We start from the raw sequence: 69044 nt of genomic DNA, 5'->3' as shown, positions 1-69044 counted from the left end.
CACCCACCCCAGTCACACAGCAGGGCCCACATGCTCACCGACTTCACTCCAGCCATGTATCTTTCCTGGACCTCAGGCCCGGGAGCCAGGCGTTTCCCACTGGAGCCCACTCCCAGGTCCCCAGTTTCTGGGCCTTCCTGCCTCAGAGCCAACATCCCCTCTAGCCTGGGATCTGAGACCCTGGGACTGTAAGAACCCTGAGAGAGGCTGCTGCTTCCCACCCCCATCCAGGCAAGCGCAGGCAAAGCAACAGAGGCCTTGGAAATGGAGGCCTGACTGCCAGAGCCTCAGTGCAGGGCCAGAGAGGATCCTGGCAGCAGGGAGGCCTGGCGCCCTGCTGGGGAGACTCTGGACTGGAAGGCCATGGATGCCCTGAACTGGGCAGAGAGGCCTCAGAGGCAGTAGGTGCGCGGAAGCACAGGCCAAGTCAGGTCTTAGCGTCTGGGATGCCTGGGCCTGAAGGCCCAACTGGGCAGCAGGGCCTTCCCAGGCGGGCAGGCTGGCTGTGGGGTGGGTGGTGAGCGAGGGGCAGCATACGACCCGGCCGGCGGCCTGAATTCCTCCGACGTGTCCTCGGCTCCCTCGGCCAGTCCAGGCCCCGCCCCCGGCCCTCCCTGCACCCGGCCGGTGCGCGGGGAGGTCGGAGGAGCGGGCACTGCCCACCCTCCGGATGTATAAGCGTCCTGGCCAGAGGCGGGTGGTGCGCGCGGGTGCGCGTGACGCTCGGGCTCCCGGGCTGCTTGGCCTGGGCGGCGTCCCTCTGCTCAGGGTCCCCAGCCACGACAGTGAGCCGACCGAAGAGGGCTGGGGGCCGCTTGCTGGGCTGGGTCCTGTCCCTGAGCACCGAGGAAAGGACGACGCCGTGGCCCTGGGGCTGTCCGCCTGTGGCCAGTGCTGGAGCCCGGACTGCCCTCTCCTCACCCAGGTGCAGGGGCAGCCGGGGAAGAGGAGGCGGGAGGACAGGGGCAGGGCCGGTGCCCCACTGCTTCGGGCTGGGGCTGGGCGCTCCCAGCGTCCCCACCTCCCCTCGGGGGCTGGGGAAGCTGATGGCTTCGCTGTACAGAGGGAACCCAGGCCTCGGGGAGCAGCGGGATGTCCAAGGGGTGCTGGTCATGGAGGCCCCTGGGAGCAGAGGCAAGGGGCCTGGACCTTGAAAAGCAGGAGGGCCCACACCCCCAGGGCTCTCAACCCATCAGGGCCCCTCGGCTGCCACCGGCCCGGAGTGGGGGGCCGTGACACCATAATCCCCTGGGCCCAGGGCCGGCGGCTGTGAGTGGCACCGCAGGCCCCCGCCCCCGGGGCCCGAGGGCTGGGCCGGCCTCGGTGGGGCCGGGTGCACGCAGTCGGAGGCGGCGCCGGTCAGGCCGCCGGGCGCCTATGGACGCACGGAGCCCGCTGTCTCCCCGGGCCAGCGCGTTCAGCATTGCCTCTCTGGTTGCAGCAGAGGCCGCAGAGCACACCGCTCGCCTGGGACCCGGGTTCTCCGACCCGGCGAAGCTTCGCAGGCTGCTGGGATCCCCGGCCGGGATGCACTTCAGCACCGTCACCAGGGACATGGAAGGTGAGCCTCCTGCTACGTCTACACGGACCCGCCCGCCAGATCCCCTGCCCCTGCTGCCGTGGGGCCCAAGCAAAGAGGGTTGGCAGGATCCGGGCAAAGAGCGGGTGGAGGGAGCTCTGGCGGGGTGAGTTCCAGGCTTCTAGCTTGGACTCTAGGGTGGAGAGAAAGGGGGGCATCCTGCCCAAATTCTGTGCCCCCGTCCAGCCTGGGGACCCTCCAGCCCGGGGACCCCGCTACAGAGACCCGCACGCAGCTAGACACAGGAGCAGAAGAGGGCGAGGGGAGGCTGGGAGGACAGGAAAGAAGGACCAGAGAAAGGCGGTGGCAGAGGGGCCGTGAGCTCAGAGAGGCGGGAGGAAAGGAGAGGAGCGTGAGATTGTCAGGGGACACGGAAAAGGCGGGGGGCAGCGGGAGAAAAAGAAATTGAGAAAAGGAGAGAAAACAGAAAACCCAAAAGAAGAAAGATGAAAAGGAAATGAAGAGGGCAAGAACGAAAGAGAAGAAAGTGGAGGAAATTTTACGAAAGAAAGTTGAGTCATAAAAAAAGAAAAAGAGAAAGAGTTCAGTTTTTATTCAAAAAAAAAAAGAGTTAAAAGCCATGAATAACAGAGAGACGCACGCAGAAAGGAGGGGGACAGGCAGACTGAAAAGAAAGACAAAGCGCTGAGGGGCTAGCAGGAAAAAGAGGAAGAGGCAGAAAATAAAGCAGAAATAAGGAGACTCGAGAGAGATAGTGGAAGGAGGAAAGAGGATGCGGAGGGGAGACTTGAACGAGGAAGACAAAGGTAAGGAAATAACAAATTGCAAAGAGCCCGGAGAGAGAAGTGCAACGCGGGAGGGCGGCAGAGCTAGGGGCGGCCGGCGGGCGCTCGCTCGGGGGAGCCGGTCCGGGCGGTCGGGGGGCCGGGAGGAGGCGGGGGCGGGGAGGGGGCTGGGGGAGGCCATTGTCTCGGCGGGGGCGGGGGCGCGGCGCGGGGCGGGGCGGGGCGGGGCGGCTCCGCGGGCGGCGGCGTGGGGCGGCGCGGCGCGGCCCGGGGCGCAGCGCAGCGCGCGCCCGCCACTCGGCCCGGGGCGCGGGGCAGCGCTCACCTCGGCGGGGCGGTGTGGCCCGCGGGTCATGATCTCCGCGGTGTCCAGCCCGTGGCTCACGCAGCTCTCGCACTTTTGCGACGTTGCAGCCTTCACGGCCAGCAGCCTGAGCGGCCTGGGGGCGGCGGGGGGCTTCCCGGGCGCTGCGTCGCCGGGCGCCGACCCGTACGGCCCGCGCGAGCCCCCGCCGCCGCGCTACGAGCCGTGCGCCGCCGCCGCCCCCGGCGCCCCGGGCCCGCCGCACGCCTACCCGTTCGCGCCGGCCGCCGGGGCCGCCACCAGCGCCGCTGCCGAGCCTGAGGGCCCCGGGGCCAGCTGCGCGGCCGCCGCCAAGGCGCCGGTGAAGAAGAACGCGAAGGTGGCCAGCGTGAGCGTGCAGCTGGAGATGAAGGCACTGTGGGACGAGTTCAACCAGCTGGGCACCGAGATGATCGTCACCAAGGCCGGCAGGTCAGGGCGCCCCTCCCTAGCCGCGCGCCTCGGTCCGACGCACGCGAGCGGGGCCGGCAAGCGGGGTGGGGGCGCGGCCGGCTCCTTCGCTCCCGGGTCCCGGCTCCGGCGACAGCCGCCTGGCGCGCGGGCGGAGGGGCCGGCGGAGGAGCGCGGCCGCCCGGGTGCACCCTCAGCCCCAGGACGCCGGCGCCTGAAGCAGGGGCCGGCTCAGCTCGCCGGGCCCTCCCAGGGGCCTCACCAACTGGCAGATCCCAGTGGATCCCAACTTTTCAGAGGAAACTGCCTTCTTTGGTTCCCTAGTTCAGTCCATCCGGGCTAAATAGAGGCGCTGCCCGGCCATGGGGCAATGGTCTGGAACGTTGTAGGAGAGAGTTAAGACCCTTCAAAACTGTGCTGTTTCAGGGGAGATTGCTATCCAGTCTTCTCAGGCCTACGTCTCGGGCGATGGTGGGGCCTGGCTCTGCTGCTGGGGCCGCCGCCTTCAATTGGCCTGTGTTTGTTTTAAGGGCCCAGAGAGAAGGGGAACAAGTTTTGCGATGCAACCAATTTGACCGGCAGACAAAGGCGGGTGCCGGTCTGTGTCTAGTGTACACAGGAGACACCAGCTCTGGGTCCACACAGCCAACGGGAGCTCAGGGCCTGTTTGCAGAGCCTGCTCGTGGTTTCTCTTTCCATGCCGCGGCGTCCGCCCTGGGAGCCTGGGGCCTGTGCCCAGCTCCAGATCAGGGGGTCTTCTCCAGGCTCTCCTGCTGGCCTGGGCACTTGGCCTCCCCCCGCCACCCCATGAGGACTGTGCCCCAGCCTCCGGCCCAGTCCAGCCCAGCAAGGGCCTCGGCGGGGCCAGGCTCGCCCCAGAAGCCAGCATTCTGCAGACCTCTGCGGCCTGCAGAGGCGAGGGCAGGCGTGGCAGGCTTGTCCAGGAGGGCTGGCATCTGTTTTCTGCCCACCGCCCGCAAGGAGTTGCCTGTGAGGGGAAGCTGCAGGACCAGCAGGTGGGGGCCTCATGCTGTCCTCCAGGGCCCAGCGGCCCACACTCAGGGCAAGGCCGGCCCATGGCCAGTGGCCAGGGTAGGAGCCGCAGAATGTCCTTTCCAGAGCCTGGGTCAGTCACCGAGTCGGAGCCCGGGGAGGGGAGAGTTAGGGGACCCCAAGGACACAAGCGAAGTCAGCCCTGAGTAGCTGCGTCTTGGGAACTTGCGTGTGTCCCCGAGGAAGGTGGGGAGACTCCAGCACTGGGTGGGAGGCAGGGCCTCAGAGTCGGGACTGTGGACTCCAAGGCTCGGCCTTACTGGAGGGACTGGGGAGCAGCCACAGATCCAGCCGAAAGGGCGACTGGGACTCCTCAGAATCACACGGGCTGCCTCGCTTTCACTTTGTTTGAGCCGGGAGCTTAGGGCGGTTGATTAGATCGAGCAGGGGAGGCCTGCCCGAGGGCCGAGGATCCCGGGGTCCGGTGCTACTGCCGGCTGAGGCTAGCTCGGGATGGGACGGCTGGATCGGCAGTTGCTAGGCTGGGTCTACACGGGCAGAGTTGGCAAAAGAAGCCAAAGGCCTGTGTTCAAGAGTGGAGGCTTGGCTCGAGCACTGAGTTCGCCATTGTTGTGTTTCTAAAAAGGGGCAGGGGGCTGTCCTGCCGTCCACTCGCCCTCGGCTGGGCAGGGGCTTGGTCGGGTTAGTCAAGCAGATGAGTGAGGGGAGATGTGATGAGGAGCCTCCCCACCCAGCACAGCAGTCGGCCAGGCGGGGAGGCCATGTCCTGGGCTGGTGGAGGTGGGTCGCCCTGCCCTCCCCCGCCTGAGGTGACTGAGGTCCCACCGCCCCCAGGCGCATGTTCCCCACCTTCCAAGTGAAGCTCTTTGGCATGGACCCCATGGCCGACTACATGCTTCTCATGGACTTTGTGCCCGTGGACGACAAGCGCTATCGGTGAGCGCCCAGCCGGGCCTGGAGGCCGGTGGGTCCCTGCCTGGCCAGGCTGGTGAGGGTGGGTGGCCCAGGACAGTAGTGACTGGTGCCCCTCCCCACTCCTGCCAGACCCCAGACCCACACCCCCCACCCCCAGCAGTTCTGGGGAGTGGCCCTCAGGGGGTCATGCAGGCTGGGCCCCCACCGTCTGGCCCCTCGCACACAGCCCCTGCCTTTTCCGTGTCCCCCTCTCCCGAGAGGTGAGCGCCGGCACCCCGTCCCTTCCCCCACCCCCCGGGAACGCTGGGCCCCAGAGCTGGCAGGAAAGGTGGGGTGGCCAGGAGAGATTATGCAGGGCGGGCCTGGCCGCCCGGACAATTAACAGCAATTAATAAAGAGAACCTGGTCCGCCCTGCGCCCTAGGCCGCCGGCGTGGCCCAATCTGGCCTCCCGCCGCGCCGGCGACACAGGAGGCCCAGAGCAGCGACCCGCGTGCGGCGAAATGTGGCGCCAGGGCCCGGCTTCCTCCCTCTGGTCGCTTCCTGCCGCTTGTGTATCAGGACGGGGAGTTTTCTCTTTCCTCACATTGCCCCTGGAAAAGCTCCCCGTTCACCTGTGGGAACCTCATCAGAGGCACCTTCGGGGTTCCCTCGGCAAGGCCCTCACCCCAGCATGCTGTGGCCCCTGCCCCGGCGTCCCAGGTACGCCTTCCACAGCTCATCCTGGCTGGTGGCCGGGAAGGCAGACCCCGCCACGCCCGGCCGCGTACACTACCACCCCGACTCACCGGCCAAGGGGGCACAGTGGATGAAGCAAATCGTCTCCTTCGACAAGCTGAAGCTGACTAACAACCTGCTGGACGACAATGGCCATGTGAGCGACCCCCCCAGGCTACCGCCCTGTCCCCCATTAGGCCCTCGGGAGTCCCTGCTGACTGGAGCCAGAGGCAGAGCTTGGGCAGCTTGGGTGTGGATGAGGGACAGGCCGAGGAGAGCTAGCCCTCCGGTCAGGGGCTCAGGGACTGGTGGGTCACACTGCTTCCCTCTCCCCACTCCTTGTGTTTTGCTGGAGGCTTTTTAACTGGAAAGGATGGGGCCGTGCGGGGTGGGGGGTGAGGGCAGCAGCCTTTGGAATCCAGGCGGTGATGCCCCACGGCCCAGCCTCCTTTTGGGAGCTCAGGGTTCTGCCGAGTTGTCTGGAAGCTCACTGCCGGTCCGGACCTTGGCTGGTTTCCTAGCTCGGCCCTAACCACCTTTCTTCCAGATTATTCTCAACTCCATGCACAGATACCAGCCACGCTTCCACGTGGTCTATGTGGACCCGCGCAAAGACAGCGAGAAATACGCCGAGGAGAACTTCAAAACCTTTGTGTTTGAGGAGACACGCTTCACTGCGGTCACTGCCTACCAGAACCACCGGGTGAGGCCCTGGGTGGCCCGGTCAACACTTCTGGGCAGGGGTGCAATTTTCAGTTGCTGCCTGGGGGACAGAAGGTTCCATTCCTGGAAACCCCACTCGATGGAGACCCACCCTCAGAGCCTCAGGCTGCCCCCTCCCCTCTGCTGCAGGCGGACCAGCCTCCTATCAGGTTGACCTCTCAAGGGGGAACTGTCACTGTGGCCTGAAAGTTTGTTTTCCAAACCATTCCGGAAACTCCCCATCAGGGGCCTGATGCGCGGTTTACCCAGATTCCTAGGGTGCCCCTCCACTCTGGACCACAGCGGGGTGGGGGGTGGAAGTGACTACATTCCCATCCCAGCCGGGGGAGCAGGGTCTCTATCCTAATCACTTGGGACGGAAAAGACAGGTTCCTTAGCGAGAAAGGGGTCTCCCCAGTACCCCTGCCCCAGGAGAGAGGCACAACCCCTGCGGGGGAGGGAGCAGTTGTGAGCCAGGCATTTCTGGTCAGCGGAGAGTAGAGCGGCCCTTCCTGAGTGGGGGAGGGCTCTCCTAACGCTCCCCTCCGCTCCACCGAGGTCCGGTGGCCCCAAGAACAGGGGCTGGAGCCGGGTGTTCAGTGCCCGCTTCCCTGCAGATTACCCAGCTCAAGATCGCCAGTAACCCTTTCGCCAAAGGTTTCCGAGACTGCGACCCCGAGGACTGGTGAGTGTCCCCCGAGGAGACGGCGAGCGCGCGGGCCCCTGGCCGGGCGCCCCCTGACACGCCGCCCACCTCCCTCCCGCAGGCCCCGAAACCATCGGCCCGGCGCACTGCCGCTCATGAGCGCCTTTGCGCGCTCGCGGAACCCCGTGGCCTCCCCCACACAGCCCAACGGCGCGGAGAAAGGTAGGGCCGGGGTCGTGGGATCTGGGCAGACGGCAGCGCCCGGCCTCGCCCGCGCCGCAGGGGCGCTCGCGGCCTTCGCGCGCCGGTTGCACAACGGCCGCGGCGGCGGGCAAGCGCGCACTCGCCCGCCCGGCCCGACGGCTGCGCCTGCCCGCCCCGCCCGCCGTCCCAGTGGAGGGCGCGGGCCCCCGGGGAGGGCCCGGGGCTGGGCAGGGGCGCGGAGCGGGGGCAGGCGCGTTCTCGCGGGCCTCTCCGCGACTCAGCCCTCGGCCCTCCCCGCAGACGCGGCCGAGGCCCGGCGAGAATTCGAGCGCGATGCGGGCGGCCCGGCCGTGCTCGGGGACCCGGCGCACCCGCCGCAGCTGCTGGCGCGGGTGCTGAGCCCCGCGCTGCCCGGGTCCGGCGTCCCGCTGCCCGGCGCGCCCGGAGGCCGGCCCAGCCCCCCGCACCCCGAGCTGCGCCTGGAGGCGCCCGGCGCGTCGGAGCCACTGCACCACCACCCCTACAAGTACCCGGCCACTGCCTACGACCACTACCTCGGGGCCAAGAGCCGGCCAGCGCCCTACCCGCTGCCGGGCCTGCGCGGCCACGGGTTCCACGCGCACGCGCACCCGCACGCGCACCCGCATCACCACCCCGCCGTGAGCCCCGCAGCCGCCGCCGCCGCCGCCGCTGCGGCGGCTGCCGCCAGCATGTACTCATCGGCCGGGGCCGCGCCGCCCGGCTCTTACGACTACTGCCCCAGATAATGTGGGCGTCCGCCTGGGAGTCCGGTCCACCCAGCCCGGGGCCACCGCAGGCCCCCTTCCCGGGCCTCCAAGCCGTGGGGCCTCCATCCGCCAGCCCCAGAGCTGTCCAAGGACCTGGTTCCCTGGCCCCAGGGCCACCGCGGGTCCCTCCTCGGCCCCGAGGGCCCCGGGTTCGCACAGCCAGTGCCAAAGTGCGCGGTTCGCGCCGGAAGGAAGTGATATTTATTGTTCTCCGCGAGACCGCGACGTCCCCCGGCCCGGCTGGCAGTTGCAGTGTAGACGACCCGAGAACCCGTCTGCAGGCGGTGTAGATACTTGTAGATATTTGTAGATAACTGTAGATACCGCGCCGGCGCCGCCTTGATAAACGGTTTCGCCTCTTTTGGAAGCTGCCTGAGTGTCCATTTCTTTGCGACCAGTCACATCGCGCGGGGTGTCTCGGGAAGAGCGAGTCCGGGCTGACTCGGGGACTCGGGGTCTCCCTGCAGACGGGTCCTGGGCGGGGCGGGGGGGTCCCTGAGGTACGCTCCGAGCCCCTCCTCCCAGCCCCCTCCCGGCCACGCCTCCCTGCGTCCTCTCCCCGCCCCTCCCAGCCCGGCCAGAGCGCCCCTCCCCCACTGCCACCTTGTGGCCCCAGGTGTGCATCCGGCCTTGTTAAATTCCTCACTTGGCGGTTGTCCCTTTTCTAAAAGGACTTGGGCCTGCACCCCTGGCCTGTTTTCAGGCCGGTGCCTGTCCTGTGTGTTTTTCCACGGAAGCTGGTATAACGGTCTTGGTCGTGCAGGACAGGACACTGCCTGCTAGGGGCTAGGAAGGGGAGAAGCCCTGACTCTTATCGGAAAGACAAAAACAGGTAGTTCTGCTCTTGTAGCATTTCCCTGGCTGGCCCTGGCTCAGGCCTGTGTTTTCCCCTGTTTATTGACTTTTACTTGCTGTGAGTGTCCCCACGGAGTGACCTGGACGGGGCCACAATGACAGTGGTCATGAGTCATCTTGAAACCTGCCTGTGAAGCGTTTTTCCCAGGCCAGGTGGTGAGGGACCTATTAGCTCAACAACAGGGATGGGGCCAGAGGAACCCTTTGATCCCTCCCTTCCTGAGTCCAGGCAGGAAGAGCTGACAGCCTGTCAACGTCAAGGCTGCTGACTTGGACACGAGACGGACGGGAAATGCAAGTGGCTGAGGTTTTGTCCCCCTTCTGTGCCTGACCCAGTGTATTTGTGTCGATCGCTGCCAGGAGGCACCACATCTCCAAGGACACAGCCAGGCATTTCCTGATGCCTGCCCTGCGCTGGACTTTTTTCCCAGATGTGTTGGTCCTGGAGGCGGAAGTGACCTAGAGCTTAGCAATTGGACGACAGGAACTGTTCCCTTGAGGCAGGTCTAGGAAGGGAGGTGGTGACCAAGGCTGCTGAAGGGTGAGCTCTGGAGCCAGGGCCCTCCAGAGCCTCATGGGGCACCTGGTGCCCGGGCATGAAGACTTGCAGCACTGCCTGAGTGGCCAGCAGGCTCCGTGGACAGAGCTTCAGGAATGCACTCCTGAGGGCAGCCCTGGACACCACCACTGATGGACACCATCTACTCCCCACTGCACATCTCTCTCTCACCCTCTGGGTGAGCCAGCTGTGCCACTGGGCTCCCCTGCTTGGGGGCCACCAATGCACCCAGCACCCCCTTGTCCTGGGAGGCCTGCAGGAGTGATGGGCAGTGGTTTGCCCTGTTGAACTAGTCTTCCCTGTGGGCGCCGGCCACCCCTTCGGGACCACTGTGGTTCTCAGGCCTCCCTCTCCCCACTGCACACTTTCACCATCCAGACTGGGGGAAAACCATGGGTGGAGAAATCTCTTTTCTGGTTTTGTTCAAAGCTAAAGTGAGGAGATGCTTCCCCTGAACCAACGCTAGCACCTGGCGTTTGCAGGTGAGAGGACTCAGCGGAGCGTGGCCCCTCCCAAGATCACCACCCACTGGAGAGGGAGAGCCCTGCTGCTGTCTGATGCGGGCCGTGCACGCTGATGAACGGGACAGAATAAAGGTCAACGTCAGGCTCCCGGCCGGCTGCATTTGAGAGCCTGGCGGCCTGTGGGCTAGACCCTGCAGACGGTCGCCTGCCCTGGGGAACAGCCCCCAGAGGTGGGTTCTCTCTCCGCTGCCCCCACAGGTAAGTTGGCCTGGCTAAGAACTTGTCATACATGGGTCGTGAGCCGGGTGCCCAGCCGGCCACAATGCACTGGTCAGGGTTCTCTATGTCAGACCAGTGTCCAGTCTCCGGTGAAGGGTGCTTGTTTGTTCTCTAGTGGGTGCTGTGCTGCCCGTCACCCCCACAGACCGCCATCACCCTGCCTTTCATCCTGGGGGTCAGAGGGAAGGGTTGGCTTGGGGCACCCAGCCTCTGCTGTGGGCTTTGCGTTTCAGAAGGGCGCTCGGGCCTCTCTCAGTCACTGATCCTGACCCAAGTGCTTGGTGAGAGCCCTCAGCTGCAGGCATCCTCCCTGGGACCGTCAATCGTCTTCCCTCTTCCGGCCCCTCCTCCCACACCCCGACCCTTCTCTGTGTGTGGCTGGGGTCCTGTTCGCCCCTCCTCCTCGGGGGCTCACCCTCAGCTGTTGGATGCCCCCACAGGCATCTTCCTTGTGTTTCCCTGTTGGCCCAGAGGCCGTATTCCACCCCTCTTGCCTGTCCCCAGGTTCTGGCTGCCAGAGCAGCAAGGACGAGAGCTAGGACCAGGAGGGACCTCAGAGCTCTGGTCCAGGGGCTCTGGACTCTTCAATCCCGAAGCTCTTCAAACAACAACAACGTCCACTGTGTGAAAGAGGGAAAGTCGGGAGCAAGTGGAGGAGGGTGGGGCCTTCGGGCCCCACATCAGAGGTCTCAGGAGCCCAAGGACCCTGGGGTGTGGGGTGACAATGCCCAGCAGCAGGCGGCTCCCTGGGCCGGCTGCCGCCTTCCTCCGTCCCACAGCCTGTGTCTGGGACGTAAAGGGCCCAGCTCCCAGGGAGGCTCGGGAACTGCCTGCCCTCCCCATGCCCCTGGCGCAAATGGCTGGCGGTTCTGGAGACTCGCCCGGTGCCAGGCACCCCGCAAGCCTGGCGGTTGCACCCCTTCACCTGAGTCCCCAGAGCCCCTGCTCTGGAGCCCTGTGACCCCACAGAATCGCCCCCGCTGGTGTAAGGATGCTCAGGGCTGACCCTCTGCACTGCATTGCCAGCTGTGGGACGCAGGTGGTCTGTTCGGTGGTCCTCAGGCCTGAGTTGAGGAGGGAAAGGCCCTGGCGGTTGTGAGGCTGCAGCCCCTTCCCTGGGGCTGGGGAGGTCCAGAGGGTATGTGGGCTATGGATGGGGGTGGGGGAGGGGAGCGTGACGCACTGCCCTCCAGGTGCTGCTGCAGATCAAAGCCACGTGCAGGCGGCCAGAGGGAGGAGGTGGGGGCCGGGAGCTTCTTCTAGGACCAAAAGGATGATTCCTGTGGAGGCAGGAGTGTGGCCCAGCTGGAGCTGGGTGCAAAGGGGGTGAGCCTGGTTCCACAGGCCCAGGCCTTGGTTTCCCTATTGTGACGGGGGGCCCCCTCCTCCTCCATGTGGGCCCAGTGAGGCCCTTCGGTTCTGCGGGTTTCCGGGCAGAACCTCCGCACAGGCCTGTCCCCATGTGCCTTCCGCAATATGGAAGCATCTTCTGCGTCCTGACACAGGCCCAGCTGGGAACAGGCCGGGGACATGGCCCAGCCCTGGGAGGGGACGACGGGGGTGTTTGCTGGTCTACCTCACACGTTTTCTGTATTTAGAAAAACTCAAATTGTGCCTTTGATTCAATTCCCTTTCCTGCTTGTTGTACTACTTCAAACCAGATGGGTTCACGAGATGAAACTTCGGAATCTCGGCATCTCCACTTAACTGCTGCCAGGCCTGTGTGTGGGAAACAGCAGAACCAAAGGTATTTTGTTGAAAGCAGCCCACTTCGGGAGGAGCTGAGATCTTAATAGCAGCGATTAAATTATCTTCTTAATTATAAAGAGGAACGTTGACATCCCTTATCAGCTCTCGACTGCACGGAGCACACACCTATCCCCCTCCTTCCAGCCCCACCATGGCGCCCCCCTGGGCTGGGGGACAGCTGGGCGCTCCTGCGGCGAAGACCTCCGTGCCAGTGATCCAGAGATGCCATCTCAGACATCCAAAGGCTCAGTCTTCCTTGGTGGCGTCAGCAGGAGCCTGCACCTCCGGTGGACGGGGCCGGACCTGAGGAAAGGCTCGTTTTCTCAGCCACGTGTGTGTGTGTCCACAGGGTAGGGCCCGTGCAGCTCTGGGGGCTACCCTCTTGCCCCGAAGACAGCCAGCCCCCCACCCCACCCCCAGGAGACCCCCATCCTCCGCAGCCCCTCCCCCAACACTGGCCCCTCCAGGACAGTGCCCCTCCCAGCACTCCTGTCTTCCCAGCCTCCTCCTGGCTCCTCTTGGTTGTCCTAACCTCAGTTCCTCTCCCCTTTTTCCCATCTCAGAGCCCAACCTTTATCCCAGGATGCATTTTCTAGGTTCTTTCCCAGGACCTTTTGTGACCTCATCACCCAATGAAGGTGGTGATGGCAGCCAGGCCAATGGAGGCCTCATGCAGGGAGAGGACAGCGCTTGGGGTCTCTCCAAGGCCCCGGCTGCACTTGGACCTTCCCCCAGCAGGGGGGGCGTCCCCAAGGGCAGGCAGGTTCTCCATGGCAGGGGCCGCCTGGTAGACTGGGTTGCTACCCAGAACACAAGCCCTTCCCACATGCCTTAGTGCTCTGGGACCCATGTGCCCGAGGGCCAACGCCCGAGGGCCAACCGGCCGCTGCTTCCTTTGAGGCCAGCAGGTGGGGCTCAGGGCTGCAGGAGCCCCACACAGCCGGGTCGGGTGCGAGGCCACCACCTCCTCCCCTCCAACGTTGTGCTGGGGACTCCGAGCCCCTGGGCGTGGCTGTGAGGCTGAAGCAAAATATGGAAGTAGCCGTGTCTGTGCAAACTGTCACCCTTCTGGTAACAGTGAGTGAAATCTTAAAAGGGGTTAAGAAAAACAGGCAGCTTCCTTAAGACGCAGCTGGCCCGTCTGGAAGCTCTCTGGCCGGGCCCTTCTCCTGGGAGAGCCTGTGAGGTGGGGACTGGGCTGCCGCTGAGCCAGGAGGCAGGCACTCACCCACCCACCACCCCGTGGCCAGTTTATGCCAGCGAGAAGCCTCTGGCCATTTAGGGCAAAGTCACTGTCCACGGGGGTGGCCGAGGAGAGGCCACTCCCCACGCGTGCCTGCTTCTGTATTCCCTGACCAGACAGCGCTACCAGAGAGCTGACCCAGCGCCCCGAGGAGGCGGGTGGCGGCTCTGCTTCCCCTTCTGTGGGCTGGGGTGTCCCAGGCACATTTCACCTCATTGGCTCTGATGATCAAGCCCTCCCTCCCTTTGGGTGGCTGGCTGGGAGGGTCCATTTAGAGATGGGGCCCAGGACGCAGTCAGCACCCCTTTCAGGAGAGCTGGACACAGAGTCGTGCCCACAAAGTGCTGCAGGGCTGGCCCCAGAGCTGCCTGGGCTTCACCTGCCACTGTCACTGTCCTGCTATCACCTGCTTTCCTGAGTCCAAGGCCACGGGGGCCAATCCCGCCCTCTCATGGGCGGGCTGCAGGCGGGAGCCCCCAGGCATCAGGCAGCCCGACACCGTTGCTGCCAGGAAGGGGCCTGGTCTCAGGTGTGCCAGGACAGCCTCTTCCTCGTGCTGACCCGGCCGATTCGCTCCCGGAAGCCGGCCCAGCCCTGCACTCTGTGGCTGGGTCCCTCCAGTGGTCAGCTGCTTCCATGCATGTGTCTCACCCCAGGGAATTAAGTTCCCAGAAGACAGAGATCCTATCATGTGTACACCCAGAAAATAACGATGAATGTAAAACCTGGATTAAACCACAGCAAGAGATCACTTCACACCCATTAGGATGGATGGATATTATCAACACAAAACAAACAGAAAATAACAAGTGCTGGTGGGGATGGGGAGAAATTGGAACCCGTGCACTGCTGGTGGGAATGTAAACTGGTGCAGATGCCGTGGGAAACTAGAGTTTACACAAAAAGTGAAACATAGCATTACCATATGACCGAGCAATTCCACTCCAGGGAGTGGACCCAAGAGAACTGAGAGCAGAGACTTGAACCTGCACTTGTCCACTCACGCTCAGGGCAGCTCAAGTCACAGCAGCCGAGAGGTGGAAACAGCCCACCTGTCAATAGCTGATCAATGGATAGAACTGATTAATTGAAAAATGGATAAAAAGATATGATCTGTCCACATAGGGGAATAAAAAGGACATTCTGACACTACAACGTGGATGACCCTTGATGTGACGCTTGTTGAAATGAGCCAGGCACAGAAGGACAAATCCTGTGTGGTTCCCCCTACATGAGGTCCCTGGGCTTGTCAGATTCAGAGACAGAAAGTAGATGGTGGGGGCCAGGGGCTGGTCAGGGGTGGGGGGAGGGGGAGTTAGTGTTTGATGGGGACAGAGTGTCAGTTGGGGAAGATGAAAAGTTCTGAAGGTGACAGTGGTGACAGCTGCAGGACAGTGTGAGTGTACTTGATGCCACTGAGCTGTGCACTTAAAAATGGTTAAAATGGCAATGATTTTTAATGTATATGTATATTTAACAATTAAAAACCGCTGGATTATCCACAGTCTGCAAAAAAATATGCTGTTCATCTCAAATTGATCAAGTCCTCACCTGTCTCTAAACCAGCAGTTTTTCACACAGTAGTTTTGTCCCCAGGAGCTTGGGCAGCATTTGGCGACACTGTCGGTTGTCACACGGGGTGGGTGCAGGCCGGCCCCCTGCAGTGTACAGGAATCTTCAGGGCAGGTGTCACAGGGTCTGGAGCAGCTCACAGTGTGGCCGCAGCGTTCTGAGCCCCTCAGCCTGCCTGGCACGCAGCTGGGTGGCAACTGGGTGGGCGAGAACCCATCCCACGGGAGCCACTCTCCTGGCTACGTGTCCACGAGGCCGGGTCTACCCAGCCCCCTCCACAAGCCCCCTGGTGCCCAGGTACCCAGACTTGCCATGAGGCAGGCCATCCAGCCCTGGGCTCCAGCCTGGGTGTGGGGTCAGGACCCGGGAGAGAGCCCCCGCCAGCACCAGAGCCCGGCCAGTCCCATTGGCTCTGGAGCAGAAGGGACCTGCAGGGCAGGCGATGGTGGGATCTTTTTCACTGATCCCTGTTGCTCCTCTAAAACCACCAGGAAAGTCACTGAGGCTTCACAGTCAGAGCCTGTGCCGACCACCGACCCCCAACATTCAACCCCAGGAGATGGGCTCTTGCTGGCCCCTCCACCAGCCCCTCCTGGCCTGCCCAGCATCTCTCCCTCTGTTTGTGGGGTTCTGACCCTCCGGGGGCCAGGCCCAGGGTGGGGAGAGGCAGGGGCCAGAGCGACACTTCCAGGTATGTCTCGTGTCCACCCCACAGTGTTCGCTGAGACACAGTTTCTGCTCTAAAGGACCACATGTCCCCCAGGGAGGGACAGGGATGCCCACCAGGATCGGCTGGGGCAGCTGTGCTCTGGGGAGGGCAGGGGGCTCAGGACAGGCTGAGCAGAGGCAAGACCCCTTGGGGGCATGTCCAGCTGGCCCTGCTCAGGAGCGTGCATGACCAGGCTGGTGGGTGAAGCCTCATGGCAGCACATCCACCCACGAGGGACGGATGGATGGGGATGCACCCCAACGTCCACAAAACCAGGACACGGCCAGGTGAGCCCGGCAGGGGTTGGGTGAGACATTCATCCCTCCGTCCACAGGACCTGATGCAGACGAGGGGGGAAGGCAGCCTGGACAGCCTGGGGAGATGGGACAAGGTGGGACACGGTGGGACCCGTCTCCACACTCGGAAGAGGCAGAGCTGCAGACCCCAGGACAGACAGGGCGGCAGGGCCACGGGGCGACTACGAAGGGCGGGGCGGCCGCACCGGGTGGACTGCAGCGTCGTGAAGCAGGTCCTCTCGCCGTGAAGATGGAGCCGGGCCTGCTCACCCCTTCCTGACCGGACCCCACCCTGGTGCTGCCCCTCCCCCCTCCACGCCCCATGTCTGAGCTTGTCCGTGTGTTGACGTAGCTCTCGCGTCTGTTATTTATTGCTAATCACAAAACAGCGCCTTCTCCCTCTTTACTTCTCCAGGGCGGTAAGAGAGCCATCGAGGGCCGGGGGTCACGGCCAGGAAGGCAAGGCTGCAGCAGGCGCGGCCGTGGCCTTGGCTCGTCCTGCCCACAAGGAGAGATGTGTATCCAGAAAGGGTCCATCCAGGCCCACCTAATGGGCTAGCCCATTTTTGGGGCAAGTGGCTGCAGGCCCCGGGGGCCAGAGCTCACCTAATACCTGGAGGCCGCTGCTTCACGCTGAAGCTGGGCGCTGGCTACACGGGGCTGTGGTTTTTCCCTCCATTTTGGTCTCCGCTTGAAATTTCCAAAAAAAAAAGTCAATTGTTCAATAAATTCTCAAGATTGATAAATTGTATGCTGTGTAATGGTAATTCCCTATATAGTCACATTCCAACTCAGTTCATAAATCAAAATTTATGAATAAGATAAAATTTCCCCAACACTTAAACACTGGTTGCAAATTCATTAAAAACTCTTCTAAACATTTAACAAAACAACAGCCTCACGTCTACTTCTAACGTCTCAGGAGAGACTCGCGGAAGCTGGTTCTCACCCGTTTCTCTCCCTCCAAGGCATGTCCTCAGTTCTGGGGTCTCACCTTGTAAAGGCTACAAACACTCTAAGGCCCTCCATCAGGAGGTGGGGTCTGTGTCTCCCACACACCAGGGCTAGGCAAAGGCGGCTCTTGGTGCCCGCCTGGCTCACTGGCCAAGCCCTCGGTGCCCCCACGAAGAATGACTCCCCTGAGGCCGCCACGCCGAGAGCCCACCCGAAGGCATCTGATGGGCGGTGCCCCCGTGCCGCCTTGTCCCGTGGAGAGAGACAAACCACCCAGTGGGCCCTCAGCCTTCCTGACTGACGACTCACGGGCATGCCCCTGAGTCTGGGCTGATTATTAACATCCCAGCAACGGGACCAGACCAGGGACTCAACTTCTCAACATGCACGTCTTGACAAACAACAAACATACAGGCATCCTGTCATCCTGTCCTCTTCCTGCTGCTATAACAAAATACCACCGGCTAGGCAGCTTATCAACCAGAGACTCTGCTCAGTTCTGGAGGCTGGAGGTCTAAGACCAAGGCGGATTCGGGGTCAGGCAAGGGCCCGCATACTGGTTCTGGCACTAATCCCATTCTTGGGGATCCACCCTCATGACCTAGTCACCCGCCAAAGGCCCTGCCTCCAACTGCCATCATGCTGGGGGTTAGGATTCCAGCCTATGGACTGTGGAGATGCAGATGTTTGGGGCAAAACAGTCTTCAGGCGCGTGCAGCTATCTGCTGTGACAGTACGTTTCTGGCACACTTTGTTATTACAGTGTTGGTGAGGATTCTTGGCCTATTTGAACAGAACCAGTGACTGTCACCATGATGCCCATGGCGGCCCCTGGACCCTTAGAACTGCTCCTGGCCCCTGTGAACACATCCTGGCCTGTGGCAGCTGCGAGATTCACCCCACCCCCACCCCCGTCTGCCCAGTGCCACGGAAGCAGCTCTGCTTTAAGGCAGGAGCCACACACGTCTCTGTGAAGGGCAGGCACTGAACACTGGCCCTGGGGCCCGAGGTCCGGGCGCTGTGCACAGGGCGCCGGGCTACGACACAGAGAATGAACCTGCCTGTCAGCTCCGAGTCTGAGCTCCCAGGGCAGGTGCTGGTCGTGCACGCAGGTGGCTCCTGAGCGCTCCTGGTGGGATAAGGGAAAGGCCAGGAACGCCTACTCACTTTCCAGTTCAGCCACCATGAGTCTGTCCTGCTTCCTCATCTGTGACTGTGCCGCCCACTCAGATGCTTCCCTGAGTGGATCCTTTTGGGACTGGTGGCCTCTACCTGGTGGGCACGGCCCCATCACACAGCAGCCACCTTGCCCTTCCCACCTCACTCAGCTCCGTCCAGTCATGCGCTTCCCGCCTGCCCGGATCCCGAGGTGCCTCCAGACGAGCTGGTGTGAGGGTGGCCGCATCTGGGCAGGGCCGACCAGCCCCAACACACAGGAGACCGGGGAGGGGGCTGCACACCCGCCCCGGCCCAGGTGCACAGCCTGCTCAGCTTAACCCCAGACCAGGCTCCCCGCAAGGTGCCAGCTGGTTGAGCACCGAGCCTCCAAAGAACCTCGGGTCATCTCCTCTCTGCACACTGCTCCCAGAGCTGCTCCTGCAGAGACATGGGTGGGAAACACCTAACAGCCTTGCTTGCTGGGGGTGCAGACGCTCACGACGCGCAGCACAGAGCAGCCTGCAAGACAGCCCTCCCCAGGGAACCCCTCGGTGGCAGCGTCCAGCCCCCGGGGCTGTGTTTACAGAGCACGTGGCGGTCTGACTTCTCAGACCTCTTGAAGCTCATGGAGCCCAGGAAAAGGAGAGAATTCCCAACCGTGCTGCGTCCCCTGGTCACTTGCCCGGCCCGCCGCTGACCTCTTGCTTGTCCAAGAGGAGCCAGGGCAGCGCGATGCTGGGATGACCACGGGCCCCACCCACAGAGTGCCAGGCGGCTGGAAGAGGGCCAGGCAGTGGCGAGCTCAGGAGAAATGCCTGTGTCCCCAGACCCACTTCCTCTGGTCCTGAGTGTCTGGCAGGGCTGTCACAACCCGACTCAGCCCCATGCATGGAGATTTGGCCACAAGATGTCCTTGGGACACTGCTCACAGCATGTGGCCTTGGTGGGCATCCCAGAGCCCAGCTCAGGGCCAGCAGCCGTGATCTTCTGGGAGCCTCTGCCTGTGCCTTCAACGGAGGTGAGGGCCAGGTACGGATGGACACTTTGTCTCCCGAGCCCTCTCCCCCTCCAGGGCTGAGTCACGGCAGGCAGCACACACAGCTCACCCCCAACGTTTGGGAGGCACCTCTGGCGTCTTGCGGTGCCCTGTCCTCTGCCAGTAGGACACGCTGCCACAGCTGTTTTCGTGAATTCAGTGATTCTGCCAAAGGATCGCTGAGCTGATGGCGCGGATGTAAGCGGGCATGGGCACCACGTCCTCAGCTGCAGCCTGGTTTTAGAGGCTGCCCCAGCCCAGCGCCCAGCACCTCAGGGTTACAGCTGCAGCGGGACCCGCAGAATGACTGGTGTGTTCACAGCTATGCTCTAGTGAGGAGGCCAAGTGGGTCCTGAGACAGAGTCCTTTGCTATTTAGCACTGGCCTCTAGTTCAGTCTCCAGGACAGACCCATGGGAGGGGACGCTGGCCTGAACGTTGGCTTTGCTGGGGGTGGGGGCACATGTGAGATGCAGGAGCCCGGCCAGGCCGGAGAAGCAGAGGTCCACCTCCCGAAAGGGGCACCCAGTGCCCTACTGCCTCCCGTGGAGAAGGCAGAGAGTGGGGTCCTGAGCAGACCACAGTGCCCAGAGGACGCCCCACACGCGGGGTTCAGGTCTCCGCAGCCTAAACAGAGCCGCCTGTCTTGCTGGCATTCGTGATGTGGAAACCCCTCTGGATGTGCACCACCCCCCAACATCCCAGGGGCCACAGCCCCTGATGTACTGGAGGAAACCCGGCAGCACCTCTGTCCAACGGGCCCATGGGGAGGCCCGTCCCTGAGCTAGGATGGTGCACAGCCCCCCAGTCAGGGGTGTGGGTCTGGGGGGTCCCGGCTGGATCAGCAGCACAAGTTGCAGGCAGTGTGGTGGGCACCTGGGCCTGGTCGCGGGGCAGATACCTGCTGGTCCAGGTGGCCCGGGTCAGACGTCTGCTCGCTGGATCCAGAACGCTCTGCTCTGCCCACGGGGACCAGGCCAGGCTTCAGCGGCTGCCCACTGGCTCCTCTTGCCGGGGCCCAGGGTCATCTGCCCACACCCGCAGTCCTGGACCCTTGTCCACCATGAGGCCCCGCAGCCCCAGGACCCGTCCCCACTGCCACTTCTGACCTTCGGGGAAGAGGGACCACAGAGCTCTCCAAGGATGCAGGTGGTCCTCACAGCTGCGAGGAGGCACATCTTCTGGAGCCAGAGGAGGGTGAGCTAGACTCACATGAAGCTCCCCCAACACCCTTGGTGCCCCCCTCTCAGCACCCCACGCAGTGCTGGCATTTCAACCCCACTTGTGTCCCTCGTGGTCCCTGCTTCAACCAATCAGCCAAACCTCAGAGCCCTTCAGCCCCCGAGCTGAACCTGGAGGCCAGACTCTCCAGCAGGGCCCTGTTCCAGTGGGTTCGGCATCCCGCCACCTGGATGCACACGTGTTCTCCAGATGCCTGGGAAAGCCACGCAGCCCTTCTGGAGCGCAGCCACCGCAGACCCCACCCTCTCGGGCCTGCTGGGACCCAGTCTGGTTATAAGCAAAGTGTGGAGTAGGGGGTTCCTGAGTGCCCCTTAGGGCCCCTGCCTCGGGGGAGGCCATTCAGGTCCTGCAGCCAAAGGGGGGCTGACCTCAGGTAGGGTGCGAAGGGGGCTCTCCCAGCAAAGAAGCTGATGGAACGAAGGGGTTTGTGGCCTCCAGCTTGGTCGGGCTCTGCCCACAGCCCCCATCCCAATTTTCAGGGTCCCATTCCTTCCCAATCAACAGCCCAGCCTTGAGAGGAGCTGTCCTGAGGTCTGGGCTCGGCCCCACGTGGGAGTAGCCGGCAGCTGCCCTGTGTGAGCGGCTGCAACAGTGCCCTCAGTCCCTGTCTGTCTCACTTAGGCTGCTGGGCTTTATGCCTAGAAGCCACACTGGACAGCCACCTGCCACTCTCAGCCTCACTCCACGAGGTGGCCCTTCTTTTCTCCTGCTGGTCCTGCTGGAGGCCGAGCCCTGTGCCCTCCCCGCCACCCCCATCGGGGGCCCTCTCCCTGCCGCACTCCCGTCAGGAGCCCGTCACCGGCTCAACCCTGTGATGCAGGAGCTCCTGGCCGTCTGCGGTGTGAGGAGCCCAGGACCCGGGGCCCACACTTGGCGTCCCTGCTGGACGGACCAGCCACCCTGCCCAGTGGAGGCTCTGAGGACAGACAGCTCTGGGCTCTGATCACCCGGGGAAGCAGGGGGTCACCTGGGAGAATTCGTACCTCAAGCCTGCAGGTTTGCAAACAAGTTTATTATCAGGCACCCCCGGGTCGGCCTCTTGCCTGGGTCGCTGATGCCCAGTGTCTGGCCTGGTTATGCTTTAAATGGCAGTCGTCGTGGCACAGACGCTATGCTTCACGAAAGGGAGCAGGTCCCATGCAGGAAGGAGGCCCAAATGACCGGCTCTTCCCATGACCAGTGGGGCCCGTGGCCCATGGCCTCCGACCCCTTGCACCACCTTCCCGCTATCCAAGTGTCCTGACAAGGAGCCACGAGTCACGTGCAAGGGTAGAGAGACCAGACACTGATGCGCTGATCCCCAGACCCTGTGGCCAGCAAGCCGTCGTCAGCGAAGGCCACACAGTGCACGGTGGCGCTGTGGAAGGCCAGCACGGCCAGCGGCTTCATTGTCCGCCAGTGAAACACACGGACGCGATGGTCCCAGCCCGCGGTGGCCAGAATCTTACGGTCTGGCCGAATCTTGACGTCGGCGATCCCGGGGTTGGTGAGCACGTGAGTCCCACGCACCTGTGATCAGAGCAGCAGGGAGAACCGTTAGGTGGCTTCTTAGACCTGCCTCCACGCCTCCCCCTCTACCAGGACGCCCCCGTCAGGAACAGGGAGCCAAGCGCTCCTGCCAACTTACTGCCACCTCCTGGAGCCAGCACAGGTGACCTCTGCCCTTGGCCAGACCCTCGGGTTGAGACAGGACAGGCCTCAGTGGACTGCGGCCTGGGCCCCTCCCCAAGGAAATACTGCCCCCCAGCCTCCAGGCAGCACTGCCCACTGGACGGCAGCAAGGTCAGTGGGTCCTCTCTCACGAAAACTCACCGCACCCAAAGCAGAAGGAGCAGAAGGAACGCAAACCCCACCTTCAGCAAAGCCGGGGGAAGGGCAGCCCTGCGTGGCATGCAAGGGGGAAGGCCGCCCGGGGCTGGATGTGCAGCCATTGTGGGGCCATCTGGCAGCTCTGCCCCACGTTGACAACACACACTTGGCCATCGTCGTGATGACCCAAATGGCCACGTCCTTCCGCCCATCCTGTCTTGGCCCAGCCCTGGGCACCAGGAGTCCTTGCTGCCCCGGGGTCACTGGTGTGCCCACAGCAGCTCCCCTTTCTCTGCAAATTCACCTCCTGTTGGGCCAGAGCAGCCTCAGGGAAAGTCATTCGTTTTTCAAAGACAACACAGGGAAAAGGAGGAAAGAAACTCAGCGAAAGATGGCAGCATTCCTTGGAAGCAACCAGACACTCACCAGGCACTTTTGCAAATCAGCAAAACAGAACTGCATGAAGCAATGATCTCCATAAAACAAGAACCAGGAGAGCAAACCCAGAGGAGGGAGGCTGATCCACAGGCACCGAGAGAAGCAAACACTGCAGAAGCAAGGGGAATCGGAAGAGACAGCAAAGGCAGGTGTGACCCAACCTGGGGACAGAGGCACGGCCACTGGAGAAACAGCAGATGTGGAAGGCTGCGCAGCTGCTCTGACCTTTGCCGTTTAGAAAATCTGTTCTTGCTTCTAGAAACTGAAGTCTTAGGATCCACAGAGAGCCTACAGGGTGGTCACAAGAAGATGTGCTTGATAACGTCATTGGACGCAAAGCTAATTAGTCCTTTTGTCAGGCAAAAGGATCAAGTCAACCATGAGGGCAGAATGGCCCATGGCCACGTCTGGGCCAGGTCTGGGCCAGACAGTGGGGTGACGCCTGTGAAGCTAGGAGGGGAGGCCTGAGAATTTTATATCCAGCCAAACTGTCGCTCAGGTATGAGAACAACAGATGAGCATTTGTGAACATGTAAGAACCCAGGGGATGCGTCCCATCAGCTCTTCCTGGAGAACTAGGAAATTAAGTCCAGTCTCTCAGGAGAAAACAGGGGAACGGCAGCAAGTAGCCTGGCAGAGAGTAGGGAACGTAGTCCCCTGCAGGATTAGGCCTGAGACAATACAGGGATCAAGGCTACAGAACCGGTTGTGTAACTAACAGAAATACAGGACGGCAGCAAAAGAGACGGGTGTGAAGTTCACTGATCTGCTCATCTTTGTCATCTGGGTCGAAGATACAACAGTCAGCCTCATTCTACGGAGATTATCTGACACCCACCGAGGTGCTGACAGAACAACCTCACTTCCTCTCCCCACCCAGGTGTAATCGTTTCCTAATATTTGCCCTTGTATTTCTCTGAAAAGGAATAAAAATATACTCAACAGACTTTTGACTGGATTCCAAAGTTAAAGCCAAATGTGTGTTGTGAACGTGAGAGACACCAAAAGAATGACTGGCCAAGAAACCCCGGGAGCCAGCAGACGAGAGAGCTGGGGCCCACCCTGGGGACCAGGGAGCACTCGGACAGACTGTGCCCACACTTGACAACAGAGTGTGTACAGTTCCCAACGAGAAGCCGTGAATGTCTGCTCAGCAGACAAACAGACACCCTTCATGAAGCTGGGACTACAGGAGGTGGCTGTGATGGGCAGCTGGTGCCAGACCACTCCGCGTGCTGCCAACAACCACCAACTGGACAAAAGACACTCACTGCGTGACTGTGTCCAGGCACCAACACCGGTGGGAAGGGCAGCTGACAGGGGAGCCTCCCAGAGGCCCAGCAGCTCTCTGCTGGCGGAATGTCTGGCCGCAAAGTCCAGGTGGAGCACAGCGGCCATGTGAAGCCAAGGAGGTGATCAGAGGGTGGGGCCGCTGGAACCCGTGGGGTGAGGCAGCAGCATGGAGGGGGCTGGGGGAGGGATTGCAGGCCATGTGGGTCCCACGAGTCCTTGTGAGGGCTGGGCTGTGCCCACTCAGGGCACCACACAAGGTTAGCCGGCCAGTGGCTGCTGCAGGGTTAAAGGGAACAAATACAAGAGATCAACAGTGATCTTGGACCCAGCAGCCGAGGGTGACATCTGTGTGTCCACACAAGACCAGATGAGACCCCGCGTGGCCGCGCTGCAGGGTAGGCATCACGCCCTGGTTGGGCCCACTCTGGCCAACCATGATGAAGCTGGAAACCAAGCCCCACAAGTGCGAAGGGGAGGTACAGTTTGGAAGATGAGTCCCATGCATTACAGGAGCTTGGGATGACCCTGGGCCCCACGTACTGCCTGACGGAGTGGAAGCCAAGCCCATGGTGTAGGTGAACAGCCGCAGGGCTGAGAGTGATTGCTCTGCAAAGTAAGAGAATCCAGTCTTCATCTCCATCAGTACAATGTCTGGCACAGACAAAAATTACTAGACACCCAGAGGAGTAGGAAAAAAAGCAGTTAATGGAAACCAGCCCAGAACGGCACAGGTGTGGAACATATCAGACGAAGACTTTAAAGCAATATTTAAATATGTTCCAAAAAATGAAAGAAAATGCAAATAATTACCAAAAAATTGTCTTGATGAGTGAACAGGTAGGATCTATTAGCAGAGAAATGGAAATTCAGAACCAACTCAGAACAGCCAACACTCTGTGAAGGTGAAGAGCAAAGCGGGAGGACCAACTTCACAACTTGCTGTGAAGCTACAGGAATCAAGACCATGGATGTTGGTGGAAGAGGAGACAAACGGATCAGTGAAACAGAAAAAAGAGCCCAGAAATGGATCCCCATAAACACGTGACCTTTGACACAGGAGCAAAGTAGCCTTTTCAACAAACGGTGCTGGAACAACTGGACGTCCACATGAGAAGAAACGAATCCAGACACAGACCTGCCACCTTCACAAAAATCAACTCAAAATAGACCAAAGACCTAAATGTAAATTGCAAAACTATAAAACTCCTAGATGACGACAGGAGAAAACCTAGGTGACCTTGTATTTAGATACAACACCAGAGCATAATCCATAAAGGAAACAATTGATAACCTGACTTCACTAAAATTAGAAACCTCTGCTCTGTAAAGACACTGTTGAAAGAATGAGAAGACAAGCCAAAGACTAAGAGAAAGTATCTGCAAAGACGCATCTGATAAAGGGCTGTTACCCAAAATACACAAGAACTCTTAAGAAAATGAGCAACCCAATTTAAAAATGGGCAAAAAGCCTGAACAGGCACCTCAGCACAGAAGATACACAGATGGCAACTAAGCATGTGAAAAGATGCTCCACATCGTATGTCATTAGAGAAATGCAAATGACAACAAACAGATACCACTGCACATCTGGACACATGTCATTATACATTCGTCCAAACCCATAGGATGTACATCACCAGAAGTGACCCCTGATGTGAACCAAGGGCTCTGGGTGATGATGAGGTGTCAGTGTAGTTGTATCGATTGTAACAAATGTCCCACTTGTTGCGGGGGGATGTCGATAGTGGGGGGGCTGGGGGTATATGGGAAATCTCTGTACCTTCCTCTCAATTTTGCTGTGAACCTAAAACTGCTCTAAAAATAGAGTCTTTTGTTAAAAAAAAAGGCACAGTAATAGAAAATGTAGAACTGAAAAGCTAATAACTGACGTGAAAAAATGTGTAGGACAGGCTTAACAGCAGATTGGAAATTATTATTATTATTATTTTTTGTGTGTGTGTGTGGTACATGGGCACACAGTGAGAGCACTGTTGTGGCCTCTCCCATTGTGGAGCACAGGCTCCGGACGCGCAGGCTCAGTGGCCATGGCTCATGGGCCCAGCCACTCCGTGGCACGTGGTATCCTCCTGGACCGGGGCACGAACCTGTGTCCCCTGCATCGGCAGGCAGACTCTCAACCACTGCGTCACCAGGGAAGCCGGAAATTATTATTTTTTAAAAGTCTGTAAACTAGGGGACATTATCAATGGACATTATCTGACCTGAAGAAGAGAGAAAACTGACCAGAGCCTCGAGGGCCATGGTACAATGTCACTCAGGGAGGTCACTCACTGAAAACCACAGATAAAAAGAACGTCTTGGGAGCGGCCGAGGAGAAGCCCCACGAGGTGACCAGGAGTGAGGACCAGACGCCACGAGTCCCCAGCAGACGGGGGTCACCTGAGACCACGTGTCTTCAAAGCACACGAAGGAAGTAAACCAAGTGCTCCAGAGAAAAGGCAGAGGTTGTCGCAAAGCATGAAAAAGCAGAGCCCCACTAGAGGGCCCGACAAGACGGCCAGGCAGCGCGCACGGGACAAAACAGAACCCGTGCAATGAGGTCGTGTGCGCGGCTGGCCCATGAGGGGGACGCCTGTGTGTGAAGGGAGGCTGAAGGTGAAAGATGGAAAAAAAGCTACAGAAGGAAGTAGCAGCCAGAAGACACCTGGCCTGAGGCATGTGAAGCGCTGCTGAAATGGGCTTTCAGGCAAAAATCCTTCCCAGAGATAACAAGGGTTCAACCCCCCAGGAAGATTCAAAATGCAGACCAAGAACACACAGGACCCAGGAAAGTCACCAAGATGGACCCAGCAAGAGCACCCCCCAGAGGCCGGGGCAGGCATGGCTTTCGACCCACGTGGCCCACATGAACCACACGGCTGCCTGAGGGGCAGGCGCAGCTGGGTGGCGGGCAGCAGAAATACCTCTTTCCAAGCACGGGGGCCACGGGAACCTACTGGCATTTCAGGGAGCTGCTATCACTCAGAACTGGTTCTCCAACCACAAATGGATCAAGTTAGAAGCCTAGAAATAAAAAATAACTGGGGAAAGAATCAAACATTTGGAAACATAAAAACACTCTGATCAGCTCCGCAGTCAGAGAACAAAGAAAAATCGGGCGCCCGGAAGTGAGTGTGATGAATCCCGGTCAGAGCTGCACATCGAGCCTGGAGGACTCAGGGGAGGAAGAGAAAGGTAGACGGGAAATGGAGAAAAGATGTTTAAAGAAAACAAACGTAAGCCTGGTCAGGAATGGACAGGACAGTCCTGCAGATAAAACAGGGATGCAATCACAAATAACTGAAAAAGGTCAGTGCAGCCAGCACATGGGCAGTGCCCCTGCGGCGACCCATCCAGCCCCAACACGCACGCCTGCCCTGCCTTCCTGCGGCCTCTGTCCAGTGCCCAGGCCCGTGACGTCCCGGGCCCCTTCTCCGTCCATGGCGACCAGCGGCATGCCCGCATGTCCCGCGCTCTCTGCCACTCCAGTGCTCTGGTCCAGAGGAATCCAGGCTCAGTGCTTCCTGTCTGGGCCGCACACAAGCAGCCATAACCCACTCACTGGGTGGGTGCCCAGCACAGCCCTCACCCCCACCGCCCCCTCCCTTGGAAGCTGGTGCAGCCATGCCCGCATGAGAAGGCAAAGCCCACACGTGTGCCCGCAGCAGGGGTGTGTCAGCCTGAGCCCCAACTCATGGGCAAGGACAAGGTGACTGTCACAGCCCCCAACTCTTCCTCTCCCAGGAACTCTGCCCTGGGCTTGGAGCAGTGGGTGCGCTGGAACCCACTCGGGGCCCTGCTTCAAGGTGGATTTGTTAACAATGGGGATGTTTCCCAGGGAGTAAAGGGCTCCCCAAATCTGCTGTCTGCTGTTGGAGCCGGGAGCCCAGGTGGTGGCTGGGGAGCTGCAGAGCAGCCTGAGCAGTGGTCTTTGTGTGGCTGGCTGTGAGTCGGGTGCGGAGCGGAGCACATCCATGCCAGTGTTGCCACCTGGGAGGGGCTGAGATGCCCAGGACGGCCCAGGGGAAAGGGGACAGGAGTGATGCGCCCCCACCCTCACAGCCCCTCCTGGAAGCTCAGAATCAAGGCACAAGGCCCTTTCAGTGGGGACCCGGACTGGAAGAGACCAGTCCTATCGGGGGCCAACAGCACCCGTGTGTGGTCAAGGCGGCCGGAGCCCCGCCCATGGTGTCCCGAGATGTGTGTGTGGGGGGTGGGGGTGGTGTTGTGCCCATAGCTCCTCAGCTCGGGGCCCCATGGTCTCCCTCGCACCAGCCCAAGTGTCACCAGCTGCTGACACTTTAGAGGGAAGCTCCCAGCAGGGCTGGGGAGCAGGCGGGCAGCGGCCACGCAGCGGGGAGGAGGGGACGCCTGGCCAACCAGCCGTGGGCGTGGTGGGGGGGAGTGGTCGTCTGACTCCAGCCTGGGTTGGCTGGGGTGGGGGCCTAGTTATTACTTCAGGGCCTAGAAATACCGCTGGCCGTAAATCAGCCCCTGCTTCAAGGCCGTGGACCCTGCCCCAAGTGTGGGAGGGAGGGCAGGTCTGTACACCACCTGTGTCTGACGACAGCCAAGACCCAGACCCTGGGCTCGAGGGGAGCAGAGTGAGCAGCCCCTACAGGTGGGTGAGCGTCCAACATCCTAGAGAGGGTGGCCGAAGGCTCCAGTTACCGCCGCGGCCTCTGGCCAAGCCCGTCTCGGACCAGGACCCTCCAGGAAGGATCCTGGCCACCAGTGGCTCTCGCAGCACATGACCTCAGGTGCCAGGAATGCGCGCGCAGCACGGCCCCATCTGGTTCCCATTACCCTCACTCCACGCAGGAGCCCCATCTGCGCCTCTGGAGCGCCCGCCCGCCCACCCGCCCAGGGAGATTGATTTGGGCTCATTAGAGCTGCTGCCGCGAGGTAAGGCACATCTTTGCCCATGTGGCTCCACGGCCAGCGCCTCAGGGCCAGTTGCGGCACCGAGGGCCCAGAGAGAGGTGCCTGCGGACACCGCAACGCTGAGGCCCTCGAGGCCCTGACACCTCCTCCTTGAGGCCTGCGTTCCAGGACCTGAAGGTGTCTGGGCCTCTGGGGACATGGATGTCTCCAGCGAGGCCGCAGCGGGCAGTCGGAGGGAGGAGCGGCGCCTCCTGGGATGCACGCTGAGAGAGGCCCTGGCCGCGGCATGGCCTCCACCAACCTCCCGGCTGGCCTGGCCTCCCTATGCTCTGACTTTCCGATTCATATGCACAGTGAACCTCCAGCTCTGAGCTGGAACATGCCCCATAAATTTAAGTCTGAAGTTCCTGCAGCTGTTTCTCCAACAGGCCAGGGGAGACCAGGCCAACCTGGGCCAGGACGGCAGGAGGGGCCTCTTCCCAGGGTCCTGGGGGCAGGGGCCTGGGGGCACTGCAGTCAGTGGGGCCCTCAGGAGAGCCACCTGGGTCTCTAGGCATTTGCAAAGTTGGGCTGAAGTTGAAGCCACAGCAGGACAGAGCACTGGACCTCATGGGGGTGGGGGTCGCTGCCTGGTTCCCACCAGGCAGGAGCAGAGGAGAGTGTGGGGGGAACCCCGATGCCCACCTGGCCAGGCTCTGTGTCCTTGACGGCTCAGAACATGAAGACCCAGCACCACGTGGCTCCGCCCCATTTCTAAAGATGAGCACCATGGTGACTTCCACTCCCACCACCCACATCCAGGACTTCAAGGCCTTGGAGATGCTTCCTCTGGGATGGAGGCTGGAGAAGCTCCACCCCCACAACCGGCCCCAGCCCTGTAGGGAGGCCTGTTTGACCTCATCCTGCAGGGCCTCTGTAGACTCCCTGGGACACAGGACAGGAAGACGGACGGGTAGCTGCTTTACTGCAAGTCAGGCGAGCGTGGCACAGGCTGGTCTGCAGTGGTGGGGCGGGCGTAGGGGGCAGGGGGTGATGTCAAGGAAGTTGGAACACCTGCCTTGTCCTCGTGTCACATGACTCCTCCCTCCCTCTCCCTCCCCCCTCCCCGGGACTCCACAGGGCTGCTCCCCGCTCAGGACCCTTCCCAGACCCTGGAGCCATGGCCACTCGCTCTGGTTCTAGCTTGGTCCTCCCATGGACTGTGTTTTTTAGGAAGCTAGAGCAGTCCCTCCAGCTGCCACACAGAAGGTCTCCCTGCTGAGTCCGCCCTCGGCCCCTAGCTCCTGCCCAAGACCCCTCACCCACCCCTGATAGCCCTGCCCCTCGCTATCCTGCACCCAGGGCATGGCAATGCCCGCTGGGCATGGCAGTCTCTCCCGATTTTCACCCATGCCTGCCCTCTCCCACCCACCCAAGTGCACAGAGCCTCTTCCCTGGCTGTGGGGGCCCTGGGCTGCTGGGCAAGGCCTCCCATCTGGGGAGGGCCCGAGAGATGCCCTCTTCCTGCAGCCTCCTGTCTGCAGGGAAGCCTGGACCACACAGCCCCTGTAGAGGGCACAGCCACAGGCCCTGTCCTCCAGAGCTCCAGGAGGTGGGATACACAGCTCCCCACTGGGGCCCCACTCCCCCACCAGACCTGGGCTCGCAGAGCCAGCCGTGGTCAGGTCTCAGCCTTCTGAGGCTTCCTGGCTAATGGGGGCACCCCCGCCCAGAAGCCAGTGTGCACTCAGGCCACCCTCAGGGGGCTGACAGGCAGAGGGCACACCCAGCACCTCACTCCCCAGGACCTCACCCGTCTGAGGCCTGGCCAGGAGGCTCCCCTCCCGACCAACTCCATCCCCCCCTCCCAACAGGGCTGAGCACTGGGCACCCAGATGTGGCCCTGAAGGGCCCCCCAGCCACGTGGGATGGGAAGCCACTGAGCCGTTACGGCCCTCCCACTGCCCCCGGGCAGCTTGCAGACAGCCACAGGGGCCTCACTAAGGGATTTCTCCATGCAGGGTTTGGGTTTTTTTCTTTTTCTTTTTGATTGATCAGTTCCTTACTGACCAAATTCCTCTGAGTTTTGCAAACGGGCTTGCACAGTCCTGGATTCTACATGCCCTTCCTCTAGATGGACGAGACGTGACCGCTATTAGCCAAGGTCTGAGAGAAACCCAAACCCTGTGAATGGCTCACGAGCGCCAGCCCCTCTACTGCCGCCTGCCAGGCCCGCCCGCACCGGGTCCGATGATTAATTAACTGCGGACCTGCCACAAGTCCTCTTCATGCCTAAATATTGTTCCAGCCCATCAGACTGTTGGTGCAGAGCAGGATAAATGACACCTCGGGCCTGGCCCACTGACCTGCAGGGCCTGCTGCTCATCCAGGCTCCAGACGGCCAGCGCCTTCTCCGCAGAGCCTGAGACGCCCCTGGCCTCCTGGGAGTCGAAGTCCAGACCCATGACGGGCTCCGTGTGGCAGGAGACGCGGCTGCACACTTTCCGTGAGGAGACGTCCCACAGGGCCACTGAGCCGTCCTCGTAGCCAGCCAGGAGGAGAGGGCGGGGACTGGAGTCAGCCTGCGGGGACAGCTCGCTGTCAGCTGGGGGATGCTCAGGGGTCCCGGGCCTTCTGGAGGAGAAGGAGCTTGAGATAGGCCGCCTTCCCCACTGAGCCCTGGGGGGTCTGCACACCCCCAGGGGGCCGACACCCAGACTGGGGCCAGTGCGGGCTGGATGGGGTGCCTGCCGTCGGGGTCTGGGACACTGGCTGGTCCTCCCACTCCTTCCCACCGGCCAAGACGTGCGGCCACCCCTGGGCGGGGCTGGCCACCTGTCTAGAACTGCTGGCCAAAGAAAATCTCGAGCTCTGTCTCAATGAAAAATGAACCTTCTGTACTTTGTCAACGTCGCCGCGGAAGCCCCCCAACCGTCAAGGCTGCAGAGTCAGCGCCTTGCCGGCCGAGCCGCGTGATGGATGAGGGCGCGGGTCAGAGGGCTGCGCAGCCGCCTGCAGGGGAGCATGGGGACCCTGGGTCGGCCTGGCAGCGACAGAGAGCAGCCGCCCCGTGCTTGGTGCCCAGTCCCGGGACCGCCGCCAGGACCCGGCACCTTTGCTCTCCACTGAGCTCCCAGGGCTCAGAAACGACCAAGCGCCCCCTGCCAGCGGAGAATTTCCCGAGGCCAGGAGCTCAGCCGGCGGCCCTCAAACCCTGGATGGCCAGAGGTGAGCACAGGGCCTGGGGGCCGCCAGCAAGGCTGCCTCCAGGGTCGCCTGCAGCTCCAATGGGGGCCCGCTGCTGGCAGGCAAGGCTGGTGCTGAGCTGCGTGCCTAGGCGTGGCCGACAGCACCCGGGCGGGCCCTCCTGGCCCACCTGCTGGAGCTTGCTGCCCACCCAGAGGGGCTCCATGCCCAGGTGTTGCACACCGTGAGTGTCTAACATGAGTGGACGCTACCTACGTCCTGAACCCCAGGAAGCTGAGCTCGCCATGCTTGGTGTGAGGGGTACGTCTCAGGGCCCCGCAGGGTGAGGGGAGCCAGGGGAGCCCCGTGCAGACCAGCTTTGGGATCTGGAGGATGCCTCCCACAAGCCCTTTTTTCTGATGATAACATGTGCTCCCAAAGACAAGCAGGAAGGAGGAGTCCAAGAAAGCAGCTGTGAGGAACTTGCCGGGGCCCCTTGGGTCCATCCCCCTTGGGGCACTGCTGTGTCCTCCCACCAGCTTCCCACCGCACTGCCTGGCCCAGCCTGCTCCCCAGCCCCCACCCCGCATGTTCCTCCTGCATCCAGGGCTCCCCCACTGCCTATGGTCTGGGAGCTCTGAGTGCCTAGGCTGGAGTGGGGGCTGCACACCACTGAGCCCCCTGTGCAGGCACACAGGGCAGCCAGGGCAGGAGCCAGACCAGCCACAGGGCCCCGTGCCAGGCTCTGTTCCTGCACTGAGGCCCCTCCACCTTCTCTCCTGGCACACAGGGTCCCTGCGGCCCCCCAGAATAGACCCTGCAGGCGGGTCAGGGCTCTGGGGCCTCAGTCCTCTGGCGACCACGCCCTTGGTGCCAGGCTGACTTCTGCTCGCTCTGCGTTCCTGTCCCCACCCCGGGTGTGCCAGCCCGAGGCGCCCCCCAGCATCTCGAGGTTCCCCGGGGAGCCCTTAGCTGGGGGCGTGGGGGGGACACTGGAGGACCTGCTCTGAGGGTTGGTGTGGACAATCTCTGACCTCCTACATGACAATCATCCTAAAAACACAGGCCATCCACTCTCAGGAGCAAAACAAGAAATCTCTGAATGTTTCAGAAAGGAATCCCACATTGGGCCACTCTGCCACACTCAGATCAATAAGCTATAACCTGGACCTCCAGGCTTGGCGAGGAATAAAGGGACATTTCAAATCAGCATAGACTTTTCTTAACAGGATGCTTTGCGCTGGATCGGTATCAACTAACACAACTCGATTTGTCCTTCTGTCAACCACGTCAATTACCTTGACAAGTTTGTACATCCCATTTCTGCAAATTTTTCTGATGGAATTCTTACACGATTAGGCAATGACAGCATCTCCAGGGAGGGAGGGTGAGCGGATGCAGCCCCGTCCCACCCGGGGCCTGTGAGCACCAGGCCACCTCCACAGCCTCCGCTGCCCCTCCAGGCGCCCCCCCACCCTGCCTGCTGGCACCAGCAGTTTTGCCATCCAGGTGAGTTTCAGAGCCCCCACTTCCTCACGCCCCTCCCCCATGGGCTTCTCTCAGTTCACAGATGGCAGGGACACCAACTGCAAGACAGGGCAGGGCCCTGGAGGGACAAGAGCTGGGTCCAGGGACCCTGCGGGCACACAGACACCTCCAAACCATGCGAGCCTGGCCGGGTTCGTATGGAGAGTCACAGCAGGGGCAGGAACGGCCTCCCCCTGGTCCCAAGCAGCCCGGGGCAGCTCTGAGGAGGCACAGGTGAGCTGCTCGGAGCTGAAAAACAGGCCGTAGGCAGCGGTCTGGGACAGCCCTGGTCAGGGACCTGCTCCCCATGGCTTCTGCAGCTGTAAAGACGTTGCCGAGACTCTTTCCACATGAATGCACCGGACCATCTGCTCTGCTGCCCCCAGGAGTAGATGCCCATTTTGAGCTGGTGCTGACCACTGGGGGTGGAAAGCTGCCCCTCTGGTCAGGAGGGTCCCTCCCAGGCCTCGCGCTCAGCCCCAGAGCCAGAACCCATCCTGCAGGGACTCAGGCCTGTGACTCCGCTGCCCCCCGGCTTCTGCCGCAGCCCCAGGAGATGCCTCTAGACCCTCTCTAATCAGAAAGAACAGCCAAGAAAAAAGGAAATGGCGCGGATCAGAAATTCCAAGTGTGGCCGCAGGGAAAGCCAGCACATTAAGCCCACTCCAGCCTCAACAAGGCAAAGAAGTAACAAAAATTAATCCTGACGATGCAGGGGCCGTGCAGGCTTGCAGGGTTAGTCAGCACCCCCTCCCGGCCCCACGCCAGGCCGCGCCGGTGAGCAGACCAGAGGGGAGCATATGGCTCCCCCAGGAGGGGGTCGCTGTCTCCCACACCGCCCTGCAAAGTCGAGGACGAGCCCAGCATCCCCAAAGGGTCTGTAGGCGTCCTCGCAGGAGGAGGGCTGGTGGGCTGGGGACACCAAGGCTGAGGAGGACGCTGTGCACATGCCTCCCGGGGGCCAGTGCCCGTAGGTGATGAGGAACCAAGTCCCTAATGGGCATGATTCACACCTGGCGGGCGTGGCCGGCAGGTGTGGTCGGTGGGCGTGGCTGGCGGGCGCTGGGCCTTACCTGCCAGAGCTGCAGGCACATGGGCATGCCCAGCCTGGCCTGTGCCTCGGGCTTCAGGGAGCACACTGACGTCTTGGACGGCATCTCCAGAATCTGAACCTGACAGTAAGAAAACAAGCTGAGCTGGGCCAGAGCCAAGTCAAGTCTGCTGCACAAACAGGAGACTCTTGAGGCCTCAGCCCGGCCACTGTGGGCCTGTCTGCGCCTTCGGGAACCCAGGCAGTGCCTCCCGCATTGACCCACGGGCTCCTGGGCTCGGGGACTGCCGGGCTGTGTGGAATGCACGCGTCACTCATGAGTGACTGGCAGGTCCCTCGAGCGGTGTCACTGCCCCGCAGCCACCTCAGGCCTCCTCTGCATTGACCTCTTGGCCAAGCAGGCGGCCTGGCCCACAGCGCTGGCTCAGCTCACTCGGCCTCCCGCCCTCCTCCTGGCACTCCTTCCCTGTCGGGCCCCACACGTGGATGACCCTGAGCCCTCCAGGACTGTCGCATGGCACCCAGACCTGCACACCTGGGGCCCCAGCGCCTGCTCCTCCACCGTGTGCAGCCTGTGCTCAGTGTCGCCTGACGCTGACACAGCCCCTCCTGCGCCTGGCTGGGTGACAGGTACCCACCTGGTGGCTCCGGCCACCCTCCTGGGGACGCTCCACCAACAACAGTGTGTGCCCCGCAGAGCTGCAGGGCACCCCTCGTCGACACGGGGCAGCCCCAGGCTTGCAGATGAGGAGTCTGAGGTCCACACGTGATGGGGCATCGAGGGGACAGAACCTACACCTGCTGGTCCACTTCTGACACCTGGGGCACAGAACCCCCAGGAGGAAACCCCAGGGTGAACTCAAGGTGTAAATACACAGTGTAGGGTGGGTGTAGCCCTGCTGCTGCTCTCACTAACGCACGTGCACATGCGTGTACACACACGCCCACACACATGCACACACAGCCCCCTCCGCCCGTATCACGTTGCCTGCAGGGCCAGCATCTACCCCAGACACCTCGTTCTCACTGCCCCAAAGAGACGGAAAAGGACCTAAGTGACGTGAGCGTCATCCCGCCATGAATTAGAGGCTGCTAAAAGGAGTTCCTGTAGCACCCACGAAGCTCAGGGGAAGCTCCAGCAAAATGAAGGAGGTCCAGGAGGACGCGGTGGCATGGAGTGTGGCCCAGAAGTGACCGAGCAAACCAAAGAGGAGGGGGCCCTCGGAGCCCTTCTGTCCTCCAAGGTCAGTGGGAGGGAGGCAGGGGTGGGGACTGGCTGGGCCTCAGGCACCCAAGCCCGTCCTGGCCAAGGCGGGGGACCTAGAAGGTCAAGGAACATGGTGCTGGGGGCTGGATGCCTGCCTTCCTATTTCTGCTCCAACGCCAGCTTCCTAAAATGTCACTACGTCAGGAGGACAAGCTGCTGGGCGATGGGGGAGGAGGGTTCAGGGTCAGAGAGGGATGCCCCCACCCCTGATCTGGGGGCTCAGAAAGACCCCGCTGGTGGCAGTGAGGAGAGGCGCGAGGGCGGGGGGATCGGGCAGCGGCAAGTGGCCCAGAGTGAGGGCGACACCAGGGCAGCCCAGGCCTGGGCTAGGCGCCATGAGAGGGGGCGCAGTGCTGGCATCCAGAACAAGTGCCCCTTGGTCCTTGTGGTCCCAGGAGGGGCTCCGCACTCTGCCGGGGCCTCCCTCACACCGGGATGCTTCCACCTGGCATTCAAGGGCAAGTTTTGTTTCCAGAAGGAAAAACGTTTGGTGCGGGCAAGTGCGGCCACCCAGATGGCTGGGCCTGGCTCTGTCTGGGCACAGGCCAGTGGCACTGATTCCAGGTGGGAACATGGAAAACAGCCCTTTTCCCAGGATATGCAAGGTTCCCAGACCTGTGGCTCCTGGGCCGGGCGGTGGTGGTGTACCAGAAGCTGGGGAGCTGGAGAGAAGCAGAGGGGACGAGCAGTCTCGGGCCAGGCTGGCGGGGGAAGCAGAAGGCAACCTCAGCGGAAGTGTGGTCCGGCCCCCACCACTGAGGAGGCTCGGCGCCACCCGGCTGCTGCCACCAGGAGAAAGCAGAGCTCTCTCTTTTCACATTAATAAAACTTTTAACAGGTTTTTGGCAAACTGGCAAGAAAATCGCATGTAGCTCCTAATTGGTGACTTAAACGCCATCATGAACAAATAGATGCCTGTTCCTGCCTCATTATTTATGAGCTGAATCTGCTTTAAGACTCACGACTCCTCTTGGGTGGGGGCCAAACTTCCCGGGTGCAAGGCTTGCGTCCCTGCCCAGCCCCGCCCGCCGCACAGGCCCACAGGGCAGCAGGGGACATGGGGAGGACGGGCCGTGGGCGGTAGGCAGGGGCCTCCCTCCCCCTGCACATGTACCCCAGGCCCCCACCCACCAGGCCGTCCCGCTGCACTTGGGGCTCCTTCCCCCACTGCCTCCAGCACCCCCATCCCCCTGCCCTCGGCGCTCCCCGCCGGCACCCCGTCCTGGGCTCTGCTTCCCCTGGGGATTCTGCCTCTTCTGTCCCTGGGGTGTAAACACCACTGTCCAGACTGACCAGTCCCTGCCACAGATCACTGCTGGACACTCAGCCTGAACTCCATCTGACAGTGACCTTGGGGCTCCATCCCACCCACTGCTCCCAGGAGCCCTGTCCTCTGACGGGCCCCGCTCATCTGTGACTGCGATTGCCACCCTGGTGTCAGCCCTTACACCCTGCGTCTCAGCCCTGCCCAAGACCTCTCACGCCAGTGCCCAGTTCTGACCCCAAAAGGCTGCCCTCCCCTGCTGTCCTGACTCTGAGGCCTACCTCGACCTCATGGGGTCTGCCTGGGGCTTCCCTCCATGCCTGCCTGCTCCCAAGGCCCCTGACAGCCTCGGGCCCTGACCTTGTCCATCCCGTGCTGCTCCTGGCTGGGTGCCAGGGCCTCCCAGAGACCTTGGCCCACTTCGGGCCCCTTTCCCGACCCCTAGCGCCAGGGCCACCTCAAGTGACCAGGCCAAGGCTGGCCTGAGGAGCCGCTCGGGGCACAGCATTCCTGCAGCCAGGGGCCAAGGGTGAATGGGCTCACTCACCTCATCGATGCCTCTCCCCGGCACAGCCAGCATCCAGCGCTGCAGGCCCGCAGCCAGCACAGAGCCCCTGCAGAAGCCCACGCTCTCCAAGAGCACGGAGTCCACGACGGTATTCCTGCCCTCCGCCAGGTCCCACACGCACAGCTTCAGGTCGCGGCCCTGGCTGCCAAAATAAGAGGAGACGGGCCGTGACCCTCCCAGGTGAGGACAAATGTCAGTGTGTTGTGGGTAGAATGAAATTCTAACCCAAGAATAAAAGAAATCTCCATGAGCCCAGACCCATGAGTGAACACATATATACACAGGGAGGAGAATTCCCATTAAACAGAAGAGTTCCAGTGAAAGTAGAATGCTATAAAAGGAGGAGGAGAAACCCTCCCCGTGAGATCAGCCCAGGCACAGCTGTGGGGGCAGAGCCCCTGGGCGGACGCTGAGGACGGAGGGACGGGGTATCTGCAGCCCTGAGGTTCACTGTCCACTGTGTGGCTCTAACACTCACCAGAAATGCTCCTCGCTGGGCCTCAGGACTCATTTCCTAGGAGCCTAGGAGGCAGAGGGAACGGTCCCTGCCGGTGGGACACCGTGGACACACTCCCCAGGTGGATGAGCCCCACAGGTGTCCCAGACCCCCGACAAGGGGACGAGAAGGGTTTCCTCCCAAAAGCCCACCTCCCCAGTCTGACCCCAAGAAACCCCGGAGCTGAGCCGATGTGAGGGTCACCCCACAGAACCGCCCTCCCATCCTCCTCCCAAGGGGTGAGGTCCAGACAAACAAGGGAAGAAGCAGCAGCATAGGCCCGTGGGGACGAAGGGGACAGGACAGTGGGCCAGTCCTGGAGCTGTGGAAGGGGACAGGAGGGCACACAGGGCCCGGAATCTACCTGCACCGTTGGGAGACCTCGGTGCTGCGTGGATGGATGCCCCCCAGGTAGACCCAGGGCACCCGATCCTGATCCAGACCCCAGCTCTGTCTGGAGAACCGCTGGTGTTGGCAGGATGTGCCTGGACCCTGGGGAGCAGGAGTCATTCGGCCTGAAGCGGCAGCGACGCAGGAGAGAGAGAACGTGAGGCCTCTCGACACCGTGTCTGAGTGGAGCTCAGGAGAGAAGCAGCAGTGGGAACCGTGCTCTCACACAGAGGCGCCGGCGCCGGCCAAGGGCGCCCACACAGGGAGGGAGGGCTGTCCTGTATCTAAGGAACCCCCAGAACAGTGGCTCCCTGCCTCCTTCGCCTGGACCCCTAACTGCTAACGCTGTACACGCGCCCAGCTGCGCCGCCACCTCCACGCTTTCCCCCACAGCGAGGGACCCTGGCACAGCCCATGTGGGTCAGTGCCGGTCATGGAGAGGCGAGCTCGGGGTCCCGGGACAAACACTGGGCTGGTCAGCGCTCACCAGGCCCTTGGACTGGACGGGCCACGCCTTTCCCTGTCCCTTGTGTGTGTGCGTGTCATCCCCAGGGTGACACTTCCATGTTTGGGGAGGACAGCAAGGGGATGACACTGCACACAAGGCCGACTGCCCACCCTGATCACCTGGACAGAGGCGCCCGCCAGGTGTGTTCACTCAAAGCCCCTCCCCCTGCCGTGGGCACTTCTGGGAAAGACACTGTGACATCCGCCACCCTGGCCTCAGATGAGCCAGCGCCTCCACCCACTGTGGTGCTGCCCGCCAGCCCTGCAGACGGTCATCTTCCACGTCCACAAGGCACACCCACCAGACAGCGGGCTCTTGCCTCTTCTCTCCCCTCCTCCCATCAGTCTGGACTCACACATTCCTGTGTTACTGATGGGTCATCACCCAGAGTTCTCATTGATTTTTGTGCCCTAACCATCCCAGACTGGCCAGTGGGAGCCCCTTCAAGGACACTGGTGGCCTCTGAGCAGCCCCACCGCTGGATCCGGGGGCCCCCAGCACCGGGAGGCCCGGTGGGAGTCTTCTCAAGCCTCATCCACAACAGCTCCAAGTGGACAACCCAGATCTCCACTGACACAGAAAGGTGAGGAATCTGGGTACACACGTCCAGAGGAATAAGACAGAAAGGCCCACACAACACACTGCAGCCGTGCACACCCTGGCGGGTCTCGCAGACACAGAATCAGACACAAAGGAAGCTGCTCCATATCGCTCCATTTAGGTTAAAAGAAAAAAAAAACATAAAATGAGTCTATGCTTTTTGGAGATGCATATTCAGATGGTAAAGCGAGAATGAGGTGGAGGGGCTGCCTCCTGAGGATGAGGACAGGCCACTGGGCGGGCGTGGGGCGGGCAGTGGCTGCCCAGGTGTCCACCCATGACAAGATGGTCTGAAACTCGTCTTATTCACCTTCCTGTAAGTACATCACGCCTCCCAATAAAGGAAGAAGGAAACAAGCCCACCCAGGCAGCTGTAGAGGCACAGGTGCATCCTCAGGGGTACAGGTGTGGCTGGGGTGTCTGCAGAGCCCTGGCTCCCAGCTTTGTCCTCCGGCCCCTTGACATGAAAGGGCACCTTCCCCCTCAAGGGCCACTTTGGAGGCTTGACTTCCAAACACAGCTGGGCCCCGGCCTCTAGTGCAGCATCCAAGCACCTGCGTGGTCTGCGCCTGCCTAGGCGGGGGGGCCCCCACAGTGCCATCCGTCATGCACATGCGCAGGGTGCCCCTGGAGTTGCCACCCCGCACAGCACCAGCCAGCTCTCCAAGGGGTGGAACTCCCGGCTTGAGACTCCCCAAGGCCAGCCCAAGGTGCGCAGAGGAGCATGAGGTCCAGAAGGGCTTACACCTCGGCTCAAACCTCAGGAGGAAGTTTCCAGCAGCTTTGTGGGGTCTTCAGACACAGCATCCACTCTAATCATCAGGGAAAGAGCAAAGCCACGTGAGGGCTCTGCAGTGAGGGGTGCGTCTGGGCAACTGGGCAGGGAAGGAGCGAGGGTCTGAGATGGATGGACAAGCACACACGCCCAGGGTACGGCCTCCAGGACTCCTGGGGCCTCAGCCACCTGCAGGGAGTGGGAGCGGCTTCAGTCCCACACAAAAGTGCTTTGAAGCCACTGGGGGCCCAAGAGGGCTTGTTTAATGGGGACTGGGCTCCACGGTGCCCAGGGGTCCAAGCTCCAAGTCTGGAGCAGGAGAGCAGAACCATCTGGGAGTTCTGGGGCAGAGGGCACCGGGGAAAGACCTCTTTGACTTGGCAGATTTCTGACGGGGGTGGGAGAGCTGGGACCCCTGTACAGGGGCAGATGTCAGGGCCGCCCCAGATAGCAGTCGCTCTGGCTGCCAGGTGGCCCCCGCTCCCTCCTGTCCGTGCCCTTCCCTCACCATCCCCCTCTCCAGGGGAAGGAGGGAAGCCCCCTGACTTGTTCCCTCACCCACCAGCGCCCTCTTGCTGCCTCCTGGCCCACCTCCCACCTGGGGTCCCAGCCCGTCACCTCCGCAGGACCCTCCCTCACTGCTACCCAGCCCCCAGACTCCCCAGTCCCGGCCCACCATGGCGTCAACACATGCAACCTCCTCTGCCAGGGGGCCACACCCCTCGCTCTGCCATCTCCCACCCACCCACACTGGCAGCCCAGAGTTCCACGGCCCTGGCACCTGCACGGCATCCCAGTCCCCCCTGGGGCAGCCGCACTGGGCAGGGAGTGGGACCCCATCAGCCTGGGTGAGCTTTAGGTTCAGCTCTGTGCCACCCTGGCGACCAGTCCTCCCTGCCTCGCAGGAAGGTGGCTCCATGGCCAGGGAGAAGGCTGCGCTGCAGAGCGGCTATGAGGACACCAGGGCCCGTGATTTGCAGGAGGGAAGTGGAGGCTCCTCCAAGTACTGGCCCCCAGCCCTCGCCCTGGGGGCCCCAGCAGGCCAGGGTGGGCTCGGACAGAGCCGTCCTAAGCGTCCATCGGGCTCTTCTCAATGGGCACCCGCCCGGAAGGCCCACACACCCGGGCTGCGCTGCCCTCGACAAGTCACCCGGTTCTGCCATTGTTGGGGCCGTCCTGGCAGCTGGGGGAGGCCTTCAGGGCCTCCCCTAGGAAGCTCACGGAACCCCCCCCCGAAGGCCACAACCTGGCTCACTGCCACCAAGACTCACCTGAGGAGCTGGGGCCCCTGGGGCAGTGTCTGCAGCCAGGTCACACACTGGCCCCCATGGCCATCCAGGGTGGCAACCACCCTCCGTGTCTGCAGGCTCCAGATGTGCACCAGCCCACGAAGGGACCTGTTCAGAGAAGCTCCAGTCAGGCTCGGGCATGGGGGGGAGCGGGCTGGACACCACGCAGCCGGTGGGTCAGGAGCTCCAGCCAGCAGCTCCCAGCTCAGGGGACAGCTCTGAACACATAACCAGGGGACACGTGCTCCTCTTACAGGGAGGGTGGCAGGGCCCTGGGCAGCCTCTTCTCTGGAGAGGCGGGGAGGCCGCCACTGACAGTGCCAGCTGCCTGGCGCCTCTAACGGAGACCATGTCCCTGCGTCCTCCACGGGGGAGGCCCGAGGGGACAGCGCGTCGAGGGCTCTGAAAGGGCGAGTGCCCGAGTGATGGGCAGCCTAAGCCCCTTACCCCCCGACTTCACCCTGGGCCGGGGGTACTCACCCTGAGAGGAGCAGCGGGCGCCCCTCCCCCTGGGCTCCTTCGCAGAAATGCAGTGTGTGCACCGCCGACTGGGCGCCTCGGAGGACAAACTGGGGGTCTGGTGGTGGGAGCGGTGGGGTTGCCATGCTTGCCACCTGGGGACCGAGGAAGGGCGTGAATGACTCACCTGTCCTCCTTCGGGAAGGCACAGGAGCATCCCTGGATGCTGCCCACCCCTGCACCCTACGTCCCAACAGGTACTGTCCCCAGGCAAGGGCAGCAGTGCCCACACCCCCCACCAACTTGGGCAGGGTCCTCCTTGTCCCAGCTGTCCACACACTGGGAGCACTCGTCCTGCCCTCTGCCCAGGCCTCGCTCCAGCTTCTCCCTCAGGGGGCCCTCCCCAACGAGCCCTCCCAGCCAAGTCAGAGGTGTATGGGGTCCACGGTCTTCGTCACATGGGCTGCAAACACGGCCCGCCGGGTCCTGGTCCTGCTCATCACAACCTCCAACTGTTACAGCCACCCAAGGAACCGTCCGGTGAGCTGCTCTAGGCCTCCCAGGCTCAGGTTCGAAGTGTTCCAGAACCTGCATGCTGCCACCAAGGGGCAGAAGGGCCAGCACAGGTGTGTGTGTGGGCAAGGGGCGGGGCCCAGTTACCCAGCCACTCCCCTGGAGGGCTGCTCTCAGAGGACAGACCCTTCCTCAAATCACTGGTCCTGTGTGTAAGGCCTGCTGGGCCCACCCACCCCAAAGGAGAAGCTGCCAGGGCCGCCCCCGAGCCCACCCCAACCACGCCACCCCAATTTCACAGGCAGCCAGGGCCACGTATGTCTGCCCGCAGGTCCTGGGCTGGGCCGAGGGTGTAGAGGGGACGGCTAGGAGTGGACCCCCCGGGAGCTGGGGCAACTGGGGGGGCCTCTCCTGCTGGGCTCTGGGACAGCCCCCACCCAGCCTGCACACAGCAAGGGGGAGGCGCCCACACAGCTGCCAGAGGGGGGAAGTGAAAGGGCCGGAGTGGGCCGTCGGGAAGTGGCTCCGGGGACAGAGGGACAGGCCACCCCCACACAGGCTCCCACCGTGCAGCCCCCCAACACACACACACACGTGCTCACACAGGCGCACACGCGCACACACATGCGTGCACGCACACACACACACACACACACGCGCAAGCAGCACGGTGGCCCTGGGCAGCGCCAGCAGAAACCCAGCCCACACCTGCCACCTGCCTGCGGCCTGACGGGCGTTTCCACAACCTCACCGCACCAGGCTAGCTCCCAGGTGATGAAATCAAGTCCTCCTCCACTGTTTTCCCCGGACGTAGGGAATAAACCCGTCAAGTTGTTACAACAGCCGGACGCTCAGGCCAAGACGAAGCCTCGGCAATTAAGGGCTCCATCATTTCAAGCAATTAAAGTAAACACTTTATTTGAAAACTAATTAATTCTAGCTACATATTTTTCCCATGACAATACTCTATGATGACTTGATTTACGACGTCTAATTATTCTTTATTAATCTAATTGAGAATAATCGTATTATCCTATCTCCTGGCACCAGGCCGCCCGAAGCGGTGAGCACGATGGCTGCCCACCGGCCTTGCCCCCCGCTGGCCTTGCCCCCACCTCCACTGGCCTGTCATTCTTCCCCCACCCAGAGGGCAAAGGAGCCTGAAACTTAATCCATGGAGCACAACTTTGGGTTCTGCAAGACACATTCCTTTAAAAATTAAAAAGAGAGACAGTCTGACAGCCTTTCCACCATTGCTACAAATGCCCCCAGAGCCCCCCAGGCCTGGCCCACAGACAGAGGACAGCCGCAGGGTTACTCCTGTGGAGGGGGGACCCGGCCTCCCCACTACCCTGGTGTGGGAGCAGAGTGCAGTGTGGGCAGGGCCACAGAGCCTCCAGCTGGCCCTGCCCTAGGGCACCTGCTGCCCTAGGGGCCTGGAGTCCCAGGTCCATGAGGGACAAAGTCTGAGCCCTCTGGAGGTGGGTAATCTCGAAGGAGTATCCCCTACAGATGAGGTCCCCGGGGCCATGGGCTCAGTGTTAGGCTGAACCAGAACCAAAGCTGTGCTCGGAGATTCTAGAACGTCACCGCCCTCAGCTCTCAGCCCCAAATCACACCACCTTGGGGCCCCCCGACTGCAGGCTGTGCATCTCTCAGAAGGACCCCTTCAACCCAGGCCTCAGTGAATTCACAGGAAAAACCCTAAGAAATGCCGGCTCCCAGCCAACACTCGTAAAAGCAGACAAGGAGGCCCAGCCCTGCAAGGACCAGGAGCACCAGGAACCGCAGGCGCAGACCTGGACCCGAGCAGAGCGTTCAGGTCTGTGAAATATAACGCTTCACGGCTTTAAAGAAGTAAAAAGATGCAACTGAATGTACAAGCAGAGAGCATCACCTCTCAGATCCAGAAAATGACCCGAATGGGGAAAAGCTATTGGGAGCAGGAGATCTGCTGTGCCTACAGGTCGTTTATGAATCACAGAGGAAATGCTCCTTCATGAAGGGACACCGGGCTGTCACCACCGGCACTGTCCTTGAAGCGGGCCACCCGCAGTAAACAGCCTGCATCACTCATCTCCTGAGGGCCCATCGCCGTCCACCTATGCCAGCAACGTTCGGGAACCTCCAGACATACCCACCAGGGGCCCAGACAGGACACCCAGCTTAGACTCATGGCAAAGGTCAAGGTCAAGAAAAACAGTGAGAGAAACAGCAGGGTGACTCTTGAAATTCAGAGACTAAAGAGCATGTCGACCAAATGCAATGTGTGAACCTTGATTAGATCCTGATCAGAAACAGGGGCCACAACTGGGGGAATCTGAATACAGGCTGCAGATAATATAGAATTAATATTGCTAAGTTTCTTGGGGAAAACAATGGTATTTTATGTAGAAGAGTATCCTTATTCCTAGGATACAGTATTTTAGGGATGAAATGTTATGTCTGCAATCTGTTTTCAAACGTTTCAGAAAAAAAACCCTCGACCTGTGTCTAGCTACATACAAGTACACAGGCAGAGAAGTAAAGCAAATGTGGCAAAATGCCCGCCATCGGTGAACACAAGTACTCACTACTCCACACTTGCCACAAACCCACACGGGACTTGTATCCAGAATAGATAAAGACACAGATCAATAACATAAAGAAGCAAACACCAAACGTTAAATGAGCAAAAGACTTGAACAGATGTTTCACAAGAAACATAAATACCCAACAAACATAGGAAGAGATGTTTAACCTAATTAATAATCTTGGAAATGCCTGTTCAACCCTAGCATGAAATAACTGCACTCCTAGCAGATTAGCCAAAAATTAAACAGCCTGGCAAATGCCAACCAAGATGTGGGGCAACTGGAGCCGTGTACCACATTGGAGGGGCCTATGTGGAACCAATCACCGTGGAAAACGATCAGGGACCACCTGGCACGCCCTACGACCCAGCAACCCCACGCTTAGACACCCTAAAGAAACTTGCACACAAAGACTTGTACAAGAGTGTTCATAGCAGTATTGTGCATAATAATAAAAACCAGAAACAACCCAAATAACCATCAACTGCAAAATGGGATGCTTCTGGCACGTTCATATGACAGAATACTCCACAGAACTGAAATTGAATAAACTCCAGTGTCACACAGAAGAAGTTCAAAATCATGATTTTCTTCGAAAGACATTAAGGAAGTAAAAAATGAGGCTAGAAACAAGGATAAAATAGTTGCAACATATATCTGATAAAGAACTCATACTCAGAATATGTGTCAATAAGAGAAACAAGTTAAAGTGATTCCAAAAGGCTGAAATTAAAGATAGACAAAGGTATGTCAGGCAAACAGAAATAGTAAGAAAATAGGAGTTGAAACACTGACATCAAAGTTTAATTCTAGGGACTTCCCTGGTGGTGCAGTGGTTAAGAATCCATGTGCCAATGCAGGGGACACAGGTTCCAGCCCTGGTCTGGGAAGATCCCACATGCCACGGAGCAACTAAGCTCGTGTGCCACAACTACTGAAGCCCGCCCGCCTACAGCCCGTGCTCCGCAACAAGAGAAGCCACTGCAATGAGAAGCCCGCGCGCTGCAACAAAGAGTAGCCCCCGCTCGCCGCAACTGGAGAAAGCCCACGTGCAGCAACAAAGACCCAACATAGCCAAAAATTAATTAATTAATTAATTTTAAAAAAAGTTTAATTCTAGCCAAAAAGCATCAGATTTGACGAAGCCAGACACTTTCTAATACTAAGCTGCGGTTCACAATGAATGTATGAACATCTATGTACTAAGTAAAAGAAACAACACCTTTATAAAGCACAAACTACAGGAGATGAAAAGAGGCACAGAAAAAAACTCACTAGTAATTGGAGAATGTAATATACTACCATCAGTACAGGTCAGACCAAGTGACAAAATAAGTAAGGAGACAGAGACTCAACAAGGTAAACAGTATGGAACTGTAGGGAACTCCACACTCTGACAACAGACACTACACCTTCTCCTCAAGGGCACATGAATGCTTTCTCTGTGATCATATACTGCGTCACAATGGAAACATCAGTAAGTTCCGCAAAGAAGAAATATTAACATTATAAACAATATTCTCTGATCACAGTGCAATTAAACCAAAAAATTAACAAAATAAAAACCAAAAAGATCTTTCCAACTAAAAATTTTAAAAAATTTATTAAATGACTTCTAGGTAAAAGGGGAAATACTTAAACCACAAATTTTTTAAAATGACAAAACAACATTACATACCAAGATTCATCAGATATATTTAAAGCTTTGGTCAGAAGAAAAATAGAGATTGATATCACTTATCATACAAAAATAGCAAATAAAATATTAGCAAACAAAATACAACATCAAATTAAGAACATAATACATGCTGACCAAGTGGAATTTATCCTAGAATGCAAAGTTGGTTCAATTAGGAAATCCATTAATGTCATACATCATATTAATAGATTTATAAAGAAAAAGCATATGATTATCTCCATAGATGCTGATAAAGCCTCTGACAACATTCAATACCCATTTTTTTTTTTTTTTTGCGGTACGCAGGCCTCTCACTGTTGTGGCCTCTCCCGTTGCGGAGCACAGGCTCTGGACGCGCAGGCCCAGCGGCCATGGCCCACGGGCCCAGCCGCTCCGTGGCATGTGGGATCTTCCTGGACCGGGGCACGAACCCGTGTCCCCTGCATCGGCCGGTGGACTCTCAACCACTGCGCCACCAGGGAAGCCCTCAATACCCATTTTTAATTAAAATACTTAAGCAAACAGAAACTGATGGGTTTCTTAAAAATGATTATAATACATACACACACACCACACACAAACACACACCCTCCTTAGTTCTAAAGCCAACACATTACTTTATGAAGAAATACCAGAGGTATTTCTATTAAGATCAGGATACCCACTGTCTACACTACTAGTCAACATTGTATGGGAGGTTTAAGCTGATTCAGTTAGACAAGAAAAATCAATTAGAGGCATATGAATTGGAAAAGAAGATGTTAAATTCTCTTCCAGATGACATGATGGTATACATTGAAAGCCCTAGATAATCAATGATAAAACAGATCCAAACATTAAAAGAACAGGACTTACCTAGAGGTCCAGTGGTTAAGACTCTGTGCTTCCACTTCAGGGGTCATAGGTTCGATCCCTGCTCGGGGAACTAAGATCCTGCATGCTGTGCACCATGGCCGCGGTCAAAAAACAAATAAGCAAACAAACAAATGAAAAAACAAACATTAAAGGAAAACTTCAGTGATAGTAGCAGCAAATAAAACTAGCAAAGAGAACTCAACAGCTTCCATGTACACAACCAATAACCCGTCAGAGAAAATCCCACTTAAAATACCAACTAAGAAGATAAAATACTTAACAATAAATTTTTTAACTTTTACACATCAAAAGAGATAAAAATCAAAGTATCTTTAAAACACATAAAGTCTTCAAAATTAAAGAAGGACTAAATACCAAATAGAAAATTGGGCAAAAGACATGAATAGACAATTCACAAATAAAGATATGAAAATGGCCCTTAAACATAAGAAAAGATGCTTAACCTCACTCATGGAGAAATGTAAATTAATACCACCTAAAGAGGCTTCTGGTTCTGGCCAGGGTGAAGCAGGCTCACTACAGCCTCTCTCCTCTCTATCTGGCAGATTGCAACTAAAAACTCTAGACAAAATATAAACAGCAATTACTTGAAAACTCTGAAAAGTGAACAATAGCAGACAGACTTTGGAGGCAAGCAAAAACTTGGAGAATTGATCTAAATGGGCACAAGCTTCCTGCTTTTATTTTTATGTCTTGGGGCACTGCCTTGAGGGTGGGTCTAAGTTGCACTGCTGCAAGGCAGTGGTAGCTAAAACTTGGAGAGACACTTTTTCTCTGCACTGAGATTAGTTTAAGTCCTAGATTGAGTTAAAAACATAATATATAATACAAGAAATATAGTCAAAAAGCCAATAGAATCCTAGATTCTAAAAAGTTAGGGTTTGACTCCCTGATGGCCTGTGTTTCTCTTCTCTCTTGGCCCTGCCCCGAGGATGGGCCCTGGACACGGAGCTATGTGGAAGAAGTGACTCTGAGAGACCCCTGTCGTTCTGATCAGAGGAACCATGGAGAAAGAACCCTGCCAGATCCTATGTGGGTATGAGAATGGCAGAGAGGAGAGAGCTAAAGAAAAAGACCCCTTAATTCTGTGAATGAACCCACAAAAGCCCCAGGCTCTTCTCTGAGCTGCATACATGTGGGATAGACCCAAAGCAGCACCAGCTTTAAGACCTGAACTAGGACCTAAACCACTGCCCAAGTCTCAGGCTGAACCCAGAGTGGCTGGTGAGTGGGAGAGACCCAAAGCAGCGTATCAAGAGCCTTGAAAATGGAAATGAAAGTAAAACTGTAGCCCACAGAGGGTGAGACAATCTAACTGGGTTGAATGCCTGTTAACACGAAACTCAACATTCTCCAGAGGACCCAATGTAATACCCGGTCCAGGGTATGTCTAGGATACAACACAAAATTATTCAACACACAGAACCAGGAAATGAGGTCAATTCTCAAAGGAAACGACAATTTACAGATGCCAACCTCAAGACAGTTCAGATGTTGGGAATATCAGATAAGGGTTTTAAAGCAGCTTTTATGATTATACTCCATGAGGCAAAGGTAAACACACTTGAAATGAACGAAAGAAAGTTCCCAGCGGAGAGAAAAATTTTTTTAAAAAAAGGAAGTTCCAGAACTAAATAATACAATATCTGAAACAAAGACATTCAATAATGGAATCAGAGATGACAAAGGAGAGAGTCAGTGACATGAAGACTGGTCAAAAGAACTTATCCAATATAAGATCAGAAAGAAAAAAGACTGGAATAAATGAATAGAGCATCAGGGACTGCAGAATAATAGAAAAAGGGCTAACATTCATGCATGGGAGTCTGAGGACAAGAGAAGGAGATGGGGTAGGAAAATTACCTGAATAAATAATGCCCAAAATGTCAGGAATTTGGGAAAAGACAAAAATGTATAAATTCAAGAACTCAATGAATCATAAGCAGGATAAACTCAAAGAAAACCATACTCATGTCATAATTAAACTGCTGAAAAATAACAGCAGTAAAATCCTGACAGTAACGGCACATTACACATAGGAAAATAATCATCTGTGTGAACGTGAATTTCATATCAGAAACCATGGAAGTCAGAAGACAGTGGAACATCTTTAGAGTAAACAAAAGAACTCTATACCCAGCAAATTATCTTTTGGGAATGAAGGCAAAATAAAGGTATTTTCAGGTGAAGGAAAACCAAGAGAATTTCTTGCGGGAAGATATTCCCTAAAAGAAATATTAGAGAAGGTTCTACAGCTCAAAAGAAAGATCAGAAAGAAATGTGGAACTCCAAGAAGATAGAGGAAGAGAAATGGTAAACATAAAAGACAAATTTCCACCTCTTAAGTGAACATGTATATTGTTGGGGTTTGCAATCTGACAGCTATAACATGAAGGGGGGAGGGTAAGGGGACCCATATGGATGTAAGGCTTCTACTAACTATTAAAAACATAATATATAAGAGATACAGACAAAAAGCTAACAGAAAATTTAAACAGAGTATTTGAAAATATCCAAATAATCCAAAAGAAGGATGGAAAGAAGGGATAGAGGGCTAAAGCATCAGGAAAATGAGAAAACAAAATGGAAGACCTAAATAGAACCATAAAAATGACTACAATAAACATAAATGCTCTCAACATGCTATTATAAGACCCAACAACTATAAGCTAATTTTTAAAAAGCCCGACTATAAATTATCTAGAAGAAACCTACTTTAAATATAAAAACATAGAGGACCTCCCTGGTGGTCCAGTGGTTAAGACTCTGTGCTCCCAATGCAGGGGGCATGGGTTCGATCCCTGGTCAGGGAAGTAAGATCCCGCATGCCACACAGAGTGGCCAAAAAATAAATAAGTAAATAAAATAAAAAAATAAAAACATACATAAATTGAAAGTAAAAATATACACTATACAAATAACAAAAAAAAGGTGTAATGGATACATTATTATCAGAGAAAGTAGACCTCAAAACAAGGACTATTAACAGGGAGAAGAAAACACACAATGACACAAGAACTCAATTCATCAAGAAGACATGAAAGTCCTAAACATGTACTCCGCTAACAGCAGAACTTCACAACACATGAAGGAAAAACTGATGGAAATGAAAGCAGAAGTAGACAGATACATAATCACAGCTAGAGACTTAAACTCCTCCTCAGCAATCAACTCAACAAATGGCCAGAAAATAGTACAGGAGACTTAATACTATCTATCTACTGGACTGAGCTGACATGAAGTGAACATTCCACCAACAGAACAACTCATACTTCTCAAATATACATGGAACGTTCATCAAGATAGACCATATCCTGTGTTTTAAAACAAACCTTAAGGGCTTCCCTGGCTGTGCAGTGGTTGGCAATCTGCCTGCCAATGCAGGGGACACGGATTCGAGCCCTGGTCTGGGAAGATCCCACATGCCACAGAGCAACTAGGCCTGAGCGCCACAACTACTGAGCCTGCACTCTAGGGCCTGTGAGCCACAACTACTGAAGCCCATGTGCCACAACTACTGAAGCCCGTGTGCCACAACTACTGAAGCCCACGCACCTAGAGCCCATGCTCCACAACAAGAGAGGCCACCACAATAGGAAGCCTGCGCACTGCAACGGGGAGTAGCCCCCACTCTCCACAACTAGAGAAGGCCTGTGTGCAGCAATGAAGACCCAATGCAGCCAAAAAAAAATAAAACAAAACCTTAAAAAATGTAGAGTAACCTTTGTTGCTATGCAAGGTGACAGATGTTAACTGGACTGATCATGGCAATCATCTTGCAATATATACAACTATCAAATCATTATGTTGTATACCTGAAACTAATACAATGTTATATGTCAATTATATCTCAAAAAAATGTAGAAGAACCAAAAGCACACAATGTTCTCTGACCTTATGGATTTAACCTGGAATCAATAACAGAAAGACAACTGGAAAAATCTCCAAATATTTGGGAAACAAACAACATGCTTTTAAATAATCAATGGGCCAAAGAAGAAGTCCCAACAGAAATTGGAAAATATTTTGAACTGAATAAAAATGAAAATATAAAATAGCAAAACTTGTCAGATGCAGCTAAAGCAGGACTTCGAGGAAATTTATAGCATCAAATGCCAAATTAGAAAAGAAGAAAGGGGGAATTCCCTGGTGGTCCACTGGTTAAGACTCCGTGCCTTCACTGCAGTGGGCCTGGGTTCAATCCCTGGTTGGGGAACTAAGGTACCGCAAGCCTCATAGTGTGGCAAAAAAAAAAAAAAAAAAAAAATTAAAATAAAGGTTTTCTTTAAAAAAAAAAAGAAAGAAAGAAAAGAAGAAAGGTCTCAAATCAATGACCTAGCTTCTACCTCAAGAAACTAGAAAAAGGAGAAAAATAAGCCCAAAGCCAGGAAAAGGAAGGAAATAATAAGGTCAGAAAAGAAAGAAATAAAACAAGAGAATTGTAAAACTACAGAGAAAAATCAGCAAAACCACAGACTGGATCTTTAAAAAGATCAATAAAATAGATAAATCGGTAGCTAGCCTGACAACTGAAAAAAGAGAAGAAACAAATTATAATAATGGAAGAAGGGTTATCACTACAGACACCACTAACCTTAAAAGGAGGATAAGGAAATACCATAAATAACTCAGTGCACATAAATCCAACAACTTAGATGAAATAGAAATTGAAAACCACAGACTAGGGGGTTTCTAGGTCACCTAGAAGAAATGACCTGAATAGCCCTATAGTGACTAAAGGGATTGCACTTTTAGTTAAAATCTTTGCAAAGAAAAGAAAACTCCAGCCCACATGACTTGACTGGCATATTCTACCAAACATTTAAAGAGAAAATAGCCCCAATTCTATATAATTTCTTCCAGAAAACAGAAAAAAAGGGAACATTTCCCAATTCATTTTGAGGCCAGCATGATCCTCATACCAAAAGCAGATAAAGACAGTACAAGAAAAGAAAACCACAAGCCAATGTCCCTCATGAATACAGATGTAAAAATCCTCAAAACAAAAGTAAATCAAATCCAGCAGTATGTAAAAAGAATACACTATGGGGGTTTCCCTGGTGGCCCAGTGGTTAAGAATCTGCCTGCCAATGCAGGGGACATGGTGGCGAGCCCTGGTCCGGGAAGATCCCACATGCCGCGGAGCAACTAAGCCCGTGTGCCACAACTACTGAGCCTGTGCTCTAGAGCCTGCGAGCCACAACTACTGAGCCTATGTGCAACAGCTACTGAAGCCTGTATGCCTAGAGCCTGTGCTCCTCAACACGAGAAGCCAGTACAACGTGCACAATGAAAAGTAGCCCCCACTTGCCACAACTAGAGAAAGTCCGCGCGCAGCAACGAAGACCTAATGCAGCCAAAAATAAAAATAAAATAAAGAAGTTAAAAAAAAAAGAATACACTATGACCAACTAGAGTTTACTTCAGGAACACAAAGCAGATTCAGTATTCCAAAATCAATAGAGATAACTCCATCACATTAACACACTAAAGAAGAAAAAACACAAGACCATATCAGCTACACTCATACAGAAAAGGCATCCAGCAAAGTTCAACATCCATTCATGATTTTTAAAAACTATCAGTAAGCATGATCCACAATAGAAAAACGGATAAATTTCATTTCAAGAAAATTAGAAACTTCTGCTCTTTGAAAGATGGTGTTAAGAAAATGAAAAGACAAACTACAGACTGGGAGAAAATATTTGTAAATCATGCATCCACAATATATAAAGAATCCTCAAAATTCATCAGGAAAGCAAAGAAAAAGTAAATAAAATCAGAAAGTATTTAAAAAGAAAGGGCAAAAGATGTGAATAAACACTATAGCCAAGAAGATATGCAAATGCCAAATTAGGACCTGAAAACATACTCACCAGCTTTGGTCATCAGGGAAACGCAAACGAAAGCCACAGTCACCTGTACTACACGCTTATGGGAGCAGCCCACATTAAAGACTGACCACACCCCTGGCCGCTGGGAAGCACGTGAAGCAGAAGAACTCTCCTATGAACATACTGGTACAGTGGCTTTGGAATAAAGCGTGGCTGTTTCTCCAAAAAAAGTCCCAAACTGGAAACAATCCAAACATCCATCAAGGCTGAACAAACGGTGGTACACCCATACTCAACAACAAAGGGGCACCGATCACGCCTCCCCACGAATCAACCTCAAAATCATATATCGACTAAAAGCAGCCAGAAAAAAAGAGTAAATATTCTATTCTATTTACATAAACTTCTAAAAAGTGCAAACTACCCAGTAGCGACAGGAAACAGATGAGTGGCTCCTGGGGAGGGGCGCTGCAGGGAGTGGGGAGAGGCCTTACAAAGGTCGAAGATTGGGAGGAAACCCTAGGGATTCCCTAAGGACAGCAGGCACATTCATGTCTTGGGTATGGTGATGCTTACACAGGTGTTGGAACTTATCAAATTATCCACTTTAAATATGTGCACGCTTTAGTATATCAGTAATATTTTAAAAAACTCAACAGCAACTAAACAAAAGATCTGAACAGACGACACTTCACCTATAAGGTGTACAGATGGCAAATAAGCACAAGAAGACGCTCAGCATCCTTAGCCTCCAGGGAAATGCAAATGAAAACAACACGGTTCAAATGAAGAAGACAAACCCCCGAGGAAGCCAATGGCCGCTGAGCCACAGGTGAGGATACAAACTGCACACACGCCCTGGATGACAGCCCAGCAGGTCCCTGGAGCACAAAACAGCCGATCGTCAAGTTGCCAGCACTCCGCCGCTGGATATTTAATCTAGAGAAATGAAAACATACGTGCACACAAACACCTGTACCTGACTGGTCTGTTCTATTCAGAATATCGCCCGAATGCGAAATGACAACACACCTTTGAGCAATAAAATAGGAAGAAAGTATTGATGAACGCAACACCATGGACGCCTCCCCAGAAAATCAGAGCGAGCAACAGGCTACATACTGCTTGGCCCTATTCACATGGCATTCTGGAAACGGCAGGGCCAGGTAGACAGCGTGACTGGAGGTGCCAGGGGCCAGAGTCAGGGGTCACGGGTGGGCTCATGACCAAGGGGCAGCGAGAGGAGGGCTCTGACCATGGAGAGGTTTCTGTACATGTGCTGGGACTCCTTGTAAGTTCGTGTCTTAACAATCAGTCCTGATCGATACCGTGAGTCCCCAGTGATGAAGGAAACGACTGAAGAAATAGATCAACAGGGAGAGCAGACAAATCTGAGCAGAATTCCAAGTGACCTGCAAGGCGGTGGAGCTGGACCCCTGCCTGCGAGGGTGTGCGTGGAGGCAGCCCTCCTCACAGGGGAGACCCGACAACCGCCACCGTCCAGGCGATCAAGGTCATGCTGACAGCACGTTCCCTGGGTCTGACACGGTGCAATGGCCCTTTATCTTGGAGGTCTTGCTCCTAGAAACCCAGACCCCAGGCTGATCTCGAGAAACACACACGGCAAATCATAGCGGAGGGTACTCGCCTCGAAACTGTCTCAGGCATCACAGCCCAGAGGGGCCCAAGGAGATGTGACCAAGTGTCACATAGTCCTAGCTGAGGTCCTGGAAAAGGACACAAGAGGAAAACTAAGGAAATCGGAATAAGCTCCAGACTTGGGTGGATCACAGTGCTTGAGGCTGTTCATCACGGGACGACCGTGCCGTCCCCACGCACAACAGTCGCAAGGGGAGGGCACCAGCACCTTCCAGGCACAGGGCAACCACTGGGCTGCCGCCCTCCTGGCCATTTTCGAGGAGGCTATTTTTCAAATAACATATATTGAACAATATTTGGGGGCTATTTTTTCTTGACCTACAGTTAATGGTATTTGATTTACCACTAAGGTATTATGAAAACCCAGTTTCCTGCCTAGATTTTTCTGGCTTTAGATCCAATTTCTCATTCCAGTTAAGGTGACTTTAAACAGATTTAATGCCAATTTTTAAGTGCTTCTCCTATTTAAAGTGATTTCCCATCCTATTTTTGCCCTAATATAAATAGACTTAAATCCATCAATAGCGCCCCCAACACAAGGTAGTCAGTACTCAGCTAAGCGATTTACTGGTAACTTTTATCATCTTCATGCTCATTGTTACTCCCAAAGCAGAGTAGCACCAGGGAAGGGAGATGCTGACCCAGCAGTCCCCTCTCTCTCATGCGGCACGGCCATTCTAGCAGGAAAACTGAGCTGGCTGGTTCTCCAGGCCAGGAGGAACCGAGACCCAGTCCCTCTGCACCTCCCAGGCCACACCTGGAGAGGCCATCCTGAGTAGGCCCCGTCGCCCTCCACCTTCCTGATCAGCTCAGACCACAGCAAGGCCCAAATCCCAGAACTGGCCCCTGGAAGTCACGTTACAGACGTGGCAGCCCCAGAGCGGTCCAGGCCAGATCACTGGGAAGCCTCCTGCTTCATAGGACATGGAGGTCTGACCACCACCCCTCCCCCATCTCTGAAACGCAGGGAGGTCCAGGGGAGTCGGCACACAGCGCGTCAGCAACAAGCCCACGACACAGGACAACCCTCTAGGTAGTTAGCCTCTTGTCACCGAGGTCCCTGTGGGTCAGCATCCTGTCCACGGTGCTGGCTCACTGGGTGAGGGCAGCCCAGTGAGTGACACCCAGGCCCCCAGGAGTGGTCCCCCAATAGTAAGGCCGAGGACACAGCCCCCTCCGAGTAGGCCGGACTGGCCCACAATGCTGTGGAGAAGCTGCGGTTCAGGGGTCCAGGTGAGACAGGGGACAGCCTGCTGGGTGACAGCCCTACCCTGTTCCCTGCAGCTCGCTCCCTGGGCCAAGGAAAACGCACCAGCCGCCCTGCCTTCCTGCGGACTGCCACGCATGGGCCCAGCCCAGGGAGGACCTGGCCTCAGCACCAGCCCTGGCCCCCACCTCCCGCCCGTGCCTGCAGAGCCCCACCCAGGCCCGGGTGCAGCGGCAGGTTTGCCCAGGGAACTCAAACTTCACAAAGAAACCATCTCTGGAGTGGGCTCTGCGTGGCCATTCGGAGTCAAAGGCATGCTTCATAGCCTTCCTGAGCCCGTGCACAGCCAGGGCCCCTTCCCCTTTGAAGCCTCTGGTGAGTGATTGAAGCGTCTCCTTTCTGAGAGGCAGATAGCACAGTGTAATCTGACTCTAAGCCCCGGGATAAAGGTAGTTTGTTTCCTCTCAGCCTTTCTGTCAACGCCTCCTCAGTAATTAGCCCTAATTATTACCAAGGGCCAGCCTCCCATTCGGTTATTAAATCAGAAATAGTATCGTGGCCGGGCATCTGTCAACGCCCGGCTGGCGACCTTGGATTCACTGAATCCTCTGTCAGTATCCATGGCTTCAAAGATGCGGATCCTGGAGAGGGGTTCCGGGGAGGCAGCTCCCTGGCCCGGGGAGGGGGTGGGGAGGAGGTGGGGAGGAGGACGGTGCCACAAGCAGCCCCGTGCTTAGCGGGCCTCAGAGCCCATTGGGGAGGCGGGAACCGGGCACCATCCCTACACTGCCTTCCCCCAACCCAGCCATGCCTGCCTCCCAGGGCCTGATGTGTCCGTGTGTGTGGGGGTGGGGGGAGACTAGGAACACCCTCATAGCCCTTCCCTGGGCCTGCCCACCTCTGGCACAGCGTCGCCCAGAAGCCCAGGTGGTGGCCTCAGTTGCGCCCAGTTGTGCACGGACTGAGGCTGGCAGGCCCGTGCTGGCTGTTCTGCACGTGCACGGGGAAGACTCCTGAGCCCAGCCAGCAGGAGCCCCCCGAGTCCCGACTACAGCCTACCCACCCCGCCCCCTGTGCACAGGGCACCTCCCCTGTGAGCCAGGGGGCCTACAAGCAAACTCGGGGATGGCTGTGGACATGAGTTTCGGAAGTGGAGCTGAGTGCTGTGCTCCTGAGACCCAGGGAGGACAGCCACCCACCCGTCCTGGGCCTGAGCCTCTTGTTCAATCCAAGAGAAGCAAGTCACCTGCTCCTGCAAAGCCTGGAAGGGACGCTGCTCCCTCTGGCAGGATCCAGCAGCGCTGACCTCACATCCCTGGGGCAGCATCCCGGGCCCTTGGGCAGCTGCCAGCAATTCGTGTGAAGTCCCTTGGGGGCTGTGAGTGTCCTTTCCAACTTGCCCCGTGTTTGGGGAAGATGGCCACAGAGGACCAGGCTCCTCCGCTGGGGTCAAGGTCCACGTGATATGATGGGTGCCTGGGCAGAGGTGAGCACAGCCCGTTCTCCCCTAAGCACCTCTGCGGCCTGACCAACACAAGGTATGAAGGGCTTCCTACAGCTGAGGGCTTGGAGGCACCAATTGGACTCCTTGGGATGGGGGGACAGGCCATCATTGCCGGGCCAGGAGGAAATGCCAGGGTGAGGAGCCACTGGTCCAGGAGCTGGAGATGGCAGGAAGGAAGGCCACTTGGGTGTTCTCAGCCAGCCTGCCTGGCACTTAGGGGCCAGGGTGGGACCGGCTAGCAATGGGCTGCCGCCCTGGTTGTTCCCGGTGAATGCACAGAAAAGCTCCATGTTTTACAGGAAGTGGGACCGTTCCCAGGCACCAGCACCGGCCTCTGGGGCCCACTACCGCCAGGAGGGATGGTCCACAGGGGCCAGTTCCCCAGGGCTGACATCAGTGCCCAGATGGCCCTCCCCAGGGCCTGGGATGGGGCTGACGCCCGCAGGCTGGTGCTCAGGAAGTTCCCGTGAACCCAGTCCCACTTGGAGAGGGGCCCCTAAGCATGGTGGTGGTGAAGGGCGCTATCACTTGAGGCCTCTCGGGGGCCGATGTGGCACTCCCAGCGGCCAGCAGGTGTCCCTGCACCGTGGCTGCACTTCTGCCACCCGCACAGGCAGGTGTAAGGGCGCGGGCTCACTCCCGACCGCTGGCCCAGGCCGGCACTGCTCAGACACACAGGTGGAAAGCAGCCAGGGACATCCCTCTTCACCTTCTTACGGCCCCGCCAACAGGGAGACAGGGCACCCAGGGAGAAGGAACGGGCTGTCAAGGGCGCCCTGCAGGCCAGGAGATTCCAGAGTCACGTGAAAGGAAGAATGTTTAAACTTGGGAATATAGAGTAACATCTTCGCACCCTCTGTAGGGGTCCCAGATACAGAACTGGGCACATCCTGCTCGGGGCTGGAGCAGCTCTGCACACAGGGGCGACGTCAGAAGGATGCTCACGACAGCACTGCCCAAGACTGCAAAGATGGGAAACAAACAAACCCATGTCGGGCGTTCTGATGGCTCAGCTGTCTCCCCCAAGTTCCCATGTTGAAGCTCCACTCCCAGCACCTCAGACGTGGCTGTGTCCAGAGGCTTCAAAGAGGGGATTAAGCTTCAATGCGGTCATATGGTAGGCCCTGATCCAATAGGACCGGTGTCCTCATAAGGGGGCGAGGACACAGACACACTGAGGGAGACCGTCAGGGGACACACAGCGAGGTGAGGGGTCTCGGGAGCAGCCAACCCTGCCAACACCTGGATCTCGGATGCCCGGGCTCCAGGACCGGGAGGAAGCACCTCCTGTCGCTTAGGTCACGCAGCCTGAGCAGGTGCGCACGGGCATCTCTCCCCACGGCCCATGTGGCCCCCCCACATGGCTGCACGGCTGTGTCCCGTGGCTTGGCGCTGAGGGCCCCACCCACTTCGCGGGAGGGCGCAGCAGCTCCCTCAGGCCAGGTGAACAGAGGGGAGTGATGCGCACCACTAGTGGTTCACAGCGGTCCTTCCCCAGTCTCTGCAGTCATGGAGAGATGTAGCCAGTGGAGCCCTGTCGGCATTACCCGAGGGACCACAATGGATGGGGTGGCCACGATGTGGAGGTTCTGTTCCTGCAGCACAGTCGGCCCGCCCTGACCAACACAGCGCCAGCAGCCTGGTGACCGCACTCCTCGCTGCCGGACCTCCAGGCTGTTAACAAGGCGGTGACCCCCACTGGGCACTCAGCCCTACCCCGCCCCCTTGAGGACCGGTGATTCCAATGGCTCATGGTTCAGCCGAGACCATGGAGCGAGCAGCCACCACCTGCACGCGGGCCAGGGTTCAGCGCGCCCAGAGGCCTCCTGCGGTTCCCGGCACCTAGAATGTCTGGAATCACAGCAGAAAATCTGCCCGTACCTCCCCATGGTGCTTTTGTGACTTTTTACCGTTAAATCTTTAATCCACCTGAAGCACGGCTGGCACACAGTGAGTTTCACTGTTTTCCAGACAACTGACCAGCTAGCTGCTCCAAGTCCTCTCACTGAATGATCCACTTTACCCCCATTAATTGGAAACAGCCCTGCCAGCGTGAACTAAACCCCTGTATTTATTCGGCTTCATTTACAAGTTCTCTGCTCATCCTTCCATACCAATTTCCACGTCCTTTCGTTCCTGCAGCTTTAAAAAATGTTCTGTATCTCACAGTACCTCATCCTCAACACTTCCGGTGTTAGAAGTTTTCTTGGACACGGGCGCTTTACAAACCCTCCCACAGTGCCCACCGTGTCCCAGCTTTAGAAAATGAGACCTCCAGATTTCCAAGGGAAGCAAGGGACAGACACAATGGTCTGGAATGCACGCCCCAGCACAGCCCACCCTGAGCACATCCAGCAACCCTGCCAGGCCCAGAGCACCCTCCTCTGGGTGGGCTGCCTACGTGTGCAGAGCCAGGAGTGGCCATGACCCAAGGGCCCTTCTCCTGCCACGCACAGCAGAGCCCCCTCTCCTGGCCCTCTGTGTTCCTTCTCCCCCCCAGAGGAGAGCAGCTGGGTCATCACATCTGCCCAAAGGCAGGGCACAGTGCCAGCTAAATATGGGGCAGTCACTTTGCGGAACCATAGGCGCTGCCAGTCTGGAAGGCCAGCGCCCTCCCACCCTCTCCCAACCCCAGGAATGGGTGACCTTGCCCTCACAACTGAGGCCTGCCCTCCCGTCCTTTTCTTCATGGCCAGGGCACACCAACAGAACCCATTTTCCACAGGTCATCTGTCCAGTCTCTCCCCAAAGCCCCCGGGCCTGCCGTTGCAGATGACCCTCATGAGAGGTATGCTGGACCATAACCCGAGCCTGCAGGAGCCGTCTGGGGCCCGAGGGGGAAAAGGCCCCCAGTGAGACCGGGGGTCAAAAGGGAAGATGGAAATCTTGGGCTGAGGGAACTCACTCCAGGTCCACTAAGTGGAGACGGGAGAGGCAGCCTGTGCAGAGGGCTGCTGACTGGGCCACCCGCCCCAGAGGGCAGCTCTGGGGCCCCAATGTTGCCAACGACACCAGACCCATAGGTGGGCCAGGCCACAGCTGACCAGGACAGCCTGCAGGAGGAGGGCCCGGGCCTGAGCAATAGCATGGGGGCAGCAGTGTGACCAGGCTGGGCTGGAACATCCAAATTCCTCCACTGGATCAGAACCAAGGGTGCACACTGATTTCTTATCAGCTTGCTTGTTTCGCTTTGGGGGCTACATCAGCTTCCCACCTACTTCTAAGACTCGCAGCTGTTTTACTTATGAGGTGTCTGTGCCGTAAAATAACTCAGAAATAAAACCACCTGAACCCAGAACATTTTCAAGCAAATTACTAATGAAGTAATCCCAACAATGTCTATTTTACTTAAAATTTACCATTTGCTTATTACTTTCCTTCCTAAAATGACTTTCTGATTGCAGTTATATTTCCACTTCTTTCCTATTCTCCAGGAAGGTGTTTTGTTTTCCCAATTATAGGACCCACAGGGGCCTGAAATGTTTGCCTATCTGTCCCTCGGAGCAGATGCACTGTGCCTGTCCTGTGCTGACCTGGGCTGGAGAAGCCTCCCAGTCAGCTGTTACTAGAAAACCCTCCCTGTGCAGAGCGGGTACTCCTTCACTCCACCCTCGGCCCTGAGGACTCACAGCCCTGGCCTGCTGCCTGCTCACTTCACCGCTGGCCTGGAAGATAGTTCTCAAGGCCACACCCCTCCCACCAAGCCTCCCACTCCCACCCATTCAGCCAGACCCTGCAAGGATTCAAGCCCCTGCCATGAACCACACCTGCAACGCTGACCAGGTGCTCGCAGCTGGGCCCAGACTGCTCCCACTGATGGACAAGGACTCACTCAGCCATGGATCCAACCCATGTTTAATAGCACCGACTGTGTAGCAGAGACAGAGGTTGACTGATGGAGCCCTGCCCTAGGGACTCACAGTCCATCCAGAGGCACAAGTCATTACAGCGCTGGGTGTTGAGTGCTGAAGCAGCCAAGTGCACGAGTGGGTGTGGAGGCAGGATGCTGAAGAGCAGAGGGGAGGGCAGCGCGGGCCAAAACAAGACTAGATGCTAACACTGCAGGCAAATGCCTGAAAGGGAGCTGAGACTGGCAAGGAGGCCCCACTCCACCCTCCTGCATTAAAGTTGTCCCAGTGGGCCAGGGCTGCTGGTAAGCCCGTACGTAAGGAAGCACCCTTCTCTGCCAAGACACCCTCCCACTTATACTGAATAATGAAAGCAGCTGCTTCCTCCATGCAACCTTCCTTAACTTCCAGTCCAGAGAATAGGGGACACAGGGAGCAGAGACTGGGGCAGGAGTCAAAGCAGATACCACAGGAGTTAGGTCCAAAAGGGCTGGCACAGCGGACCCAGTCCAGTCCCAGCCAGCACTGAAGGGGGTGGGTTTGGGGGGGACTAGTTACAAGGACTGTACAAACTTGATGGGGACTGATCTACGCAATTCTTTCCAACTAGCGGGAACAGGCCAGGTGAGAAGGCGCTTCCCAACAAGGTGTTGAGATGCAGCCAAGAGCCCAGTGGGAGGCAGCCTCTGGGCCACTGAGTTGGAGAATGAGGGGCACAGGGCAGAGGCCACTGTCCTGCTGTGCCCTGGGGTGGGAGTTTAAGGGGAGCTGTTTGTGCTCAGACACGGTAGACGCCAAACAAGTCCATCTCCTGCCCAGCAATGGGGCAAGTGGACAGGGCACTACCTGGTGCATCCCATCTAGAGTTAGCTGGCAATACCCCACCGTCCTGACAGGGGGGCCGTGGGGTTCCCTGGTCACACAGACCACTTCACGACAAGGGGGCACTGCCGTACCTGCCCAGGCCGTGTTCGGAATCCAGTGCTGTGGGTTGGGGCGTGGGACAGAATGGTGGCTCTCCTGGGGTGGCTGGGGTGTCCACTGCCCCCTGTGGGGTACCTAAGGATGCCTCCTGGCCTGCCTCTGTCTCAGAAACCTCCTCCTTTGTTTTCTGGGGTCCTGGACCCCCTGGGTTAGTGGGACCTGGTTTCTGGGCAGGGGGTTCAGCAGATTCTGCAACTGCAAGGACAGGTTTGGGGGCCGCCTCCCCTGGCTGGGAAGAAGATGGCCCCACGGGACCAGGACCAGCACTGCCTGCAGAGTTGGACAAGGCAGAAGGTTCCACAGGCCCAGAGCTGCTCTCCATGGCTAGCAGCTGCTCAGATAGAGCATTTCTAGATGTGGAATTGGAACTAGAAACAGTGGGGGTGGCCAGAGCAGCGGGGACAGACCTGGGGGGAGTGCCCATGTTGAGGGCCAAGGCCTCTGAGAACCTAGCTAAGTACTGTCTCACCACAGGCAGCTGTGGGGCCACTGGTGGCTGGCTCGAGGCCAGAGGCAAAGAACAGGGCCCTGCAGCGTGGTACTCAGCAAAGTTGTTTGGGTTTTGAATAACTTCCTCAAGATCCTGGCAAAAAAGCTCATAGTTGTCAGGCAGGGGCAGGTCCCCATTGAGGTAGGGGGCTGCCCACGCCCGGGCTCGGCCCGTCAGGCGCCCGAGGATCTCGCAGACGCGGCTGAGGTTGTCCCGGTAGTGCTCAAAGCGGAAGGACATGTAATTGCCCAGCTGGGCCAGAAAGCGGTCCAGCAGCCAAGGGGAGCCATCGAAGGTGCCTGGGTCTGAGCCGGGCACCCAGTGGAAGTCCACCCTGAGGGGCCGCAGGCCCATGCGCATTGCCGGGGGGCCCCTCTCCGCGGGCTTACAGCCCACAGCACCACTCGCTGAGCTCTTCTGCTCCATGGTCGTGCGCACACACACAGGGTCCCCACAGCAGGGCCGCTCAATCCAGGGATCCACTAGGGGGGTGTACGCAACCCCAGGAGTGGCCCCGTCCTCCTGCCAGGGGTGTGCATTGGCGTAGTTGGCTGCCGCCCGGATGGGATTGCGAGGGCCCTGGCGCCGGCCACGAGGCATGCTGGGAGCAGACGGGAGCTGCCACGTCAACTAGAGAAAGAAGGGGGAGAGGAGGGAGGGACGGCGCCCAGAGGGTGGGCAGAAGCGGCGCGCAGACACAACAGGACAGACGGTTGCGAAGGGGTGCTCCAGGCAAGTGCTGAGCGGGGAGCTGACCACTGCGGCCTCAGAAGAGCTGAGAAGAGCTGATGGGACTGTCAGACGCAGGCCACCATCCGAGGCGATCTGTCCAAAAACAAGGTGGGAAGAGTGGGAACTAGGCCCAACCACCACCACTGGGGCAGCCGACCCTGGGCCCCCACCAGGAGCTCTCCATGCAAGGGGGCCCAGAGGCCTGCCTGGGAGGTCCCAGAAAGCAGGTACACGCCACCTGGGATGTTTCAAGGGCAAGATGTGATGGCGGTGATGTCAATCCCAGGAGGCCAGATCAGGGGGCCAGATCAGATCCCCCTGGGCTTCCTTGGACGGCCTGGATGGCTGTCAAAGAATTTCAGGAGTGACAATAACAACCTTCACTGACGGCTCTAGTCATGGCCAACACTGACCCCTGATGAGGCTGACCCCAAGGCACGGTGGTGAGTAAAGTCACTCGTCTGTGGCCACACACGCCAACCAGTTAGTGGCAGAGGCAGCTGACCCCACCACACATCACCACGCCATTTACAAGCTACGCTTCACAGTCCTGTGAACCGTCTCCCACCGCCCAAGCACTGTACTGTCAGGTGCAGAGTGTGTCATAAGATCTTTTTACATCACAGCCCCAGAAGCATGGCAAGCACTACCTGTGTGCCTTCCAGCTTTCCCCCCACCCCCACACCCGTCCTGTGTCTCCCAGACTCATGTCGCTACTCACAGTGCAGCCACCCCCACCCCAAACACATCCTCCCTGCATTCCCCTCCCTGTCAACAGCCCAGAATCCGAACCCGAGTTAAATTCCACTTGCTCTGTCTACTCTCCCCACCCCAAGGTGGTCCCTGCAAAGGGCCTGGAGAACAGTGACCATCACCCCTGAGCAGCCCAAAGAAACGCAAAACAAAAAAGGAGGTGCAGTTCCCGTCGGATGCAAGGAGCCCTCCCGCAGTCCAGCCTGAGGGTAGCCACCTCCCCAGTCTCCCTGCAACACGAGGTCCACTCCTGGCCTGCACAGAGCGCTCTCTGCTTCACCCCTCCTAGCGCGATTTCCCCAACAAGCCCTGCACACACACACACACACACACCCCGCCCCCCACTGCTCAACCGGCTCCCACCTAGGGGCGCCAGTCTGCACTCACCTTCGGGGCGGCTTCCCACGTGTTTACCTACCCCCATCTGCGGGAGCTCCTCCAGGGGGCACGGCCTGTTGGTCTTTCCGCCCAGGACCTCCCAGGGCGGCCTGCAGCATTCGGAGCCGCCAGGGGCCCCAGCACCTGCCTCCCCAACCCCCAACGCTGGTGGCGAGGCGGGGGGTGGGGGTCTTCCACCCGAAAGCCCGTCCCATCCTAACACTAAAAACACGCTAGGGCGGCAGAGACCGAAGACAGCAGGTAAATGCCGTCCAGTCCAGTTCCTCACCGAGCGCTGAAAAAAAGGTGACCACGAACCACAACCACTCCCACTCCTGCCCCCTGTGAGGGGAGGCAGCCGCTGCCGTGAGCGCCCGGGACCCCGCCCCGCCTGGCTCTCACTAATTCGGGGAGCGAGGTCCCCAGCCTGCCCGGCGCCGAGGGACCCGGCCCTTCCCCGGGACAGGACAGCGTGCGCCCGCGGAGCCGAGGCCGCGCCCGGTTCAGGCGCCGCCGCACGAAGCCCATCTACCTGCGGCCACGCGGCGCCACGACGGTCCGGTTCCCTCGACAGCGAGTCCGAGCGCACCTACAAAACGGACGAGACCGGCCGCCGTGAGGCGAGGCCAGGGCCGGCGCGATCCGGGGTCGGGAAGGGACGGAAGGGCGCGGACCCCAAGGCACTAACCCGCCGGCCGCAGCCCGCGACCCCAGCCGCGAGCAGTGCGAGCCCCAGCACCGCCTTGTCGTGCGGCCACGCCCCCTGCGTGCGCGCGGCCGACCCCTACGTCCCCGCGCTGGCTCCCGGAACGCCCCTCGCTGGCCTCCCAGCCGCGCTGCGCCTGCGCCCTGCGTCGTGAAGCCTCGGTCGCGCAGGCGCTTCCGGGCCCTGCCAGCGGGGCAGCAGGGCGCGAGGGTTGATGGGAGGGCGCTCAGCCGGACGCCGCGCGGAGTGCCACGAGAGCAGGTGGGGCTGCGTGCGCAGGCGCAGGAAGGGCCGGGTCCGGAGGGCGGGCGGGGCCGCGTGCGCAGGCGCCGGCGGTGCGCTGCGCTGAGGAGCGGCTCGGTGCGGCGGGATCGTGGCGCCCACCTGGCTCTAGCTGGGACTCAGGGACAGACGCGGCGACAACTGCACTGAGTTAGTGCTGAGCGTCAGGAGGGATGTTGGGGGCCGAGGGCACCTGGGAGGGTTGGCACACAGGGGCTTCAGCGTTTCCTGGACGGAGTGCCCGGAGAATACCCGTAGCTGGAGACCAGCAGGGGCCGGGCGCGTACGTGCGCCCAGGAGCGACGGGGCGGGGCTGGCCCCGAGGACCGTCCCCTGAGGGCCCGGTTCCCTCGCCTTAGGCGGGCTGGCTCGACTCACCCCTCAAGGCTGGACCCTGAGCGGCTGCCCAGCCAGCGCCCTGGCACTGGAGGCGCCGGTGCGGGGGAGAGCTGTTGCCCTACGTGCGAGATCTCTAGCACCTCGTGCCCCGGGGCCCCCAGGTGGGGACAGGTTACCAGGGCCAAGGCGGCCGAGGTCACTGGAAGTGATGTAACACCAGCTCCCTTTCTGCCCTGGTCTAGCGACTTCTTTCATGAAACCATCTCTGAAATGTTATCTGCATTTACAGCCAAACTCACTTGCTTTGATCCTTGAAACAGAATCAAAGATTACACTGTACCTTCTCAGGGTTTGTGGGGCTTTCAGCAGCCTCGCCAAAAATAATAGAGGTGGCACCCAGCCAGGAAACGCCTCCTGGAAGTGTGAATGAAACTTGTATTTTTCGGTTGTGTCTTTCCTAATTGACCTGATAATTTAAACTTCCTGCTTCAAAGGAGAGGGGGAGTTCCCGACAGTTTGGCAGCTAAGGCCAACTCAGGGCAGTCAGCGGAGAGTGGGCAGCAGACTTGTGCAAAACACCCAACCACACCCACCCAACTGGGCCACGCCATCAGAAAATACCTTTTTGGGTCCAAAACTTTATTTTGTTATTCAGGCCATCTTCTATGTATATATATATTTTAAATTGTGGTAAAATATACATAAAATTTATTTTAACCATTTTTAAGTCTACATTCAGTGGCACTAAGTATATTCATATTATTATGCAACCTTCACCACCACCATCTCCAGAACTTTTTCATTACCCCAAACAGAAACTCTGTCCCCATTAAACACTCCTCCTCACCACCCCTTTCCCAAGCTCCCAGTAACTTCTATTCTACTTTGTCTATATTAATTTGCCTATTCTAGGTACCTCGTATAGTTGGAATCACATATTATTTGCCATTTCACTTAGAAGAATGTTTTAAAGGTTAATCCATGGTGTGGCACCTATCAGACTTATTGTTCCTTTTTAAGACAATAATATTCCTTTCTACATTTTGTCTATCCATTCATCTGTTGGTGGACACTTGGGTTCCTCCCATCTTTTGGCTGTTGTGACTGATGCTACTGTGAATGTGGGTATACAAATATCTGTTTGCGTCCCTGCTTTCAATTGTTTTGGGTATGTACCTAGGAGTGGAATTGCTGGGTCATATGGTAATGCTATGTTTAACTTTTTGAGGAACTGCCAAATTTTCTACAGTGGTTGCATGAGTTTTCATTCCCGCCAGCAATGCACAAGGGTTCCAATTTCTCCACATCTTCACTAACAGGTGTTCTTTTCTTCTTTTTCTTTTTTTTTTTAAAAAATAATGGCCATCTTAATGGGCGTGATGTGGTACCTTGTGGTTTTGATTTGCATTTCCCTAGTGACTAGTGATGTTCAGCATCTTTTCATGTGCTTATTGGACCTGGATGTGTGTTTGAACTGGGAGGCTCAGAGGCAGTCGTCAGGCTCTGAAGTGTTCAGGGTTGGTGTCAGGTCTGTGGCTCCCCAGAGCCAGGGCAGCAAGGAAACAGGGACACGCAGCCCAAGAGGTGACGCCAGCTGCCTGAGGACTGCCAGCCTGTTAAGCCTGCCTGTGCTGCTTGCCCCTGGACCTTCCTCAGGGCCCGTCCCTAGAGCCTGCTGGTGGACAGCAGAACCCAGAACCATTCCTGCCATTTCTTTGTTCAAATTTGCTCTGGTCACTCCTACCTTAGTTCTTGTAGTGCAAGCAATCACTCCAGCTGTCACCTAAGTGTCTTCATTTCTCCCTCATTTTTGAATAATATTTCTGGGTTGGCTTTCTTTCTGAATGTAGATTTCATTCCATTTCTTCTCACCTTCATTTTTTCGATGTGCAGTCAGACACTTATTAAGTGTCTAATAATAATTAATAATAAGTCAGTCCTTATTCCTCCAACTGTTCTCACAGTTTCCTCTTTGTCTTTGATTTTCAAGAGCTTGACTGTGATATGCCTGCCTGCCTGGCTGTTTGTTTTTATGTTTATACTGCTTGAGATTTGTTGGGATTCTTGGATCTATAAGTTGATCCAAAATTCATGAAATTTCAGGTCATCATTTCTTCAAATTTTTTTTATGCCCCATTCTCTCTCTTTTCTCCCTCCGAAGCACGATTATATTAAACTTTATTTCTTTTTTTAAAAAATATTTATTTATTTGGCTGTGCCGGGTCTTAGTTGCGGCACGTGGGATCTTTGTTGCTGCATGCAGGATGTGCGTTGCGGCGTGCAGGATCTTTTAGTTGCGGCATGCAGGCACTTAGTTGCGGCACGTGGGATCTAGTTCCCTGACCAGGGATCGAATCTGGACCCCCTGCACTGGGAGCTCGGAGTCTTAACCGCTGGACCACCAGGGAAGTCCCTAGACTTTCTACTGTGGTCTCTCAGATCCATATTACCTCTATAGTTACTTTCTATTCTTTTGATTGGACAATTCTTATTTATTTGTCTTCAAGATCATTGACCCTTTCTTTTGCCATCTCCAAACTGTTCTTAAAATCCGTTAAAGTCCATCAAGTTACATTTTCATTTATTGTTATACTTTTCAGTTTTAGAATTTCTATTTGGTTCTCTTTGACCATTTCCGTTTCTCTGCTAAAATTCTCTGTGGTCATTCATTATGGCCAATTTTTCCCTTGAGGACTTACATATATTTATAAAAGCTGTTTTAAAAT

The 69044-nt window shown here is 57.7% G+C and overlaps 3 protein-coding genes across 4 annotated transcripts; 1 reads left to right on the top strand and 2 right to left on the bottom strand.

The window, feature by feature from the left end:
* The first annotated feature begins 1527 nt into the window (after positions 1–1527).
* On the top strand, positions 1528–8043 carry TBX1 (T-box transcription factor 1). Of its 2 annotated transcripts, XM_065890104.1 has the most exons (8): positions 1528–1561; positions 2740–3100; positions 4928–5029; positions 5710–5881; positions 6272–6427; positions 7044–7111; positions 7194–7294; positions 7577–8043. In XM_065890104.1, exons 1-8 carry the CDS (start codon positions 1528–1530, stop codon positions 8041–8043), a joined length of 1461 nt encoding a protein of 486 aa, XP_065746176.1. The 2 variants fall into 2 exon arrangements, with proteins under 2 accessions (XP_065746176.1, XP_065746175.1); XM_065890103.1 differs by lacking the exon at positions 1528–1561 and having other exon boundaries at positions 2679–3100.
* Positions 8044–21436: 13393 nt separating this feature from the next.
* Positions 21437–42108, bottom strand: GNB1L (G protein subunit beta 1 like). The gene is made up of 5 exons (XM_065890487.1): positions 41984–42108; positions 41486–41611; positions 37425–37587; positions 30949–31164; positions 21437–21688 (listed from the first exon to the last, which is right to left on the bottom strand). The coding sequence occupies exons 1-5, from the start codon at positions 42106–42108 to the stop codon at positions 21437–21439; spliced, it is 882 nt and encodes a 293-aa protein (XP_065746559.1).
* Positions 42109–56843: 14735 nt separating this feature from the next.
* On the bottom strand, positions 56844–63728 carry RTL10 (retrotransposon Gag like 10). The gene is made up of 6 exons (XM_065889482.1): positions 62611–63728; positions 59354–59480; positions 59216–59307; positions 58444–58582; positions 58129–58302; positions 56844–56972 (listed from the first exon to the last, which is right to left on the bottom strand). The coding sequence occupies exons 1-6, from the start codon at positions 63726–63728 to the stop codon at positions 56844–56846; spliced, it is 1779 nt and encodes a 592-aa protein (XP_065745554.1).
* Between the last annotated feature and the right edge of the window lie 5316 nt (positions 63729–69044).

The sequence above is a fragment of the Phocoena phocoena genome, chromosome 13 (assembly GCF_963924675.1).
Source record: "Phocoena phocoena chromosome 13, mPhoPho1.1, whole genome shotgun sequence".
NCBI classification, from domain to species: domain Eukaryota; kingdom Metazoa; phylum Chordata; class Mammalia; order Artiodactyla; family Phocoenidae; genus Phocoena; species Phocoena phocoena.
Note: the sequence above shows the minus strand (reverse complement) of the source record. Positions and strands in the feature narration are given on the sequence as shown.

Coding starts and splice junctions, on each gene's coding strand:
- GNB1L (XM_065890487.1), bottom strand. CDS start 42,108: ATGGCAACCCCACCGCTCCCACCACCAGACCCCCAGTTTGTCCTCCGA. Junction 41,612..41,983: donor CGCCCGCTGCTCCTCTCAGG/GTGAGTACCCCC, acceptor TTCTCTGAACAG/GTCCCTTCGTGGGCTGGTGC. Junction 31,165..37,424: donor CGGGGAGAGGCATCGATGAG/GTGAGTGAGCCC, acceptor CTGTCCCCGCAG/GCTGACTCCAGTCCCCGCCC.
- RTL10 (XM_065889482.1), bottom strand. CDS start 63,728: ATGCCTCGTGGCCGGCGCCAGGGCCCTCGCAATCCCATCCGGGCGGCA. Junction 59,308..59,353: donor CATCCATTGTGGTCCCTCGG/GTAATGCCGACA, acceptor CCATGACTGCAG/AGACTGGGGAAGGACCGCTG. Junction 58,303..58,443: donor GCCTGGGCCAGCGGTCGGGA/GTGAGCCCGCGC, acceptor CACCATGCTTAG/GGGCCCCTCTCCAAGTGGGA.
- TBX1 (XM_065890103.1), top strand. CDS start 2,679: ATGATCTCCGCGGTGTCCAGCCCGTGGCTCACGCAGCTCTCGCACTTT. Junction 6,428..7,043: donor CTGCCTACCAGAACCACCGG/GTGAGGCCCTGG, acceptor GCTTCCCTGCAG/ATTACCCAGCTCAAGATCGC. Junction 7,112..7,193: donor GACTGCGACCCCGAGGACTG/GTGAGTGTCCCC, acceptor TCCCTCCCGCAG/GCCCCGAAACCATCGGCCCG.